Genomic DNA, 72,089 nt, shown 5'->3' on the forward strand with positions numbered 1-72,089 from the left:
CTTTATCCATCCATTCAACAAACCCTTGGCTGCAAAGGGTTGATCTTCTCACAACGTGTTCAAAGGGTTCAGATCAATTTTCAGTCGTGGGTATTGTTTGTCGCGGTAGAAAACCATTTCTTCTTTTTTTCTCTCAAGAAACTCGCATGAGGTTTGCAGATAGGAATCCAGAATATTTATTCCGTTAAGACGGGAGGGTCAAAACCATAACCCAGCCCCGGAAGATCCTCCCTGTCCATAAGGAAAAATATTCTGGAATCATGTCAGGAAAGGGCCACAGTATCACATGATTTTTGACAGCAGTTTTAACTATCATATTAAGCAGTGGATAACCTTGAAAAATCATGTGATGCTGTGTATTATGTGTATATTTTCTTTATTAGTAAAATACAAATATAGACTACAAAATCTGCAATTGACAAATTTAATTTGCATTAATTTATTACTCCCATTTTGGATTTTTTAAAAACATGCTTATCATTAAGTGAAATTAAAAACCATTATTCTAAAATTCACATAATATTGTTTACTATTGTTTTTGTACTTTATAGAAATACACATGTATGTTATAAATGACTGTTACATTAACGAAGGAACAAGTCAGCTATACACAAACTTTGTTGATTTGAAAGGGATTTCAACAGTAAAAATAAATAATAACGATATGGAAGGATCTGCTATTGGAGAACAAAGTATTGTGAGAAAAACATCATCCATCTGGCAGAGAGCACAAAATAAAATCAGAATAACACCAAAAGATACAACACCTGTAAATTGGAAAATCATTGGCCTTGTTTTCATCTCAATGGTAAATTGACAATTTTGTGTCCAAAGAAAATTACCTTATTGTCGTTGGAAAATTCAATCTTACATGGCAGAATTAAATGGAGGCTTTTAGGCTGAATGAACTCGTGACAATGCAGTGAAATATTTGTTAATATTATAAAACATCAATAGATATATGTACATATATTGTATATACAATAATAAGTACCCCTTTTTGGCTTTGTTTTTTCAGTGCACTGGAACACTCAGTCTTACATTTCTGTTTCCTTTCCTGCCAGAAATGATTTTGGTAAGTTACATGCTGTTCTTCAGTGCGATGTTTTACCACTTAATCAAGGTATTTCAACATACTTGAAAATCTTTCTGTAGTTCTTTGGTTACCAAGAGACAGAAAAGGGTTACTACGCAGGAATGGTGGCCTCTATGGTGTTTGCTGGGAGAGCAGTAGGAAGGTATGGACATTCCAATCCACGAGATGGTACTTAATTTTTAGCTTCAAAGAATTAAAGATAAGAAATATTAAGTACATGTTAATTTATAATGTACAGATTTTATATAAATTTCCTTTTTTAAGGACATTGGCAACGTTTCTGGCTTTAGTATAGAATTTTTCGAGAATTTTTGAACATGTTTAATGGTACCAAACATCTTAATTCTGGTTCATTTAACCCACCAAGCCAGCCTTCCTTATTAGATTTTGTCGAATCAATGCTTTCACAATTCTCAATCACAGTCGATGCATTTCCTGTGTTAAATGAAGATAAAAAGGACCTACATAATTTTTAACCATACAATCTCTCCAAAACCCATTTATTTTATAGATGTTTTGAATAAAATACATTGTTGTATCCTTATATCCAATGACATGTATATATTTTGGCTGAAAATGCAAAATATAGAAACAAGACACAAAAATTCCAGCACTGTTCTTCAATTTTGAGTTACTTCCCTTAATATCTAATTATTATTCTAAATGCTCAATAGTTTCATGTAATTTAAGTTATTGGAAACAAATTGTCAAAATTATATTTGCATGGTATATCTTAAATGAAAAAACCCATGTATTAAACCTTTTTTCTCCGGAAACTCTGCCTTGCCAATGACCTTAAACGAAAGTTGGCTTTTAATAATCTAGATTTTGTGCATACGTGCAATAAGTCTATGATGCATTTTCTTGACTTCTTTTGTAAAATTGAACCATTTTTCATTTATTTTCCATTAAGCTTTTTCTGGGGTTGGCTGTCTGATAAAATGGGGCGGAGACCAGTCATGCTAATGACCATATTTGGAAATGGCTTTTTCTGTTTGCTGTTTGGATTTACTTCTAACTTGCACATGGCTCTTATCATAAGGTTTCTAGCTGGTTTAGCTAATGGTAATTTATATTTTTACCAGATTATTGTTTATGAACAATTCGTATAATGTAAAACTAATAAAAAGAAATAGTTTTTTTTTTTTTTTTTTTTTTTTTTTTTTTTTTTTTTTTTTTTTTTTTGCAATATTTTGTTTTTAGAAACAAGCTTTGATATACCTTTAGAGGTTGTTCTCTATTACTGGGAATAAGTTTTCATGAAATCTTTTAATAATATTATCTAATTTTAAGTAGTTATGATATTTTCCCTATGGTAATACTTTGAAGCATGAAACATGAAGTCTTTTAATAATATAATCGTTTTGTAAAACATTCTTTTATTAGGAACCGCAAGCATTTCCAAGGCAGTTCTATACGAGGTTTCAGATGATTCTAATCAAGCTACCGGACTGACCTTTATAGCGATGTCCTGGGGTGCAGGGATCATACTTGGACCAGCTGTTGGGGGTACGAGGCCATAAACATATAAAAATGTACATGATTTTTCATATATTACAGTTTACCCTAAAAAAATCTTGTTAACCTTGTATTTCACAATCTGCTTTCCTGAACATTATTCAGTCTTGATATAATTGTATCTCCCTGTCCTTGATTGCAGGAATTTTATCCAATCCAGCTACTAGATATCCCTCTTTGTTTCAAAAGGACGGTGTGTTTGACCACTTTCCATACCTTCTCCCGAGTCTTATTGTGACATGTGTCTGTCTGGTGGTCATTGTTGTCGATTTCTTGATTTTACCTGAAACTAGGAGCAGAAAGTGAGAAATGTAATGATTTATCAAGAAAGTTGTCAAAGAGCAACAAAAATACAAACAATAAAAATTCTTTTCAGACAACTAGAATTAGACGTAGAGGGACATTCAGAAGAGTTACAGGAGTTGGTGCACAAAATACAACAAAAGCAAACAAAGGAGGCAGAGAGAATGATCTCATCATCAATGGAAGAACTCCACTATTACACGGAAAGAGCAGTATATGACGTCAAACTAAACCAGTCGTGTCAAGATCTGCGCAAGTCACGTGACTTCAATAGGAACAAGGCGTTGAAAACGCCGACAGAAAACACTACTGAGGGGACAGTAAGAGTTGAACAGAAAATATCCAAGTGCATCTTCAATGAAATCAAGGGAACAAGTCTTATTGAAATATTAAGGTTGCAATATTTTCTCATTGTCTCAACAACTGTATTATTATATTATGTAAATTTTCTATGATGAGATTTGACAGATTATATAACTCTTTTTTGTCTCTACGCTTATATTACAAATAATTTACAGTTAAAATTGATAGTTAAAATAAATTCATATGAAATGAAAGTTTATGCAATTATTTTAACATTTTATCCACAGTCTTAATGTTCTTTCATTGCCAAAAGTCTCTGTTAAATGGGAGTCTAACGGATTGACCTCACGTTAGATACCCGGTATATAAAAAAGACTGTATAGTGATTCATCTCCTACAGTCTGAGATTATCTTATACTTATTGAATATGTTACAGTCTATCCATATTTTGTAAGTCAAATGCCACTGTTACATTCACCGTGTTCTATATTGACAGATATTTTTTTCTATTTCATTTATAAATTCATTTGTGTTTCAGTACGCCAGATTGTAGAAAGGCTATTTTTCTGTACACTGTCTTTTCTTTCTCGTCCATTGGTTATGAGGAAATATTTACAATATGGACATCAACCAAAACAATCTATGGTAACAGATATCCTTCATTTATTTCAACATAGGTGGATTTAAGAGTTCTAAAATAGTATATCAAATTGACTTCTTAATTGTTCCATTATCAATAAAACTTTTTTGTTATTATGGCATAATGTATCATATATTTTTTCAGATGGCCTTGGGTTTGAGACAGATGAAATCGGTATGGTTCTTGGTTTATCTTCATTCCCAATGTTGATTCTTAACCTTTTCATTTATCCATTCCTTGATAGGATATTTGGAACGAAAAAGGTAATCTTTGATATCAAAAAAAGCAGGGAAAACTCCTAGTGTAACAAAAGAAACTGATACGATATATGATACTATGAAAGAAAATGGACATGAAACAAAGTCATGATGATCAAAGAAAATAACACTATTTTAAACTCAGCAAATGTTTTGCATTATAAAGCTTTTCAATATAATTGTTTAGGAAAGAGACATCGATCAGAGTATAGATAAATCATTTCCTACTTACAAATTGAATCTTCCTTTTTATCATTTATATTTTCAAATTTTCAATGACGGAAGAATAATTTCAAACCCTATATACTGTGTACACCTTACCAAAATTTACTATAGTTAACTTAAACGAACTATAGTTTACTATATAGATCACTATAGTAAAAACTTTTTTATATGAAACTTTACTCAGGACCTTTTGTTTTTGAGATTTCAAAGCTTAAAATCTCTTAGATTCGATATTAGTGATGAACACTTTTAAACTGATATTGAGTGTTTACATATACAACTAATAGTTCCATTTAATATATAAAAATATCCATGTATGAATTTGAGAACATAAACTACAACAATCTGAAATCCTTAGTTAAAATTATTAAATTTACCACGGTAAAAGCTTTTATACCATGCTCAATGATACCCGTAAGACATTAAGTTTTCAATCGTCAACTTTCCTTACGTATGCGCAATATACATGTACCAGCATCACCTACTTACAGAGTTTATATCTCTCAGATGATTCGATGCGCAGGAACATGCACTACATATGTACAATTTCTAAAACAAGGTAAATTATTGACGAACAAGGTGATGAAACAAGAATATCAAGTTCAAGTACAAGTTCATTTATTCACTCACATCAACATCAGTGGTACATGAAGTACTGTTTATAAATTAGTCGTCATAATTGTGAGAAAAATGATAAATATAACTATGAATCAATAGCAGGCATATACATATGTACAAAGTATAGCAATAAACATACAATGAAAATAAGAAAAGAATAGTATGGTGACATTTTAATTATGGATGACAGGTGGTGTTTATTTTAATTATAAATATACAAAAGTTCCAAAAAGATTTTGAATTTGTGGTTGACATAATTTCAGATTTGGCGATTTACAAAATCTGGCATGTTGAAGATTCTGATTCGATCAGCAGTCTCGTTTAAACTTAAAGTCATCAGTTCGTATGTTCTATGGTCGATACAATGACCTTGTCAGCCAATACAATTCATCATTAAGTCAAATGCTGACTGACATTTGTCATACTAAGGTTCATTATTTTCTTGAATTCACGGTATCTTACAGTGGGCTTTTGAAAAATTCTTTGTTAATTATGCCAAATAACATTTTTAAAATTAAGATTTTTTTTACTGACATGTCAATTAAAATTATTTTTAGTTTCTCTAGCTCTATAATACTCAGTTTTTAAGTGTTTTATTTGTAAAGAATGGAACCCGAAGATTATGTTCAAAATTACTTAATCTTAAAAGAATTTTATACACATTTCATTTATCTTTTTTTTTGCATTACAATTTTAAAAATAGATTGAAATTAGGGTCAATTTTTCTTGAGCAGCATGTTCAATGATGTGTAACACTGATACACTATACGTGTACCTTAATATGTGTGATGCACGATTTATTTTCTGCCCCAAGGCGATTGAAACCGCAGCAGGTGTTGATACCATTTAATTTATACATTTATATATAATATCTGCCAGGGCTGGGTTTCACAAAATAATCGTAAGATTTGTCCTAAAATAGATCTTACGACCATCTTAAGATCTGACTAATATGCCAATCATAAAATCTGTCACTGCTGTTTCACAAAACTATCTTAAGTATAAGAAATCTTAAGATAAATCTTTAGACGAACTTCATTCTTCAATTTCACAGAGATTTTTGTTAAAAATAAGTTTGCACGAAGTTTAGTTGTCTTTCCTTAATTTTGCAGATATACCCTCGGGAAAAAACATTTTATTGCATCAACTTTAATGTAATTATAGTGTGTGTTTCTGTGTGTTGGGGGTTGGGTCATAAATATAAATCTGAATTAATTTCAACACTTAAAAAACAATTGAATAACATTTGTTTAGATCTCTTCTTGCTCAGAAAATAGTAGTTGCTGACGAAATTTATGAGATTTTTTTTTATTAAAGCTACTTGAGTATCTGAACCTTTGCAATTAATGAATGATTATAGCAAATTAGCAATGAATCCTTTTGAATCACCAAATCATGTTCAAAGTTCATAAAATTCGATGAAGGTGTCTTTAGAACGCTTAAGCTACTACAACAAAATAACAATGCTAACGGATGAAGAAAAGAAACGAAAGAACAATTTCCAATCAAAATTTTATAATTTCAGTATTATTAAGAAAGAATGTTGAAAGCATGTACATAGAGCATGAAATGTTACCGCATGATATTCATACAGATTTCGGTAGATTAATGAAGTATACCCAAGAATAATTTTTTTTTATTTTCATCTAATTTTGCACGACTAAATGAAATGTTTACTTTCTAATTTCTAAAAAATAATCACCATAATGTAACAAAATAAAGTAAAACGTCTTAAGGTCAGACGACACATTCCTCAAAAATATATAATTTTTCTTTCATGGAATTTGTATATAATGGTAAAGCATATATAAACATATTTCTGTTTACAAAAAATATAAATGTAACCTATCAATAAATAAACTACATGTACATATTTTTTTTATATAACCCATTATGGGCCATTTTAAAAATTGCTCATAACACAATTTTTGGTCATAGTATATTTTAAAATAAATTGAAAACAAATGGAAATCATTTTGAATAGTTATATGTAAATGATATAAAGTTTTTATATACATGTACAAGAGATACAAAACATATATTTGGGGAAATTTCAGTCTGGGACCTTAAAAATGCAGTGTAGCTAAAAAATAGTTTTATTTTTAATTAATGGAAAAACATAAAGTAGGTACATGCATATATTTTCATATTTTATTTTTTGGCAAATTGATATTTGTAACCTGTCAATAAATAACCTGGGTGTCATCATTCCTTCTGGCCTAATAATGCCATTTTAAAAATTATCTTTGAATATCCATTGATTTTAGTTATTGTATATACTTTCACCGGCTGCACTTTAGAATTCAAATGAAACAATTGTTGAAAAAAGTTATACATAAATGATATATGGATTTTCATAAGATATGACAGTTTTGTAAAACAGCTATGGTGCAATTTAATACATGTATACAAAGAAAAGAAAAAAATAGCATTTGAAATAATTAACTTCGTGGAGAAACATAAAATTGGTCACATGTGTAATTTTTACTGTGCACTTTATTTTTTGGCAAATTATTTTTTGCGCCGGGGGTTAGGTGGCGTTACGTATGGGAAGTGATAAAAGTCAAATACACGTGCATGTTGATGATGACATTTTTGTGATCCCAATTTGTAGTGCCAATCGATGCATTAGAGTTACAAACATCGTTTTCCGATATTTGCAGTTAGTATAAATTTCTTGCAATCATGGTATGGCAGACAGAAGTTACGTAGGGTCTAGTAATTGACTTCCATAAGTGAATAAAAAGGCAACAACATGTTGCTGTGCAGTTTGTTTTTAAATTTTCAACCAAAAAGGTTTTTTCGGTTGTCAGAGAGTAACTTAAAAGGTTTCCAACCAACCATGACGGTGACATTGGCGCGTAACAACGTCACATCAAGATAGGGCTTTTGATCATGCTACCTCGGTTATTGTCAAGTCATTATCACTGACACTGATATTTTTACAACAGACAGTCAGACTCATATTTTCACCCTAATACTGACAGAAACTCTAGATGTCCTAATTTTGTACGCATGCTTGGCAAATTTATGTCAATTTTACTCTCACACGCGCACGTGTGCGCTGTATGCGTACTGTTTTTAGCATGTACACGCTGAGAAAATGTAGCCAGTGTTTGTTGGGACTTCCTTACAAACATTCACGTGTACCAAATCAGCTAGATTCTGTAAATTCTATCCTAAATCGAAAATTCGTGGGATTTATTGGGCGGAGGGATTTGTTGGGATTGATATAACACAGCTACTCTCAACCATTAAGACTATCGTCGGAAGGCTTGAATGATAATTCTATAAGAAAGATAAATGCTAGCTGATGAACTCAATTCACAAGAAAATCAAGGCTGTTACTGATGTGCAAGGGAGATGATGAGAAATTTTATTTTAATTTTGGGGGTATCGACATATCAATTTCAATAACTCAGCAATTATCAATCAAAGTCACCCAAGATTTCGGTTATTTGTTGTTTAAAGTTATATTAAATTGTTTGATAATAATACCGGAAAACATATTGGAAATAAAAGTTTTAATTTTATTCAAAAGTTTATTATGAGTTTCTTTTTCCTTTCAGTATATAATTTTCGGTTTTAAGACAGATTTTAGTCATAAGATAGCTTTGTGAAACTGGCTCCTGGTAAACCCAAGCAAACAAAAAAGAAATAAATCCCAATTCCCGGTATTTTCAACTGTTTATGTATATTTATATATTTTTTAATGTACTCTTTTAATAACTTGTTTCTAAATTAAAAACTAATTCAGTTGTAAATTCCCAATTAGTGTTCACATATATCACGGAAGAATGGTGGCATAATTTTATTTCATGGTCATAAAATAAATTGTTAGGTTTTATTTGACAGGTAGAGGAAACTATTTTATGTGAAGTAGGAATAAATTTACATGTTAAGTGAGGAACCAACTTGACTGACAAATCAACCAATCAGCTCAATGAGCTGAATTTTGGTTAACTACAATAATGCGTACGTGTGTTTCTAAAAGGCCTATTTTTTAAACGCTCTCGGAAAAACGTCATGCACTTTTCCAAGCATTTTACACACTTAATACAATATGAACATCATAATTTACTTATTCTATGCTCAAATTTATATACAAATGATTTACAATGATAAAAATGATGGTTTTCTCCTCTCCATTGTACAAGTCCGTTTGTTGACAGCTTTCTCCGTGCTGTGCTGTCGGTGAATATTCAATTTCAAGTGACTATTCCTTGGTCCAAAAACAATCAACTCTGAGGTGTGCTCACTTGTTAATGTTTCTAACGTATACAACTTCGAAATACAGTGGACCTTCAGATATCCGGACGCCAGATATCCGCTTCGGTATCCGGACGACTTTTCATCTGAACTTTAATTCTTTAAACGTTATTATATCTTGTTTAACTGGTAATTCAGGTATCCGGACGCTTCACATATCCGGACAAATTGACTAGGAACCAAAGCGTCCGGATTAACGAGGCTCCACTGTATATGTTACTCACGTTCTAGATGATCAATGTGCATGAGGGTTTATATAACAGGTAAATAATTAAAAAAAAAGACACCCACGGGCCTTATAGGTCACCTGAGTATCATGCAACAACATTCCAACAATTGCATTTGGTTCGTGTTTTAAATCAAAGGTCATGAAATTCACAATTTTGAAAGAGGCACATTGCTTATCATAAATATACGCTTAGAATGCCTACTATAGTTACTTAATACCCAGAGGTAGATCACAGTAAAAAGAGAAAATGTTTTTCCACTTAATAACCAGTTGTGCACCCCACCCAACAGGAACCACTGACCCTAGGGCCACATATTGTTAGGGCGGGGCCACAATAGGAAAGTTTTACATAGAAATATATAGGAAAAATCTTTAAAAATCATCATCTCAAGAAGCATTGGGCCGTAAAGCTGAAAATAATATGGAAGCATCCTGGGGTAAGGAAAAATTTAAATTGTAAAAATCATAATCCCCGGGGGTAGGGCGGGGCCACAATAGGAAATCAAACAGTGGGCGAGGATAGCTGAAACATATGTGAAATCACCCTGGGCTAATGTAGATTTTAAATTGTTAAAATCATGACACCAGTGGTAGGGCAGGGCCAAAAAAGGGAATCCGATTTTATATAGAAATATATAGGAAAAATCTTCTTTTCAAGAACTAGTAGGCCAGAAAAGCTGAAACTAAGGTGGAAGCATCCTGGGATAGTGTAGTTCTTAATTATTAAAATCAAAACGGGGGGGGGGGGGGGGTTAAGGGGCCAAAATAGATATAATAAGAGGGGAAATCTGGTAAAGAAATGCATCACAAAAGTTACTCAGGTGAGCGATGTGGCCCATGGGCCTCTTGTTATGTGTTTTGATGCGGATTTGTTTTTTTTATTGCCAAAATAATTTTTTTTCAATTTTTGCATTGTAAATTTATAGCCCATTTGGAATATTATATCCCAAACGGATTATTATATCCCATTTGGGCGATTGATCCCAACCTGTTCAAGCTCAAAAGTCCATTAGGCAATACAAATAGGAGCAGAGCAAAAACAGACCTCAAAAACATCAGAGTTGGGATCAGGTGCCACGATTTAGGCTCTGTTCACAGAAATTATTTGCATTCTTTTGATTGTTATTCTTTATATCTCCATTCCAGACATTTCTAATCTGTGGATGTATAAATGGAATTTTAATAACTGTTACACCCATGTTACATCTTATTGAATCAAGGTTTGTAAACATGTATATCGGTACATGTACCAGCATTTATCACTTTGAGACAAATCTGTTTTATATTTGAATATTTCACTAGTAACCTAACAATTAAGCTTTATGATGAAATGGAGGCCTTCAAACTTTTTAACGTCAACTTCACTTACTTACAGTATATAGAAATATACCTTATCACCTGAATAAGGATACACTCCCCTTCCCCCCAGTTGATTCAGTTAGCCCAGTTTATACACAAAAGCATGTTCTTACGTACTTTCGTTTAAATGTTTATTTATTATAACTTTATTTTTTTCACTCATATGTAGACGCCGCTACCTGCTGCAAAATTTTGACACTTCTGCATATGTAAATTTTTGGAGGTCTAGAAAGCAAATTTTTGCAAAAAATTGAAACTTAAGGTTTATGAGAGAGTGGAAACAGAATCAGTAATCCACTACATTAAATTTCTTATGACAGTGTCCACGCAAACTCACAGCGCACAGAAACTATATGTGATTGTGCGCTTTATAAATTAATAAAATAATTATAACAAAAATAATGAAAAGTAAAGTAGTTATGATGATAAACAGAAAGTTAATGTTTTTGACACAACAATATTGGCAAGATATTTCACCCTTTAATTTGTTTCATTTTCTAATCTTGAAAAAAAAACACCTTTCAGAAAGAAGAAATAAGTCAAGGAAATCATAGGATCTGCCATATTCCCATTTACGAAGGGTCATATAATAAAAAAAAATGTTCTAAAAACAATCAGAAATTGAAGAAAAATGTTATGGATATGTGTTTAAATTAAGAAAGAATATTTAAGTGAAATCATCAACTTGAAGGTTAAATCATAGAAAAGCATTTTTTCTTTCTTTCCGATCACCGATAACATTATTCATTTAATAGTCTATATAAAACCACTTTTAATTCGACTACTAGTATTGCAGAGCGTAATTTTATGTTTAAAGTTAATTTAAAATACGAATTGGTCATTTTCATACCTATAAGTTGCTGGTGTGTACCTCTCAAACGAAGAACAATCAAAATAAATATTGGGTAAACTGTTTTTACAAATATAAAGTTGATTTTGTGAATCGTTAAGGACATTACTCTTGTGAAGGTTCTTCATCTCTTTTAATTCAAAACTTAAATTTGTGAAGAGTCTTCATCTCCTTTAATTCAAAACTTAAATTTTGAAGTTTTATAGAAAGTAGCAAAACAGACACAAAAAGACCTTCAGTATCCATAATTGAAATATAAAATAGCAAAAATCGGTTGCAAAAAAAAAAAGTCATTGTGATATACATGTACTAGTGATACATTAAATTGATAATTTACCATAGTTCTTCTGGTTTACCAGTTCCCCTTCCATTCTATGGGCGGTTCTCCTTGTCCTGATTGTTCCACAGAAGATAATGACCAGTTGTTTGTTCACAGCATCGTCTCTCTTCATCAATAACTCATCACCGCCTCGCATGGCGGGCTCCGTCAATGGTATCGCCACCACTTCAACAGCTATTGCGAGGTAAATGTTTGGATTTTTTCTCTAACATAACATTCAGGTGAAAAAATATATATTTAATCCGGGCATCACTGGTTTCGAGGAATTTGGCTGAATCAGATAACATTTCATATAAGTAAATGATTTTTATGTCAACTCAGGTGACCTATTGCTATCTGTTATCGTCTGTCGTCGTACGTCGTTCGTCGGTCGTAAAGTTTTGAACTTTTTTTGTTTCTTCTTTGGATACACTGAGCCAATATCAACCAAATTTGGTAAACAGCATCTACGGGTGACAGGGAACAAAAATTGTGAATTTCATGGTCCATGTCTATCTTGGACCTGGGACCATAATCGCTAAAATTAATGCAATCTTTAAAGATCTTCCGGCGTACTTTTGAACATCAAGCAGTCAAAGTGTTGGCATGATTGTAATCAGCATGGAGTCCTCTAACTAAATTGTAAAGTTCAAGTCCCCTAGGTCAGGAGTTCTGGTGTTAGAGTGGGGCTATATAGATCATATAGTAAAAATGCATTATTTTTTTGAAAATCTTGTCCTCTGCTCCTGGCTATTAAACTATCGAACCAAATACATAGTTATGATGACAAAGAGTGCCTCTTCGAAAGTTGTAAATTTCATGACCCCAGGGTCAGGGGTGCTGGTGTTAGGGTGGGGCTCTATTGACTACCGGTATTCTTCCAGAATTTTGAATTTAATGGCCCTAGGCTCAGGGGTTCTGGTGTTACGGAGGGGGCTCCATTGATTATATAGTGAAAATACCTTGATTCTCTAAAGATCTTCTCTGCTCCTGGGTAACAGACCAATAAAATGTGTGCATTCTTATGATGAGGAAGGATACATCTTCAAAAATTGTAAGATTTTGGTAGAAGGTCAGGGGTTCTGGTGTTATGGTTAAAATGCATGAATTCTTTGAAACAAGAATATCAGCAGTCTCGTTTAAAGTCATCGTTTCGTAAGTTCTATGGTCGATACCAGGACCTTCTCGGCAAATACAATTTATCTTTAAATCAGCTGCTGGCTGACATTTTAATACTAATTGTTGGTCCATTATTTATACATTGAATTGAGACGGATTTTCCCATTATTTCCCGATCATGAGTTCATGATCGGTCGTCAGGGGATGCTCATTTCTCCATGGCACTGATCCCACCTCTGATGTTTCGAAGGCCCGTGTTTGCTCTGCCCCTATTTTGTATTGTTTTATGGACTTTGATATTAAATACTGTTCGTTATCTTCATATCCTTTCTTTGCACCTGTGTATTATGTCGGTGATCTAACTGTATATATTTAAGACAAAGAAAAGTGCATCTAGCAAAATGATTAATTTCATGCCCCCTGGGTCAGGGGTATTGAGGAGGTTACATAGTCTCAAAATAAATCAATGTTCTGAAATCTGCTCTGTTGTATTGATCAACCATTTATAATGAAATAAAATTTATGATAAAATTTCCAAACTTTAAAATATGTGACCCCAGGGTGAGTGGTTCCTGTGGAATGGGGTGCACAACTGGTTATAAAGTTGAAATGCATTTCCTTTTTGTAAATCTCCCCTGTCTCTGGGTAAAAAGTAACTAGAGTAAGCATGTTAATGTATAATTATGATAATCAATGGTGCCTCTATCAAAATTATGAATTTCATGGTCTCTGGTTTAAAACACAAACCAAATTCATTTATTAAGAAGTTGTTACATGATACTTAGATAACCTATAAGGCTCGTTGGCCTCTTGTTTTTGAAATTGGACTTAACATTGCATAATGCAAGATTTCGGGTTACACAAGATCAGGGTTAGACAAGTTTTACTGTATTTTTCATTTTCAAGATTTTATATCTTTTTCAGGACCTTGGCTCCGATAATAGGAGGCAGTATATACGCATGGTCTATAGCGAACAATCTAGAAGCCCCGTTTGATGTAAACCTTTCTTTCTTTAACTTTGGATTCATTTTATGGTTGATCAGTATATATAGTTTATTTATGCCAGAGTCTCTTAGCAGAAAAAAGACATAATCAAGCAAAATACAGACTTTTTTTATGGGAAATGGAATTCCACGAGTTAAACAAGTTTCTGAAAATGATGACTCTTTGTTACTGTGTATATGCAATCTTATGTGTGTTTATTTTTTGTTAACATCTGGTGTTAGATAAAACCTCACGTCTTCTTCTGTTTAAAAAAAAATAAATGTAGATCTGACTCGGAATTCCTCTGGCCTGTGTTTACATTGATCCATGGTAACAATAAAAATGTTAAGGCTCTACAAAGGGAAATACATTTAAAATTTGTTCATTTTATAAGTACATTTTTTTTAAAAAAATCCGATTTTTTAAAGAAAAAAATCTTTGAACTGCAGTTGACGATGTCTAAAACATTCCTTAACGTGAAAACCATGTGTAGTCAAAATACCGGGAAATCTCTCTTAACTTTATTTGTTTATTTCTCATTATGACGTTGCATACGATAAGGTCGATTTCTATCCGACGAGGCTCTGATATAGGGTTAAATGCGGCAGCCGTCACTTCCGATTGTCACAGAAAGTGATCAGAAGAATAAAAAAAATTATTAATTTTTCTGTTTAAAATTAAAACTTGCTTCACATCAGTGATTCTCTTTTGATCTTTTGAAAAATGTTACATTACAACGGAAATAAAAACGTCAACTCCCGGTCTCAAGAGATAAACATCTTTATTTCGATGTTTAACTTTCCCGTAAATAATCACTTATAAATATAGTATTTAAAAAGTTTTAGATATCTTATTGTTAATCAAACTGCACATATCTAGAAGAATGTCACATATCTTTGTAAAATTCACTTCCGGTCGCGTGTTTCATGTCCTCAAAATGAGAAGTTATCTGAGCGAGATCTTGGAAACAACAAGAGACACAAAACGTACCTAAGTGATAGACCTTGAAGAGGTAGCGAAACACACAGGAGTAAGCGCGTCAGCCGTCACTTCCGGTCGTCACAAAAAGTGATCAATGAAATAAGTAACACTAACTTTTCTTTTTAAAATTACATCTGACATTACTTTATTGCATTTCTTTCGTGTTTTGAAATATGCTAGATTCCACTAGAAAAAAGAAAGCGTCGTTCTGCGGTTTAAGAGAAAACTAAGTTTTTTCAATGTTAAATTTTCTCATTACCTATCGCTTTTAGATAAACTTTAAAATAGTTTTATATATGTTGTAGATACTACAAATGTCTAGAGAAATTAATGTTAGAGAATCGTTTTTTTTCCTGTCCTCAAATTTGAATTTGTTCATGCAATGGCTCAGTAACAGTAAATGAATAAAACATAAACCTTTCAGGACAGAAGATAGTAAGTCATCAATTTATTTACATCATGTAAAATTGATGTGGAAAGTGATTTTTAAAAGTATTTTTGCTTCTACGTAAGTTATTAGCTAACACCAAAGTAAGAAAAGACAAACAAGAGGAAGAAGTAAAACGAAAGACTTTCTCATTACTCGTAATGAGTTTCTAGTGTGGTTGTATGGAAGTTAGTATATTCTTTAATGTACTTATAAAGATATTAAAACCAATTTTGAAAAAGTAAATTAGGAAGTTATAAACAAATGTACATTTTATTACAAGTCATTTGTTAAAATGTTTTTTTCTACTTTGTGCAATGATTAAATTTAATGCATCTAGGCGTTAAATATTATTTGCACAAGTATGAAGTTTGTGATTTTTGGTGATGGTAAGGGAGGTTCCAGAAGAAACAATTTATTCTGATGGACACTAATTGTGTCTTTTATTAGTCAACCTGTTTTAAATACACTAGAACTTTGAAACGGACTTTATTCAAATACTTCTACATGAAAAAATCCATTTGGGGACGTAGTATCTAAGATACATTGATGACACTTTGTCAGATAAGAATAAACTATTTCATTCATATATCGATCTTTAAAAATAGTTTTTCTTATAATTATTTAATTTTTTCTTGGTACCATTTTTGACGTTGCAAGTTAATACTTGTGCAATCTCCTGTAATTTCTAAGAATTTTCTTCGAATATCCTTTGGAAAATTTAAGTCTTTTGGATAAAAAAAAATTATGGAGTCAAACCTTTACATTTTGGCAATCAATAAGACATTGGGAAAATTTAAGTCTTTTGGATAAAAAAAAATTATGGAGTCAAACCTTTACATTTTGGCAATCAATAAGACATTGGGCCTGTTTTATGAAAGGACGTACAAAGACCAAAAAGTGTAGTCGATTTAAAAGTTTTGCAACATCAATGATTCTGTTAAAAAGTGATTGAATGAAATATCTTTAATATTCTTTGAAAAGAATATTAAAACTTTTTTGGAAAAAGTAGTTAGCTAAAAAGTCATTTGCAAATTTACATTTTGGTCTTAGTCGTAAGTTTTTTTGTAAAACAGGGTTTCACTATGAGCAATGACGTGCTGTGATAAAACTGTTATCTGTATTTCGGAAATTCAGTGCTAATCGAAACTTATTTTGCACATTTACGTGATTTACTTGACTGAACTAAAAAATTCTTTTATTATATTTTTAATTATTTTTTATTTGAATCGAAAAGAAAGCATGATTTAGATCAATCTGAATTTTTTCCATCTCTTAACATTGAGAATATCTAATTTAAATATGAAGTTACAGATTATTAAAATAATGCACCACTCAAAACATAAAGAAAATATTCATTTAAGTGTAGTCAATCAAATCGTTTTTAAGCAGAACTACGTGTAGCATGGAAACAGATAATTTGTACATAAATCATTGTTACTTTAAATATTTCAAAATATCTTTTATCCTTGCCATTTGATTTTTTTCTCCCATAAAAAGAGAAAAACATATATAGATTACTACATGTTCATAAAATATGTAAAAAAAATCCTTTGGCATTGAAATCACAATGAAATCAACTGAAAAGTGTTTCTTTATAAAAAAAAATCTATAAGCATTTAAATTAAGTAGTATTCTGTGGGGGTTGTCCTTGAATCACGTTTTCAGCGTAAGTTGGTGGTGGCATTGGTTGAGATACAGGAGGTGGTGGCTGGTGGTGTCCAGTGGAGCCACTGAGGTGTACCCCCCATCCTTGTTGATGTGTTCCCCATACGTGTTGCTGTACACCCCAGCCTTGCTGTTGAGGATAGCTTGGATACGAGTTGTATGTTGCTGAAGTATAGAAAATCGAAAAAAAGGTAATATACTAAGTAGATAGTATTGATTTTTTTTTTCTCAAATGATTTGTCGATGAAGTTACAAGTAAATGGTAAATTGCTGGTAGTTTGAATTCATTTAAAGTTTTTTTTTTCTTAATTATCTCGTAATGATTTGTTATTTTTTTATTAACCTGTTGTGGTAATGGCGGATACATTTGAGGGATGGATAACTCTCCCTGTTGTTTTCTTCTTGCAGGCAACAACACAGATGACAGCGACGATGACACAGAGGATAATGAGTCCGATGATTCCTCCGATGACAGCCCCGATGATTGTTCCTACAGGTCTGAAATATTTAATGTTTACAAATGAAATGCTACGTAGATAAGAACATATTTACTTTTATATGTATCATACAGACTTGCCACTCACAATAAGTATGTAGAATATTTAAAAAAATTCTTTCTGATAAACAACCTTTTCCGAAAAAAAAACCGTTAAGTGAGCTCTCATATATAAAGCACTAAAATGCATATGCATCTTATAAAATATCCCTTTTCAAGTATTGTTGCGTTAAAGAATAATAAAAGAGTTTAAACAGATTATTTCATTAATTGACCATTAAAAATTTTCTAGAGATTTTAAAGTAAATACTAGTACAGTAGTTCTGTCGATATCTGCAAATACTTTTATGTCTGTCATCTCTAACACTTTCATTTTGAGAAGCTCAAATTTTCTACAATATTTTTTATCCCAACACTGGTGATAGATATTTTTATCAGTAAAGTGTACATAAAAGAAATAGGTATTTATTAAGCAAAAAGAATGTCCCTTGCCAGCCTTTCTGAAAAACCAAACATTCCCAAAACACTGGAACTTATTTCAACAACCGTAGATTCCTAAGTATACGCGTGGAATTAATTATCGCGTAATTTCGCGAAAAGCACCATTCGCGAAATAGAAAATCTATATAACATCTCTTCATTAACTGTCCATTCGCGAATCATTATTCCCGCGATTGACGTTGAAGAGCCCATTCAAATAAGTACTCGCGAAAAAATAAGGAATATACAATATGTAAGCCTTTATTAGGACAAATTTTATTGGTATATACTGTGGTTTCATCAATTTTCGTTGATATCAATTTTCGTGGATTTTGTAAAACAGCGTTTTATACGTAATTTCGTGGACAAAAGCATCAATACAAATTGGTATATATATGCTGTTTCAACAACGAAATCCACGAAAATTGGTGACGAATATTTAGTATATGCTGTTTATTTATATTCAAATGGAACTTTAACACGTTTACATCATATCTGCTAGGTTTTGCATTTTATAATGTTTAAAAAAAACTTACACTTCATAATAACAGTGGTAGTAGGAGTTGTAGACATAGTTGTAGTAGTCATAGTAAAGGCATTCACTTTTCACCGACGCTGAAAAAATGGATTTACATTAAACAGATATGATAAAAAGGTACAATATTTTCAGATAAAAACCTTATGCTCTTGTAAGATCACATCAGTCACTTAGGGGACCAACATGTGTTGTTTTAAAATCGTTAGTATATTATTTAACATCAAGCACTACTAATTATGCATGATTTCCGGTATAACAAGCAAAGGGACCCTACCATATTGTTTTTCAATTTATGATAACCCTAACAAAAAAATAATATAATTAATTAAAGTTTACCATAGTTAACTATGGTACCAAAGTGAAAACTTTGGAAGTTTGATTTACCATTATAGAGAAAATATTAAAACTTTGATTTACCAACGTAAAAACTTTGGAACTTTGATTTACTGTAATGAAAACTTTGAAACTCTGATTTACTATTTTGAAAATTTTGGTGCTTTGATTTACTATAGTAAAACTTTGGAACTTAAATTCACTATGGTGTAAACTTTGGAACTCTGATTTACTATAATATGAACTTTTGAACTTTGACTCAGTAATATAAAACCATTGACATTACGTTTTTGCTTCCCATGCTTGTCAATGTGTTCTTAGTAAGGATACAATCATTTATTACAAACAGGTAAATACAGAATTTTTCGTTATGCCTGACGTCACAATAGCTTTTTCAGCCCAGGAGGGCTGATATGGATTTTTGGGGCTGATACCGATCAATATTAGAAAAACCTCAGAGAACATTACTTGTGGTAGTACACATATTTTGGGGATACCCATTTTCTTAATTCTAATTTTCTTATTGTAAGGATCATCTAATTGACAAAAAAATGTTTAAAACTACGGATTGGGCACATTTCAAATAGAAGTAGACACGAACACAAACCGTGTGAGACAATAATTTAAGTTATGTACATTTCGGAAGTTCGTGCAGATTTTTTTTCTGAAGTTAATATGTACAGAATTTAATTGCTAAGTATGTGATAAACATAATAAAACATACCCTTTTCCACATCACATCCTGCATCACCCCTCGACCATTATCGAGACCGAAGGCCTACTGGATGATATTGATATCTCTGGCTCATACAGGATGTGATATGGAAAAAAGGTATGTCTTATTCTTTATGTTAGATATATGTAAGTCACGATTTGTGAATCTAGATGTCTTTAAACATTTAACAATATAGTATTCTTTGCAAATACAAAAAATACAACATCTACAATGTAATCAAGCAGTCCTGGTCTTTGTATAGCTTCCATTAACGTACATTTGTCTATAAATTTTATCTATAGAGTTGTAATCTGCAATTCCATTCCTTGAAATGAACAAACGGCATTCAGATTTTCATATGTTTTGATAAGTAGTATTGCGGCGCTTTACTGATTTAATCAATGACTATGTTATTCATTAAATGGACATCTATATAGTGAAACAATTGGTTTTGAATCCGAGGTGCATTATATACTTTATGTAACTACTCCTATTAAGGTATTTTAAAATTGTCGATATCATAAATCCGAAAAGAATCTATAACAGATCAATATACTGTTCTGGCAAATTAAAAATATTGAATGGGGGAAAAAACTCAATACATTATACACCGTTTTGCTTAAAAACTTAAATAACTTTTTCTTACCTATTAAAACGGAAGGTAATAAGAAGCACATGAAAAATATTGAAACCGTCATTTTGTTTCCAAATCAAATCACCCTTTCTGTATCGTTTTCATTGAAAATTCTTATCTGTTTAAACTGTGCTATGAATATTTGTTTGCATGGACTTTTGATAGAATTGAAAACAGTTAATCGATATTTAAAAAAAACTAGGTCTGAATTTCAAGCAGACGGATATTTCCGGAATGATAGAGGAAATAAATTATGTAGAATATGCGATGAAGCAGAAAATATATTGCTGTGTTAAAATAAATAAAAATACATATAAACCAATGTATAATTCGTAACGCGTGAATTCTTATGGACACTAGTATTTGTATATATATTTTGGATTATTTTCTATAAATAAAACGCTTATTCTCTCGAAATAAGGTTTGTTTTTTACAAATGTATATCCCTTTAATTCAATCAAACTTTTATTTATTGTGTTTTACCCTTGTTTATTTGTCCTTTCAGGTCATTGTATATTTGTAATAATAAAATAAAATAAAACCCCTTTAGGAAGCTCTAAACACTGACTGCGCACTAAAGAGCCTTACTTCTCAAATGGTTTTATGCAGTAAGAGTGATCTGCCCTTTGACGTGAGATTAATAAAATTGTTTTTTGCTTTTAAATACACGATAGAATTGAATATTTTTAGCATGAAGACCAAGAATAAGTAATTGAATTCATTAATTTCCTTAATTTTCTAAATGTGAGTAAACAGCAGTGATTTCTGCTCACAAATAGTCCATTGTCTTTGAACATTTTTCGTGCGGAAATAAGAAAGGTACGCCATGTTATAAATGAGTGAAAAAGTGTCACTCTGAATATCTTTATATAATATATTCTTCTAAGAGTAAAAAGAAAGAAAAGTTTTAGTGTTTAGAGCTTGATTATTTATTAATTAACTTAGTGATTTTTTTTCTAATTCGGCATACTGTAGATCACTATATTTTCGCGACTTAGCTATTTGGTATTTATTAACGAGACAAAATTTTTGCGAGTTTTGATTTCTGTTGTATATAAACATTATTAATACATGTACAATTATACGCGGGAATAAAATTTTCGCGAGCGGGCAGACCCGCGTAATTACGCGAAAAATAAAGCTCTCGCAAATAAAAAGTGATTTACAGTAATTGTATATTCTGGGGTGTACTGAAGCAATGTTCAAATTATTCAACAAATTTCAATATGGTTGTCCCTTAAATGGATAAAATGTAGGTTGCAATGTTTCTAAGAAAAATCAGATAATTTATTATACACTGTACAAAGTTTTACATTGATTTCTTATTCAATTTGATGTAAGTATAAATCATAAGGGATACGATTTTATTCAGTTTAGCATGGTTTTAATATTTTTCCTTTCTTATTCACAAAAGGATTAAAGAGTTTTTTATAGCTTTTCCTTGCAATTTATCAATGCAAGAAATGTTAGAATGAAAGGAGGAAATGATTCCCTATACTTTTGGGACATGTGTTGACACATTGTTGCCAAATTAACGACCCAAGTGTTTGATATTTATGGGAATGGACTATGTTCAATCTCCCATAGTCATCACGCATTTAGCATGCGCAGTAATTTGTGTTGATTATATAGAGCCCAAAGCGAGGCTACTGTGTCTACCGATTTACTCCGATGATATTCAACAGAAAACATGCATAAACATCCGCCACAAATAGTTCATGCCATTTTCTCCTGAATTGATCTAATTTTCATAATTTCATATGTAAGTAAATGCAATGATAAAGCAATCTTATTTTGAATATTAGATTTCGTTCAGAGTAAAATCAAATTATAAAGAACCTCAAAAGTTTTTCGTAATGGAACTCATTTTTAGTGTAGCGTCATACACTGAAAGAGATACGAACGACAACTTTACATACTGACGGCAAGCGGTGAATCTAGTCTTCCCGACGCCCGACGGCCCTGAATTTTTAGCAATTTCTTTTTTACCGGTACCGGTGCACAGAATTAATTTAAACTTTTCATGAACATTTTCTTGGTTAAAATGAATGCATTAATGCATAAAAAATTTAGGAAACATTCGTATTTATTAATTACTAAATTAGCAGTATCACCTGCCAAAAGCGGTAAATCTAGAACCCTGTTATAAATGTTAAAACAAAAACGAACACCAATGTTTTCGAAAAATCGCGATTAAAAACAACAAAATGAAGCATTTTTTTTATAAAAGGAAAACCTCATTGACATACCAGATAATATGTACGCACACAAACTCTCAGATATACCACTGTTTTATGTTTGGTCATTACATATTTGTTTTTAACTTGGTATTGCTTTTTTCTTCACAATATTCAAATATATTAAGCTCTGACGTACTCCATGTATAATGTTCGTGTAACTTAAATACATTTATATTCACAAAGAAGTTTTATATAACAAACCTGCTAGCTCTTAAAAGGATGCTGTGTTAAAATCCACATTTTATCAACACTGATATTGTTCCTGCGAAACTGAATTTTTCATAACACATTGGTAAAGGTGCCAAGGAAAAATATATTACAAATTTAAAGACTGAGCAGTGAATTATATAAATGATCAACCGCCTCTAATATGAATATAATGGCAGTGTCCATGTTTTACAATTGGAAACCCAAAATATATGTAGGATGAAAAAGTAATAGAAGAAACGCAACGGCATATGTAATAAAGATTCTATGAAAATTTCGTTCAGTGATGTAAGAGGAGTTGCGGATAAGAGATGGGTATACCTAAAGCGTAAGAAACAAATAGACGGAAATCCCCATTGATAAATACCCTCCCGCTTTTCAAGCAGGGGGTATATAAAAAAAGACTAATGTAGGCAGGCAAGCATTACGGCCCATGCATTTTTTTTTGGCTATTCAATGTCTCTGAATGTCTTTCTCAAGATTGTTGCAACTCAAAAAATCTGAAACAGTTGTCTGTATTTGAAATAATAATATTGTTCATTCACTTAACCTCCCGATTAAAGATTTAATTTTACACTATGTTCAACTCCCATGAGTGATTTCAGTACTTTGATTATATATGCGTACGTATTCATATGCAACTACTGCTAACCATGCTTAGAGATGTTGATATTAAACATTTGACAGCCATACCTTAAAACAAATGAAAGAAAACCAGTATTTTCATAAAAATTCAAATTCATTTTATTAATTACAAAAACCGTTTATAAAGAAATAATAGTAAGATTGAAATATAGAATGTGTTGTCAATTAGATAATACTGTTTTCGTAGATAAAACACATTCAATTTTAGCTTTTATGTGAAATAATTCAGTTTATGTTCTTAATTATGCAAAATTGAACTGAATACGTTCTTAGAATTTTTGATTGCTATAGGAAAACTGATTATTAACAGGTTGTCCGAAACCATTTTGTTGTCCGTACTGCCCAAACTGTGTTGGTTGTCCGTATTGTGTTGGTTGTCCGCACTGTTGTCCGTATTGAGCTGATTGTCCATATTGTTAGGTTGGCCATATATAGATGCTCCCGGTTGTGTATATATCTTTCTAGCTGGGATCCCTGCTATATAAAATTTGTAAATTTCTCTGTAAAATTTCATTTCTATCTGCCTTTTTCATTGTGGTAAATTAGAAATACTGATTTTTTTTGTGGCTCTAAAATTGTTCTAAATTTAAGATGCCATATGAACATGATGATATATTAGATTGATTTTATTTCAAGAAAAGAAATGAAATTGTGAAATCGATGCGAGTACAAATTTTACTGTCTCAGAGGCATGTGATAAAAGTGCAATAAAAATTATTGTTCATGTACATTTACGGTTTTTGAAAGACACTGTCATATATGAATAAAATAAAATAAATTGTTGCAGATTGCAGTGATTTTCTTTGATCTTTCTGTGGTGATATTTCCCATATCACATATACAATAATATTTTCCACGCCCCTTCAAATATCACTGCTGGAGGCAGAAATCAGGTCAACATTTTTTTTTATTGAATTTTGACACTCTCAGTGAAATTTACGTCATCAGACATGCGACAAGTTGCTTACATTATAGATTGCCTCGTACTATTGTTTATATCGTTTTCATTGGGCCTGGAAATCTCTATTTTCACGCCTCATGAAAAAGATATAATCAATACTACTCGGCATCTATGATGTAACCTATACAAAAATTATTAAAAGTCAACATATAATCTTATCATTAAAGAAAACATTACAGGTTCAAATGTTCTTGAAAAAAATTATACGATCGCGAATGCATAGAACTTTGCAAATGTCCTTAAAAAAAAAATAGATGAAGAATTGAAGAAACGGATATAAAAAATAGCATTGTCCTTGTTGGCAAAGATATTTTAAGGAGTAGTTTTAAATATCACTGAAAGTTAAGTAAACAAATATACGTATAAAGTTATTTGATTTTATCTATCCAATTGTTACTTACTTTGAACTGGATATATTCTTGGGTATACTTTACAAACTCCACATTTTATACATATAAGTATTCCCACTGGTACAGCTAACATTGCCAAAGAAGGGACCACAATAATTACAACCGAAGTATCTCTGTAAATGAAGAAAAATTAATCAAATACTAGAAACATCACAATATATCCGCATTCTGTTTAGAGGACACGTTTTCTTTTCTTTTCAATGGATTGAGTTACACAAAACATTATCTCTTTACTATAAATACTAATAATATATGAATTTATAAAGCGCAAAATATGAATAAGTTAACTCTAAAGCGCTGTACAATAAAACGCAAGTAAACATAATTTAAAAGGTATGAAAAAAACTCATATAAAATATTAACCCATACTCATATATGTGTTCGAAATTATAACATTAAAATACTAAAATTACATACAAAATACAATTATGCCATTAATAAAACTCAGTAAAAGAACATCATATATATATATATATATATATATATATATATCCATATATATATATATATATATATATATATATATATATATATATATATATATATATATATATATATATATATATATATATATATATATATATATATATACATATTATATATATAATAAAAAATCACAACACCGAAATAAACTAAAAAAAAAGTTTGACAATACAATGCTTAGTTACACAAAATCATTGATCATTGTATTGTCAAACTCCTGAAGATTGGAAATGAAACCGGTTGAGTTTATTTCGGTGTTGTGATTTTTTATTATAACAATACGTGTGTGGATTTATATTATAAGTTTTTTGGATTATATATAACGGAAATAACATAGATAATTAATCCGTATAATATAAAGAAATCTTAAGTATTCTCTGCTGCTTAAATATGCGCCGTTTGTCGTTTTTTATGCAATTCTATACAAACTTGCACACATTTTCAACATTGAGTCAAAATTCTGCCACTTCGTCTTTGCTAACATTACTTATTGCACCTACCTAAATTATTGGCGATTTTCTATAATAAACCGAGAACGGTCATTCATTTCAAAGCCTTTGTTAACTAAGAGCCTAACGTTGTGCAAACTTGTGCAAGTCATATTACATTTATAGATCTATGACAAATATTGCTGATTTCTAAAGAAAAAAGATTTTTTAAAATGTTATTTATCCAAGTCATCTGTGTTCCTATTTATCAATGTGACTGCTCTGTGTCGCCCAATACTTCGGCTGATCATGTTTTTTTCAGCCGACAAGACCAGAAAAATTAAGTCCCCCCCCCCACCATTGGCTTACATGTGACCTAGGAATAACCTGTCAACTGTTAATGTCATCCCTTTTCGTAAAAGTCCACTATTGCATTATATTTTAATTTACCAAAATACTGCATAAACTGTATGAAAATCATCAAATACACAACCATTAATTCATCAGCGTTACAATGATATTATTTCTTTTCATTGTTGGAAGGACACAAATTAATAGGTACACATTGTTTACTCCTAACTAATTCAATGTCTAAACAAGTATGCACTTATCATTCATTGTATTAATACGGTTCATTTTATCATTAGAAAGTAACTTAACGGCTTAATAATAAGACTATTTAAATTCACTGGTTTAACGGTTATAATAGATTTTTTAAAATCTGATCTAAATTTTTTTTCTTAAATGTTTTATTATAATAAATTTCTTCGTATCAGATAGAATGCACATTCTCGGTAATATAATTATATAAATCTATGATATACATACAAATATAGTATGTAGTGCAATAAAGGGGCTTCACCATAACTTATTAGATTCATGTATGGAAAGCCATCGGAGACCCCATTAAATTGTAATTCAATCCATGTCGGTCAGAATTCCTAAGAAATTAAGAGATTGTTTTCATAAAGATTGAGATTATTAATTGATTGAAAATTTTAAAGGAACATAATCAATTCAAAAATTTTGAAACCTGGATAAGTTAAAACGAATTTTTTTTTTTTTTTTTTTTTTTTTTTGCATATTGGCTGTCCTTACCAAATCTTTTTGATTTGCCTTTGCGTTACACTGATTAAGAGATTAAATCCGTGATTTATAACTCAACTAAATTTTAATTCCTTGCAGTGTATAGTGCAAAAGATTTATAATACACAGGACAAATCCAAACTAAACCAATAAATGTGTTGAAACACAAAAGACAGATCGATATCGTGATACCTGTGGCTTAAAATAGGTTCTGTCTTCTTAAATCAAAGATCAAGGGCCATAATTCTCTTTTCGTATTCCTGCGAAATTTTAAAGATTGGTTTTACTTTTGAATGTAGTAGTAAATGTCTTAAATTTTCAAATATGTATCAAATGGGTCAGATTCTGTGGATCTCTCGTTTCAAGTTCAGTGGGATTAACTCAATAAAGGATTGAATGTATATACAATAGTGTTTATTGAAAACACACAGTAGATATGTCTAAATGTTGAATTGAGGTCACAAGAGTTTTCTTTTATTCGTGTAAATAAATTATTCCTCATAAGAGTCCAAAAATATACAATGAAATATAAGTCTTACAATAAAAAAAAACAACGTTAAGAAACATTGACTTTTAAATTAAGTTTTGATAGCAATAATTTACTCAAATATTAATACTGATAAAAAACAGATGCTATAATATTGATACACATGATTAAACCTAAGAATTCATACTCATTCTCCAGCAGTGGATCTCAATAGATGGGACTTTTTGCACTCATTAAAACCAGTGATTCGACAAATACTAGTAGCATTTTTTGCAGTCATAAAACATAACAGTGTAGAAAAACAGAATAAATTAAACTTCTATAAAATACACATTGATTAATTATCCACATAAAGAAAAAAATATAATAAACAACAACAGAAAATATAACAGTACTATTGTGGAAGATAATGCGTAAAAATATTAACATCAATTTATTCTCAAAATAACATTAACTAACGTGAATATTTGTTTAGTATTTTTGAGAACTGTAGGAAAACTGATTTTCGTCTGGTTGCCCAAAGGCACTCTGCTGTCCAAAACCGTTTGGTTGTCCGTATGAACTTTGCTGTCCGAATGGATTTGTTTGTCCGTACTGAGATGGTTGTCCGTACTGAAGTGGTTGTCCGTACTGTGGAGGCATTCCGCTTTGAGGCTGACCATACATTGTTGTCCCTGGCTGTCCATACTGCTGTCCAAGTGGTACCGCTGCTAAAAGGTAGAGGTTTTTTTTTTCAAAGAAATGCCTTTCAATTTTTTTTTTTATCATTTTTGAAAATACCCACAAATTTGGCTTTCTCATCATTGATACGATTTTGTTAATTTACACTATTTGATAAAATTTATGAATAAATTTACATCTGAAATATTGCAACGCAATCCACAATCATTCTGAAAACATCGAATTGAATATAATTGCAAAATAATATACAATGTTTTAACACTGTAAACAGGGTCCGTTAGGTCCTACTCATAGGTGGGCGAATTTAAAAAAAAAAGCAGCATATTTTCTTAAACAAAATTGTGACTGGGAAATATTAAACAAGGCAAAATTGTTTTAAAGTGTGAAAAGACGGGGCAAAATATCCCTGTACAGAGTACCTTAATAAAATTATCATGAAAAAGGACATTTCTGACAATATTCGCAACTTATATTAAAAATATTTCAATAATGTTTTCTAATATCATAGGTAAACTTAAGGAACATTTTATATGATCACATTGAAACCATGTAAATCAGTTAAGTGAACGGTGAGTGAAGGCTTAATGAAATGTGACTAGTTAGCAGAATTAGCATTATTCACTATCCCAACCCTTACAGTGACCATTCAGTTGACTGAATTTCAGAATTATATCTTGTAAAGACTTTTTTGCGTTGTTGTTTAAAAACAAAAACGTAGGATTATGATACGATATTCGTTTATTTGTTTATAATCGTTCTAAAGAAGCAAATTACTTTTCCGTAGAAGAGATCGTTCTTGTAGCTAACTGAACATTCATATATCTGTTAGATTTGATGTTAAAAATTCAACAATCACATGTCTGCTATTCCTTTGAAATACATTGTATTCTATATATTATAATAATTCAGATGCAGACTGAAGCGAAATTCTAGTATTTACTTTTTGTTTTTTACTTCAAGAGTCTTTTACTTACTTTGACCCGGGAAGGTTCTTTGTTTTACTTTACAGCATCCACATTTTATACATAAAATTATTACAAATGGAACAGCTAGCATTGACAAACAACTGACAACAATCATAACAATCATCCATGTGTCTCTGTAAATAAAGAACAACATTCAATAATTAATCTTGAACCAGCGTATCCAACAATGTTTTGTTCAATAAAATAATTCTGTAGTCAAACTTGAAATTTTGTATATTTTATGATTCTTGAAATTCTAATTTCCTTATTTGATTTATTCTGAAACTTTTTTTGATTGTTGGAAATTAATAGACACTGAATATCTTTCAGCATCATATCAATATTATTTATATAAATTTGAGATATCGTATATATTTCTTCATTTTAAGAAATCGCATTTTGATGATTTGATAATTTGAGGTGATACAGTTCGAAATATTAATGTCGCAATAAGCTGATTTACTACAGATACATCTGGTATATTCTTTCAAGGTTTAGAAAAATCCTATCTTTTATTTACTATAATAGAAGCTTATGGAAATTAATGTAGTCGATAGGTATTTTAAAAGTTGATATTAATATCACTTTGAAAGAGGAGTAAAGACAATTAAAGAATATTTTGCAATAATAAAAAATTAGTTTGTTCCCTTTTCACTAGATTTATCATTTTCAGTATACTTTAAAAATCAAATTTATATATATCCTAGTTAACTTTTTTTTATTTAAAAGGACACCACATAATTTTCGACATTCGTCTCATATTTGGTCACTCTACTAACTACTGAATGGACAACTCTCACCTACCTTGTAAAGGGATGAACTACGCGATGATTTAACTTTTTCTATCGTAAACTTTCTTTCTTTATGTATTTTTATATTCCACTATCACCTACATTTGGTGATACTTTTCCAAAATGATAAATGTTCAAGCCCATGCCCTAAGTCAATAATATTTTATACAGAGGCAGGTCAATGACAAAGAATTGATATTACATGTACGAGGTAATTTTTATCTTTCATAATCATCTTATCTTTAAGAACAACCTATTATTGGACCTTGTTTTAACTGACATTGATCATGTTTATGCCATTTTAAGGTTTTTATTTTATATTAATTTTGACTCAGGATCACTCTTTCTTTTTAATTAAGGAGATCAAAGGTCGACAGTGAATGCTCTTACTTGTATACGTAGATACTTAGAAGTGACATTAAACTTATCTAGCTTTCTTATGCATAATAATAATTATGTTCTTTTGTTCGGATCTTTTTTTCTTCATTTGTTTACACAATCAATAGCAAAGATGATCAGAATGAGTGTTTTATGATACTCAAACATTCATCAGCAAATTGATTTCTGTCCTACTTTAAATAATGTATTAGAATATAGACCTTTCAAATCTAATAGATGAAGTGCCTGTCTTCCTTGGAAGAGAATAAGAAACAGAAAAGAATCCTGGACGCACTTTCTGCTTTTTTCCTTTTGTAAAGTTTTGCTCTTTTACACGTTTTATGAGATGAATCCATTTATAGACAATAATACAATTATACATGTGTGATTGTTATTATAACATATTGAAAGCCGATTGCTGCATTTCAAAGGGCATACAAATTGGACCACATAAATTATATGGTATGAGCACAATCTATAATGATATTAGAGAATGTTTTCTTACAGTCCAGTGGAGACGTAAGTCCTGCGAGATCTGTATGTTGCAGAATCCACTATCCCCTCCACTGTTTATAAATTTAAAAAAAGACATTTTTAAAAGCCTGAAAAAGTGAAAATGTAATACATTATTCCTTTATTCAATTGCTTTAGGAATTTAAAACTACTCCTGTTATCCTGCTACTGCATGGTCGCGTCTACCTGAAATAACCTCGTTATCAATAGAGCAAAAAACTGTTAGCTTGATACAAAATTGACGATATGTGAACTTGTTTTTCTCTTAAACTCGTTAAAGCAAATAGTAAAGTAAGAATAGTATACTTACAAATTATTATCATCAGAATAAAAGTCCATAACACATGTATCGTCTGTCCACCTGTCATCTTTATCCCTTTATAGAATTTTCTGATCAGAATTCGGGAATTTCGAAATGCTTATGACCTAAAAAAAACATTCTTATGGCAATATCAAGTTCCCATTGTATTCTAAGGTTTCATACTACAGGTATTAAACACATTAATGCAGGACCGTCGTTACACTAATACTGATATCGAATCTTTCTATTGTTGGTAAGTTATAAATCAATAGGTGCATATTGTTTACATCGCCACCTGGTAATCTGATTCTGTGTTCTTTCCTTTTATGTCCCCCGGATGCTTTATTAATAAAATTTTAATGTTTTAGAGTGACAACATTGATTTATGGTTAGCTTTGCTGTTTAAATTTCTTTTTCCGAAATATCTAATACGATTTGAATCTGTGAAGAATTTTCTATCATATAATAACCAAAATATATATGACTTTTTAGTACACAATTTTCTCGATCGATTTACATTTTCCTGGTGTATCTCCCACACACCACTTAACATTAATTTTAACTAAATATCTGTAACTATATCTGTAAGAGTTTATAACATATGTACTAACTTTTTATTGCATGATTATTGATTGATGTATTGTATGCCCTTTTCTTTTAATTTTCAAAAATAAATTATAATACTGTAACAATTATATCCTTTTTAATCATTCGATGCACATTTTAACATGGTTACTGCATTCAATGCATAGAGTATCTTAGATTGATTCATTTTTCAAAGAATCATTGCAAAATTACCTATATTGTTGTGGAATAAAGATTTGTTGCAACGTGTTACAAAATTTAATATGTTTTCCTTACGTTTCATAGATTAATGATTTTCTACGTACATTGATAAAAACAAAACAAAACCAGATACGACAATGTTATGCTTTTAAGGTACCCGACCCATATTTGCCTCGGATTCAATGGAACTGAATCAATAATAAAGACATGTATATCTGCTAAAATTTGTACTCTAAAATGCTTTAAAATAATATCTAGTATTTTTATACACATGTACAATTGATATTTAAGGTTAGAAATTTAGGTTTTATGAGTCGGATACCTTAATGTAGTTTCAATCGATCACAAAAGTGCGTATTTACTAGTTTTACCCTATCATATAAAAATAATGTGTGTCATTGATCTAGAAGTTCAATCCATGATTTAAACCTCAATTAAATTCCTTCCTATGTGTAGAGTTCACATTTAGGTCATTCCGAACACATTTCCAAAGTCAATAGCATGACGTCTAACAGTAAGAATAGCTATTTATTTGGTATTCTTTTTAAGATAGAACTAGGTATATACGTCCTACTGAACATAGCAAGTTACCTCTTGAAATCGAGAATATATCACTCTTTGTCTTTTGAACGACATCAAGTAAAATCTCTTCAACATTGTCACACACGTTCAAGTATTCATATCTTTTATACTTTTTAAAAAGGATTTGTCTGTTCGAGAGAAAGAGAGAGAGAAAGAGCATAGAACTTTTGCGAGAGGCGCTCACTTTTACATCTTCATTAGGGGAATATACGGAAGTTCTTTTGTAATATTAATATCCGTATGACTACAGGTAGTTAATTTTAAAAAGATGATATATGTAATTAGTAAATTTCAAAACACATATAACTTTGTCTTGGGAGGGAACGACAACCTCTCAACCAAGTGGGCACTGATGAACAGATAAATGATAACTTAGCTCTTTATCCACCTGGAACATCTCTTGCATGCTAAGTTTTTGTTCCGGAATGTTTCTTCGTCTTCTTCTTCTTCTTCAATATTAATATGACTCTGTGTCTTATGTATTCTACCATCTTTTAGTAAACAGGGATCCGTGTGCTTAATTTACACATCACTGATGTAGGCTATTTTCTACTTATAATCATAAAAAAGTATTCTCACGTTCACGCACACTCCTGTTTTTTTCTAATGCTCGAATTCTAATACACTACAGACTAAGAATTCCTGTTCATTCAAATGTATTCTTTTTGACAGGGAAGATCAAAATATCAACTGGGAAAAAACAAGATATTAAGTTTGTTTACATTTCAAAATAAATTTTATGCATCATTTACAAAAAATAAACACTTTAAAATAACAGTAAGAAATATAATACTGAATTGATCAAAGAAATGATTCGCATTTGATAATTCATGTTCTATATGCACATACTCAAAAGGCAAATTGAGCACATGCTCAGTATTTTCCACCACTATAAGAAAACTGATTTTCAACTGGTTGCCCAAAGGCATTTTGTTGTGCAAAACCGTTCGGTTGTCCGTATGGAATGGTTGTCCGTATTGAGTTGGTTGTCCGTACTGTGGAGGCATTCCGCTCTGAGGCTGACCATACATAGCTCCTGGTTGTCCATATTGTTATCCAGGCGGAACCACTGCAAGGAAGAGGTTTTTCTTGTTATATGAAGTGTTCATATTAAAAAAAAAACATCTATAGCTGTAAATCTAAATGATACTGGTAAGTTCTGTAAGGTCAAGTCATTTTAAGTTAAGGAGTCCATATTGATAGAGAGAAATATCATTTTGTCTTAATTCATATTTTGAGATATTTTCCACTGGACTGTATCAAGAATATTTGAACTTTTCAGAGCCAGAACGACCATCACTGTTAATGTCCAAGGACTATTTATGTGTTTGTGACATATCTGTAGATCTTTATCATTCCGTTTTACGTATATTTTACATCAGTATAAATAGAAAAAATTAAACAACAACAGATATAGATTTATTATAGGGTAGAGAAAATCTTATTGATTCATATTCTTTCACATTATTCCAATAGATTTTGTCCTTTATAATCAATTAAAATACATTTATTTTTAAATAAACGAAATTTGTTTTTAATAAATCGTGAAATTCAAAAAAAAATTATACAAATCATTCGAATTTACTGTTAAAATATCAATCTATATAACAAAATAAATCTATAAATATAAAATATTAATTTTGTTTAGGCTCATTTATTAAGATAACCGGAAAGCATACAAAGGAGGAATCTTAAATCTGACCAAAAAATTGCAAGACAGTAAATAATCAAATGCGTCTTAAAATATGGTATATTATTTTAAAATGAGAAAATCTTGGATATATTTAAGATTTTTAAGGGTGTGAATTAGGAGAAATTTAGGAAAAAAGAGCTCTTTTGATATAACGGTAAAAATAAAAAAAAAAGTTATTTCTGTAATAAAATTTGTTATAAACCTTCTACAATTGATGCATGCAGTTAAACTGAATTTTATCTTTTGAGTCCATATTGATCTGTCATTTACTTACTTTCATGTTGACCTGGGGAGGTTTTTCGAACAACCTTACAACATCCACATTTTACACAAAGAAGTAAAACCAGTGGAACAGCTAACATTGCTAAACAACAGACAACAATCACAACAATCATCCATGTGTCTCTGTAAAAAAAAATAATGACAAGAGTTTTTTTTTCTGATAATGTGAATCTGATATTCTTTTTAAATCTTCATTTATCAAAAAGTCAAGATAAAATCATGAAAAAAGGTTAAAAATCCTGAATTTGATGCATCAGTTTTTCTTATACAGGTATTCCCATTATAGAGGGCCAAGGCTGTACAACTAACAGTAAAACCTATCAAGAATGTACACCATGCATACACCGGAAATTGGCTTCAAATTTAAACCTGTACTGAAGGGGCATTTGCTGCCTATCTTAAGCAAATTCGGTAACTTTCGACCGGAGATCGCTTCCACGGCCTTCTTTTAACAGTGCAAGCATTGTAAAAAAAAAATTACCATCTTTACATCCTGGTTCTGAATAAAAGACGATATTCCATATACAGTGTAAGACAACGAATTAAACATTTGAATTTATTTTCAGGGACTAAAATATAACACAATATTTGACAATTTTTTTTTCATGACGTATAAACTACAAACTACATGTATACGACGTGAAACTGCTTTTAGGGACATTAGAATGGTCTAAGGTTAATTCCAACATTAAGTGAATATAGAGGTTGATTTTAAATGTCAGTGAAAGATGTAGTTGAGGAAAAAATATATTACAATATGCACAATGTAAAGATTGTACTTTACGTGGTTCAGTGGTAATTATAGCTTTTGCTCTAGAGTTTTGGGATATTTTTAAAAGTTGATAAGTAAGGGCGTTTGAATACAACTGCGGGACTTAAACCCGTTCCTTTGGATGAGACCGTACATACAGAAGCCCCTATCACAGTAGGTGCTGACAAGAAAAAAGGACCCCTCACTGCGTAAAAGGCCCTGAGTTTCTATAGGTCTACATTTGCAGTCCGGCTCCACAGGCAAATGGTGAAGTCTGTATTAGATTTAATTATAAATATTCTCGAGAAAACCGTTAAACAACAAACAAAAGGTAAACAAAAATGCAAAGATCAAAGACTTCATACTAATTTCTGAATGTTAACTGATTTAATTAGTGCACAAATAGACTATGAAATCATACACGCCCCAGTAAAGAAGACAAAGTTACTCGACATTTAAAATACAAAAATGGTTTGTCTACATCGCACATTCATAATATATCTGGAATAAAAGGAGCAATTTACAGCGTTTTGCAATACCACATAGAACATAATCTCTTAAATGCTGATAGGCCATCATTGCAGATTTTTTTTAAATTTCATATAAAATCATTGACTATGAGTATTTATGAAAATGTTTTCAATAAACCTTTTCAGGCAATAAAGTAAGTTATTAATAGATATTTCATTTGATAATACACTTGAATATAATCTACATGTACTCGTAACACTGTATTTATGTCATTTATTTAGCATTTGTACTTTGAAAACAGCTTGAAATTTTTAATTCCTGTCATGTTTTCTGCTTTCTAAATTATTTTTTTATAAAGAAGAAATTGTGAATATTTTAGTAAGGTGAAAGGAGCATAGAGTAATCGATCTCCAAATTCTTCATACAATAGAATAGATAAGTCAGTGAAATTAAGAAATAAAGTTACCTTTAGTTTTATCATACAGAAATATATATATTTATATAAAGGCACTGCCTATAAGCTACCATTTTGCATTTTAAATAAATATTTGAAACAAAATCTTATCCAGGGCTTTGTAGAAAAATATAAAAGCATATATATGAAAGCAAACAAAAACCAAATTAAAAAACAATCAATAGTGACAACTCAATAGTATGTAACGTAGCTTACACTCAATGAAATAGAAATAATTCTAATAAAAGGCATACTTTGACTAACTACAAAAACATTGGATAGTACATTTTTTTCTTACAGTCATGCGGAAGAACTTGTTCTGCGAGATCTGTAGCTTCTTGCAGATTCGACAATCCCAGAAACTGTAAAAAAAAAATTACGACATTCGGGTCAAAGAGGTAAGGAAAATACAATATCTTTATAGTTTATCAGTTCTATTTTAAACTTCGAAGTACAGCCCTCGCCGTCTACCTGCTATATTGATAGAGTGGAATCCTGTCATATTACCACAAACCGACACGTCGTGCTGTCAAATTCGTATGAGTAAATTACAATGTAAAATATATACTTACAAATTATAATTACTAGAATAAAGGTCCGTAAAAGCACATCTTTGTTTGCCATTTTTATACCTATGTAAAATCTCAAGTACAAGTAAGATCACAAGTACAATTTCACAAAATATTCCCTTCGAAATAGATTCCTTAGACTAATGCATCATGATGCACTAATGAATTCGAAGCGTAACCGCCATGCAAGCCGATTTACACCTTGAGTCATTTTTTTTAAAATCTACGACGGACGGTTAGTGCAATAATTTGAAATCGAAAATATTCAATTGTCTGTCTCAAATGTATATATAAGTAATAAAACTCAAGTTTATAAACTTCAATTGGAATTGAAGTGGGTCGGTACGTGATCAAATCTTCTGAGAAGGCCTTCGGCCTTCACAGGATTTGATCACGTGACCGACCCACTTCAATTCCAATTGAAGTTAATAAACTTGTTTTTTATTTATTTATATATATATATATATATATATATATATATATATATATATATATATATATATATATATATATATATATATATATATATATATATATATATATATATATATATATATATATATATATATATATATATATATATATATATATATATATATATATATATATATATATATATATATATATATATATATAATATTGATTTTCAGACATCGATCGTTACAAAGGATTTAATCATAATTATCATTTTAATATTGTCGATATGAAAAAGTAAATATATCATAATATAAAAAACATCGAGAAAGAAGTAAGAAAATAGTGTTTTTGAGTTAGCTTCGTAAGGGCGGGAATTCTAATTAATCTTAACTCCACTCAGGATTCAGTTAAATTTGACATACACTATCAATGTATTTGCTATCGAAAAAGACTGAAACAGATTCAAAAATATATTAAACAGGGAGATGGAGAGACATCAAAATTTAGATTCATGGGGAGATTTTTTTCTACCGATCACCACTTTTAATTAAAAGGAGGCGAGAGTATCTTTGTGCCCCTCGTTCAGCTTTAAAAAACACAAACACACACAATTACAGTAGAGATCCTCTCATATATCCCCAAAATATTGAAAAATACGGCAGTTTGATTTTTAACTCTCTGTTACCTAAATAACATAAGCTAATTTGTGATTTCAGCAAATCTGTGTAAGCTAAGTCACAAAGCTAAAAGGGGGAAAGTGTGATGCCATCCAATTGAAATATATGGCAAAAATAGAGTTGCAATCGATACATGTATCCGAAATTCAATTATATGATTAATCGATTAGACATAAAGCAATAAAATTTATTGAACAAAAGAAGTTGAATTTAATTCTGGCACTTAATCCAACTTCTGATGTACTGAAAATGCGTGTTAGCTTCTTCGGATGAGACATTATAAACCGAGGTCCCGTTTCTCAGTAGATGCAGGTAAGAAAAATCTCCCTCCCTGCTCAATGACCCTGAGTGCCGAGTATAAGACAAACATTGCAGCTCTCCAACGGCAAGTTATGGCGTCTCCATATGAGTGAAACACTTTTGAAAGGGACGTTAAACAACATACAATAAATCAGCAAGCGGAGAACACTTTAGGCTTTTGTGTCCGCATAAGTATAAGGTGTGAGAATTACTACTATTTACATTCGCTGTTTTTCTAGTAAGCCAATGGTGAAATTGATTTGATTAACTACCAAATATAATCAAAATCAGAAAATCTCGAACGTAAATGAGGAGAACTTTCAGACATAACATCATATAGTTTACTCGAGGATGAACCGCATCTACATGAGCATGTAAGAGGTGGTTCTCTAGTGTGGGTCTGCAAACTTTTAAGGTCAAGCTTGCAAATTTGAAGAGTTTAATTTGACTCTTAAATGTACTTATTCTTTTTCAGAGACATTATTTTAAAAATTACAGTGAGGATTGGGTCACGGGAAAACTCAAGCAGCTCTTAACTTTAGAACATTTTGTCAATTATCGTCTAACAGGAAGTTGAATGACTGAAAGCGAAACGTCTTAATTTAAAACAGCAACTAGAATACAACACAGCTTTATCGGTGTTTGTATTGTGTGCTAAAGATATTGGGAAAGTCTTCTGCTTTATGCAAACAAAAATAAATCTTCTCCTGAAATGAAAGTGATAAAATTAACTAGTATGCACGAATATTCTATACAGGATTTTGAATATGCACTGAACAAACAGTTGTATATTCACTTGATCCAGACATACGTTTATGAGATTTGAACTTTGAAGAAGAAAGTCCAAAAACTTATTGAGAATATTTTTAGATGACATTAAATTTTCCTTCTTTTGTGGGTGTCGATTTCAACACATTTGAATTTGCAAAAAAAAATGAAGTTTGATCTTTCCTGGCTTCTTTCAATCGAAGTTAAGCCACCAAATTATTACACATGAATACTTCAGGAATGAATCTTAGGGATTCGAATTCATTCCCTATTTTTATGATAGAGAATTATATTTTCTTTTAGAAATAACGTTTGAGAAATAGTACATTGTGGCGATAAGTGCTTACGATACATAACTCATACAATATTGAGACATCTTTCGCAGAAGAGTTGCCTCTCTTTACTGGACTAGGTCAACATGAATCATGCATATCATTTAAGGAATCACTGTCTAGTTTGAATAGCGTGCCAGGGCATCAACGATAATGAAAAACCATGGATAATTTATGCATAACGGGCGAATATTGTGAAATAAAATTGTAGATTTAGATTCTTAAAATGTAGACATATATTTAAATTAATCGAAGATATATCAAAAGTCCTTGCTCACAGACGTCAAACACAAAGACAGCCATTATAGATTTATCTGCATATTTGGCCTGCAAAGCGTCAGACACAGACAGATGTGCATGAGGTTCGCCTGCATATTATGCCTCTTTAGCTTCTTACCTACTAACCTGCCTAATTTTCATTCTGGTAGAATTATCAAGAAATCAACTCCGCTAACTTTCCATGAGTTTTTGCAAAGAAAAAAAAGTTAGAAATGGAAATATTTCAAGATCAAATTTAGTTTATTCTGCTTTTATAAAGGTAAATCATGGGTTTTTTAAATATAAATATTCATGTAAATTTAAAAGGAACATGTATTGTAAATATTTTGTAGATCACATGCAACTCTTGCATATTTTTGATTTTCGATTGGATTTTAAAATCTTATTAAACTGCGGGATTTTTATGAAGGGAAAATTTGCTATCAAACTTAGACCTTTGATGATATTAAAACAAAGGTTTTATTTGCATTTTTTCTCCTTTTCAATTCCAATTTTTTGTAATGCATTCCAGGAAACGATACACGATACCCCTGTACAGCATGGCGCACATCATGTCACTCAAGCCCAAAAGATACTACTCTGTGACAATTGCTTGGATCCAGTGTACAATTTTTGTCGAAAATGTCAAACTGGACTTTGTAAAACATGCACAGCAAATCATTTCCTTCTACGACCATCAGAAGTGCAAAATATTGTTCCTTACAAATACAGAAACGGATACCAACATTTTCCCCCAATGTCCATGCAGGTCCTTCGAACAACCGACGTTTTACTGCTATAATTGTTACACTCCTTTCTGTATTCTCTATGAGGAAAAGCATCGTGTGCATACTTCAGGGTATATTTTAGAAAATATTCACGTTCTTGTTGAAATGATCCAAGAGCAGAATTATCGAAACTTTTCCTAAATCAGTAGACTTTAGCATCCCTTCATATTCTGCAAAATTAGCAGATTTAAACATCTCCAAAGTTGTTGGTTCTTTACACAAGGGGGTCATTTTTTCTCAGAAATTGATATATCAAAAACATTTGAATTAAAACGAATGAAAACCCCCGAACAGATTTAACAGATGTCCTTAGAATTCTATGCTGGAGAAATGGTCTTTTCATAAAAAAATTAATAAAAAGAAAGATCGTTGTTTCCGTTCGTTGTTACAATCAGATTGATCTCATTATCTGGAACTCGTGTGAGAAGTACCGGGATGAGTCAATTTCGCTATTTGTTATAATATAGTTTCTTGGCTCTTCATTTCCAGTTTCTTGTAAATCTGATGGACATGTGCGGCTGGCATGTGTTGGGGAGTGGAGATGTTACCCAACCAATGCAACCAGAAAGAGACAAAATCCAGCTTTCCACTCTTTATTAAATTAAATAATCTATTTGTAATTAATCTTTATGATTACAGTAAATGATCTTTTACAATATACTATAAACTATACTAAACATTACTAGTTATGATATATAAGATTGTAACCTGTAACTAATTAAGCCATGTGAAAATTTTAATAATTTGACAAAAACCGCGCGTCTAGAAAATTATCTCACCTGTATGAAATGCAACCAAGACAGTCAAGGTTCAGCTTTCAAGTAAAATCCTGTCAATCCCAGCCGCTCATTTTATACTAGGTTTACCTTTGTATATTTACATCTCCATACTTGTAACTCCTTCGAAATTTGCAATAATTACTTTAAATTTTAATTTGAATTTAATAACTATTACTTCTGACCTTGAGTACCTTTTAAATTTTTAATGCACTTTTAAAATAATATCCAATCTTTTGCATAATCTTTAAATATTATTTGTTGTAGCTAATTTATCCAAATATCTGACCTCTGGTCACTTTCATAAGCAAGTAAGTAACAGCTGCATTCCAATGATTTATTTCGTGGGACCGTCCGGGTTAAAATTTTAATTCCTATTGGTCAGCATCTTTAATTACTTCTACCTAAATGTATCTGTTCATACACATGTAGATACAGTGGCGTGCCAAAGTGAAGATAATTTTATTTTTTCTCTATATATTTCATTGAAAACAACATTTTGTAAAATCATAGGTAAATGGTCAATTTTTGTCCAATTTAATTATTTATTTCAGTACTTAAACCAGAAAATGTGCAGTTGTCTTTCTTTAAAAGATCATTACACGTTTAATATGTAGTAAAATATAGTTCATCACTAAACATCAGTTCTAAAATTCAAGATCAATGTTGACTATATAATTCATTGCGAGTATATGACTAAAAAAATCATTTCACACTTAAATTACAATATTTTTAAATTATCAATGCTTATCAGATAAAAACTATTGTTTTTTAAACTACAACAAATTCATTCTTGGAATATCAAGAAATTTTTGATAAAATCTGTTGTCATACCAGCGATTTTACAAAATATTGTTTTCAATGAAATATATAAAGAAAAAATAAAATTATCTTCACTTTTTGCACACAACTGTATAATTGAATCCATTCCAATGATTTATTCTTATTGATGTCTGTATCAGATGATGAAGTGCAAATCGATCTACGTGCATGTGGCGATGTCGATTTCTCCACGTGGTTCGGATGGGCTATTTACCATGTTTACGGAAGTGAAGTTCTCGGTCTTGCGAGTCCTCGGTGGTAGTGGAGTTGGTGACTTGCTTTTGATCCGACGATAATTCATTATTTATTTTGTTTGTAAAAATATGTATCATATATAAATACAAAGTAAACAATTAAACAAAACATCTATTTTTTCTTCATGCAGTGTATTTATACGCCAGTTTTGTTATTTCATTAGAGAAATTTACATGCCACGGGACAGGAATTAATCACGGAGAATAAACAAGATTTACTTTTGTAATGTTTATCATAGGTAAAACAATTGGAAATCGAAATATATAGTAATTAGTGACCAATTACCTGTTTCACAGCTTTTCTCATGTATTGTGATCCGATTTATTTTGTGCTGTTATCTTTAAATCATTTTTAGCCCAGCTTATTGCTCAAAGAGCAATTGTCGGCTTATGTGATCCTGTTCAAGGCAGGATGTTAACCCAATAGTCGCCATTTTAAAGTTACGTGCAAAATTATAGTTCTTACTCTCAACCGCTTTTGAGATAATACAAACGCTAAATAAAGCAACAAAAATAAAACGTAGTTTATCTATATAAAATAAACATTAGTTTCGAAAGCCCAATGAGCTCATTTTCGTAGGTAAGAAAAATAAATATTTCGCGTTATAACGCGAAACTTTCGCGAATAAACGCGTTACTTTCGCGCTATAACGCGAAACTTTCGGAAATAAACGCGTAACTTTCGCGTTATAACTCGAAACTTTCGCGAATAGACGCGTAACTTTCGCGTTATAATGCGAAACTTTCGCGATATAACGCAAAACTTTTGCTGTTTAACCAGACATTTGTTTTTGTTTCAATGTTCTTCTGATTTTGTCATCAATTTTATTCATTACAATGATAATCAAAAGACTATTTTGATCTTGGACTAAATTTTAAGCTTTCTTGCTATTTTAAGCGTGACGCTTAAAATAGCAAGAAAGCTTAATTTGTGTTTGTCAACGCTGCTCAACCAATTAAAAGTTTATGCGAGCTTTCCAAAAGTTAAACTTCAACTTGAGATTATTAATTTCGGGGAAAATCACCCCTTTCCGGTTTTTTATGCACTCTCTAGAGAATTTGAAATAATTTTATTCTATAGAGATCAAGATCTCAGAAAAATGACAAAATGAGGTAAATTTGTCAATTGTGTCCCACTGCATTTGTGAAAATTGAATAGCAGATTTTCATTTGTCTCCGTTGAATTCACTGTGGAAATTAGATATTCTATTTTGAGGTTGCACTACGTTGCCATTCCATTGATTACGAAAACATTGACAATATTCAAAGTGTACAAACCCTGCTGTATACCTTCATATTTTTTATTTATAGCAAGTCCACGAACTTCTCTAGAACCCAATATAAAAAGATTGGAGACAATGAAAATATGCATTGTTCATTCACTTTTAAGTTATGTTTCTACAGTGTATAATTTTTTGCCCAAAATGATTGATTGCTTAATTTACTAGTGGTACACTTGTAGTAAATGTTACTGATAAAAAACAGCTAGAAAAAATGTCAAGTGGAGATTTTCCTTAAGAAATATCAGTCTAAAGAATTCAACAATTGAAAAACATGTACAAAAAAGTAAAATCCATTTTATTAATTCAATAGTAAGGTTTTGAAATAAAATAAAATATTCTGATGACTAATCTATCCTATTCTCGCATCATATTTTTTTTTCGCGAAATAACGCAAAAGTTACGCGTTTATTCGCGAAAGTTTCGCGTTATAACGCGAAAGTTACGCGTTTATTCGCGAAAGTTACGCGTTATAACGCGAAAGTTACGCGTAATAACTCAAAGTTACGCGGTATAACGCGAAAATTACGCGTTATAACGCGAAAGTTACGCGTTTATACGCTCATACTCTGTAAATGAGCCCGGTGTAAAGAAGAATAATGACCCCCATCGAATAATGACCGGGGGTCATTTTTCTCTGTCGAAAAATGACCCCTTTGCCCGTAGAAAAAGTGCCACTTCCCTAAAAATTTGTAGAACCCACGTGAAGAAAAATGACCCCCGTAGAAAAATGACTCCCTGTGGATTAAAGCTGAACTTTTTAGAGGGCAAAAAAAAAGATAAAAAAAGCATATTGGCCAAAATGCTCACCTGAGCTATAGCTAATTCGGAATAAATTCATGATATGTTATATTTTAAGGTCAATATGATGATTCAGAATCTAAATGAGTAAAAAATTTATCGTGCCTAAAGGGTTAGGCGTATCTTTCGCGATATAACGCAAAACTTTTGCTGTTTAACCAGACATTTGTTTTTGTTTCAATGTTCTTCTGATTTTGTCATCAATTTTATTCATTACAATGATAATCAAAAGACTATTTTGATCTTGGACTATCACAAGTTAAATTTTAAGCTTTCTTGCTATTTTAAGCGTGACGCTTAAAATAGCAAGAAAGCTTAATTTGTGTTTGTCAACGCTGCTCAACCAATTAAAAGTTTATGCGAGCTTTCCAAAAGTTAAACTTCAACTTGAGATTATTAATTTCGGGGAAAATCACCCCTTTCCGGTTTTTTATGCACTCTCTAGAGAATTTGAAATAATTTTATTCTATAGAGATCAAGATCTCAGAAAATTGACAAAATGAGGTAAATTCGTCAATTGTGTCCCACTGCATTTGTGAAAATTGAATAGCAGATTTTCATTTGTCTCCGTTGAATTCACTGTGGAAATTAGATATTCTATTCTGAGGTTGCACTATGTTGTCATTCCATTGATTACGAAAACATTGACAATATTCAAGGTGTACAAACCCTGCTGTATATACCTTCATATTTTTTATTTATAGCAAGTCCACGAACTTCTCTAGAACCCAATATAAAAAGATTGGAGACAATGAAAATATGCATTGTTCATTCACTTTTAAGTTATGTTTCTACAGTGTATAATTTTTTGCCCAAAATGATTGATTGCTTAATTTACTAGTGGTACACTTGTAGTAAATGTTACTGATAAAAAACAGCTAGAAAAAATGTCAAGTGGAGATTTTCCTTAAGAAATATCAGTCTAAAGAATTCAACAATTGAAAAACATGTACAAAAAAGTAAAATCCATTTTATTAATTCAATAGTAAGGTTTTGAAATAAAATAAAATATTCTGATGACTAATCTATCCTATTCTCGTATCATATTTTTTTTCGCGAAATAGCGGAAAAGTTACGCGTTTATTCTCGAAAGTTTCGCGTTACAACGCGAAAGTTACGCGTTATAACGCGAAAGTTACGCGGTATAACGCGAAAATTGCGCGTTATAACGCGAAAGTTACGCGTTTATTCGCAAAATCTTCGCGTTATAACGCGAAAGTTTCGCATTTATTTCGAACGTTACGCGTAATTCGCGAAAGTTACCCGTTTATTTGCGAAAGTTACCCGTTTATTTGCGAAAGTTACGCGTTTATTCGCGAAAGTTACGCTTTATAACGCGAAAGTTACGCGTTTATTCGCGAAAATTTCGCGTTATAACGCGAAAAGAAAAGTTTTTTCTTACCTACGAAAATGCGCTCATTGGTCTTTCGTAATTAATAGTAATGACTTTGAAAACTTCAAGTCAAATAACCAAGTTCATTAGCGTAAGTATTTTTGACAATCAGTATTACCGTAGTTCTCTACACATACGAGGTAAAGCAGGAGAGGGAACCAGACTGGTCTGTTAGTTTACATTCAGCTGCGGTACCAGATTAATTCTGATTCTGACAAAATCGGACCGTGGTATTAGGATTGAAAAACTCACTGTCAGTGCCTTATCATTTATATTGATAGTTTTAAAATAATTTTTTCATCAGAACATAAACGTGATTTATGTAAGAAATCCATTCTACTCTGTAAATGAGCCCGGTGTAAAGAAGAATAATGACCCCCATCGAATAATGACCGGGGGTCATTTTTCTCTGTCGAAAAATGACCCCTTTTGCCCGTAGAAAAAGTGCCACTTCCCTAAAAATTTGCAGAACCCACGTGAAGAAAAATGACCTCCGTAGAAAAATGACTCCCTGTGGATTAAAGCTGAACTTTTTAGAGGGCAAAAAAAAGAAAGATAAAAAAAAGCATATTGGCCAAAATGCTCACCTGAGCTATAGCTAATTCGGAATAAATTGATGATATGTTATATTTTAAGGTCAATATGATGATTCAGAATCTAAAGGAGTAAAAAATTTATCAAGCCTGAAGGGTTAGGTAAACGTTGTTTTTCGATGGTGTAAATCATCGTACTGACAGAAAAAAATCAGCAGTATTATATATTATCATATCCTCCGCTTGAAAAGCGGGGGGAGGGGGTTATATAGTGATCGGGATATCCGTTCGTCCGTCTGTTACGCTTTGGGGTATCCATCTCTTATCCGCAACTCATCTTATATATAAGAAAGATGTGTTTGTGAAACAGCTATGCCCCTGTATGGCAACATAGCGAAGATTAAACTTTTCTTAAATGCAATTTAAATATATTGGTACCCAAAGTAGGAACTTCTCACAAGAAAATCAATTATAAAATAGGAAAACCCTAGCACCACTTGTTCAAAAGTAATGGCTAAGGATAAGTTTTTGATAAGTTTTTGAAAGGTAGGTCAAACTCAAAGGTCAGTTTCTTAGTATTGAGAAATGTGAAACTTTATTGAAAAGATTAATTTTCAAAACAAATAAAATACTGTAAAATGCAAGAAAAAATCTTTTTGTTCATGTATGACTATTTATTATTTCAAGATCTCCAAAATATACATGTTAATCTTTTGGTACTTACGTGTTGCTTTTTTATACAGAGTTCAAATGTTTTAAGTCTCTAAAGCCATGAAGAACTTCGTCTTTCACCAAAGCTCTATCAGCGTTGAATGTCTCTTAACAGATCAATTATCATGCCAAAAACTCAGTTCATCACTGAACTTATGATATAATTGTTTAACCTGCCATCAAATTATGCATGAATATTATTATATATGCACATGATACATGTATGATTTTATTTGTTTTGATTGATTAAAAAAATCCTGATAAGTTCAGGGTCGGGTTTTATTTCTACATGTAAATGCAGGCAGAAAATAAAATTCAATGCTGAAAACATCGTCTCAAGCCACGGTCCGGAGTCCGCATATATTCCTACAGAATGGGAGAGGATCGTACATTTTGGACGTGGTTTGCGACGATGTGCTGAAAATACACGCCATGAAACGTAACAATATGCTTGCATTTTGTTTTATTTTGGCGGCAGTACAGGGGGTGGGGTGGGGATGTCCTTTTATATTTTCGTAACATGTAAGGCTTTATAAGGCTTAGCACATCCAAGCTTCTGGCACGGGACCAGAATGGATTTCACACTCTGTAAAACACACTTCATAAAATAAAATTAGAAAACGAATCATTAGAAAGAAGGGATTTTTTTATCAAGTCGTAAAATAATTAAATGAATTTTCTAAGATGTTCACAAAAATCTGATATTTCAAAACTCAGCCAATTCATAAACAATTGTCAGGAAATAAATTATTTAAAATAGTCGTTTTTAACTGACTGTATATTTAGGCATGCAAGAACAATTACATGCTATTAATTTTTAACCCACCTAACCACAACAAAATCTATACGTTAAACTGCATGATTTTATAAGAATTACATGATATAGTTATTATGGATCTGTCTACTGGTCAGGATATTTTTTATACTCTGTTGTTTATTATTATTATGTCGCCCCGAACGAAGTCGAGGGCAACATATTACGATTGTACTCTTTTTTTTTAATTAATGAGGGGGGAAAAAAGACGGACCAATTTTGTTCGAAATTCTTATTCAAGTTTTGTAAATGGCATCTTTAATTTATTTAAATTCTATGAGTATGCTTCTAAAACCAGTTATTTCATAAAATAAAATCAGATTTTGTTATTCTAGAGTGTCATTTATTCATGATTAATAAGACTGCATTCACATCAATTCAGTTCCAGGCTCAGAGTGCTCATGATCGCTGTGAGATTTTGAAAATAACAGTGCTCGGAATTAAAGGTACAAATATAAAATGAGGAATAATGTACAGTATATATTTAAAACCTGAATAAAAAAGTGAATTTACAAGTTGTAGGATAAATGGTACTGGGTGTAGGAGAGAATCCCAGCCTTTGCATCTAGAACTTGGGAATTAAAAAAAATATATTTATTTATATTAACTCGTGTTTGCAAGAATTGTAAGTTTCTGCCATTTAGATTTTTATCTCCCCCCCCTCCACAAAACACACATGATCCTACCAATGTTAATCCTGGTTTTATCTATTGTGTAAATGTGTGCGGCTAATAACTCATTCGTTTGTTTATAAATTTTTCATCGTTTTAATTAGTAAATATTAAAATATTTTTACTGCTATAATGAAAAATATTTAATGTATCGTTTATATTTTTTTTGACCCCATGCAGACAGACAACCTAAAAGATGCAGTGAATCAACCGAATTTCCTTATTATTTACTGTCTTTTGTAATGACATGATACCACACTTCACAAATTTTCTGTCATTATATAAAATTCAGAAAAAAAGAACAATCAAGTAAATTTTCACTTTGCAATAGCATTTAAGTAGTTTATCGTTGTTCCAGATATATTTTTTTAAAATTATTTTTCACATATATGGTAACTTAAGATATATCGTTTTATGGTGAATTCAGGCAAGAAAAATTACATATTGACCTATAAAGAGCAATGTTTAAATTACAATCATTTTCTAATCAATTCACGGGCTTCTCAAATGACTCTTGCTTGGATTACTAATAAAAATTTGGTTTGAAAAAATAATAGTTTCTGAAAAACTGAATAAATGTCGCTCGCTGTTCAGGTCTCCTCTTGGTGTCAAAGTGAAATGTAAAACAAGCAAATACTCTTAATACTATACACCACTGCTAAATCTATAATATATATAATTATTAAATAACTAGTAATTATCAAATGAGACAATGAGATAAAAATAATATGTACTGGTAAATATTTAATACATTATACAACTATTTACTACCGTAGTAAAATTACAGAACAAAATTCTTTTATGTTCACTCCAAAAACGTTTGACGTTGTTGAAAAACATGACGTCGTTATGAACCTGTTAAAGTATCTTAGATAAAAATGAAGAAAAAACCTACTAAGAGTAGACGTAGGACGATAAAAATTCATATTTGACAACTTCTAACCTTACTCTATCAAAATTCACGAAGAACTCAAATGTGTAAAAATTTTCGTAAGGACCCTTTTCTCATGGGCACAATCATATTATGTATAATAAGCCTTGGATTACCTTCAAAGTTTAAGGTAGAGATCCACGTGTTTATGATAAAATATATACATTTGTGGTATATTTTCAATATATAAACATACAGAGAGAAAATATCTTCAATTCTGTATGAAGTTTGTCGGAGATCAAAGGTCAATACATGACCGAATCACACGGCGTAATAATATCTACCGTTACTTATAAATAAAAGGACTTGCTTTTCGTGTATAAAGATGAACAAAATAAACAAGATGAGTGAAATGATTGTTTTATTCACAACGTGAACAAATACTTCGTGATTTTTTGGCGATCAATTTAACCTGTGTACATAAAGAATATACCGATAGAATTGTTTACACGTTGTATGTCACTTTTGTCAACTGCACAGTCACTAACTTTTAGTTTATCCTTATTTTTGTAAGACCTTAAGTTAAATCTTCATGATTTAGGCTAAAACTATATTTTTTTCATTAAATTCTACTCACCATAAATGTGTAAATCTATTGAAAAATATCAAAGCATTGAAATTACGCCACGAACAGCTCTGAGAAACACCTCGATCGGCGCTGTCGTACTAATGTCTCCGTGTTAACATCATAAATATACCTTTAGTTACTGAAATCGTAGATTAAACGGTTTTGATCAAAATTTATACTTGATTGCTAATTAACTGGCTCGGACAAGTGTCTCAATCCATCAGATCCATCCATCCCTTTCAGGCAGCCGAAATTCCTCTAACTTTTTTTCATGAATTCTCGGACGTGTTTCGTGTGTCTTTTCAGCATTAATGATCAATTTTAACAAATGAAAATACTCCCAGACAAAAATCTATTCACTATTACTGATCACAAGTAGCCTTTAACATGTTTAACAAAATATTCCCTTGAAAATAGAATTCTTGGCCGACGAATTCGAAACGTAACCGCCTTTCAAGCCGATTTACACCTTGCGTACTTTTGACGGAAATCTACGGCGACCGGTTAGTGCAATATTTATATCCAAAAACATTAAATATATTTAATTACCCATCTCAAATGTATATATAGGTAATAAATAACAAGTTTATAAACTTTAATGGGAATTGAAGTTGAGGGTCTGTACATGATCAAATCTTCTGAGAAGGCCTTGATCACAATTCCCATTGAAGTTTATAAAATTATTTATTTCTTAATTATTATGCTTCCTGTCAGTTTGTCTCTATATAACCCATATCCTACTATTCTCGCATAGTGTTTTAAGGAGTTATATATCCTAATCATACTATGCCGAAATAGTGCACGTCTTCCATTTGTGAAGAAAATCCGACAACGCCCATACCGGGGAGCGAACTCGCTACCCCGAGATTATCAGTCCGACTCTCTACCGACTACGCCACCGACGCCGTTATCTAAAGTTATGTATTATAATAATTAAAAACTTAGTTTCAAATAATTCACACTAAAGATTAAAAATACACAAAAAAATTCTTCTAAAATAGTTTCTTGCAACCCCCCTTCCTTCACTCAAACACTATTCTCTTAAACTGTAGATTATACCTAAAGCACTGAACTTTTAAAATTAAAAAAAAAAAATTATGACGTACATGTTGGACAAGGTGACGTCATAATAGAGTAGTCGAATGTAACAGGTGATTAAACATTGGGAATGGAAAAATATTGCCGTTTTCATACAGTAACAACAGTCAGCATAATAATAACAATAGTGTTGTGTTTTGCGTGCACTATGTCTAAATTGTAGTCAGGGTTTGACACATAGTGCACTCTCCTCCGGCTCGTGCACCATGTGTCAAACCTTGAATACTATTTAGGCATTGTGCACGCAAAACACAACACTGTTATATAAATGCAAACATGTAGTAAACCAGCGTTGGACAACTGTTCTCTATAAGCGAAATAATAAAATTAGCTATATTTAAAGCAATATGAGCTGCATTTTTGAGAATTTTATTTTGCTGGTAAAATGTGTTAATATGATTAATCTGTATGTAATCTACACCCCTATGATCAATAAAACCAAAAAAAAGTTTAAAATGTTTCAGAAGAATATATTTTTGAACAACTGAATATAGAGTATTATATAAGAAAACATTATTGTACAGGACGACAATAATTCAATTTTGCTTCAATCTAAGCGTATAAAAAGTTCTTTCATAGCAAATATGAACAATAGAAGTTTATAAATGTTCTATTTTACTGTCATTGGAATAGTTAATTACAAATTTGCAACATTTTTTTCCGATGTCAAACATGCAGCTCATATTGCTTTAAGGAAGAATCCTCGGACATGCATTATATACCACTCTATTGTACTAAGACCTGTCTGTTCTCTTTTCACGAAAAAAAACTGACACAAACCAGGCTGAATTTTGCTGCCAAAGGGTTTTAAAATTCATAGGTACATGTAATGCAGAAGTCCTTTTAAATAAAATGTGTCGGAACTACTGAAACTAATCAAAAGGCGTCGTATTTATTCACTCATGTTTGAAAACTATCAAAATCGTTGTATATATAATTGAGAAGGGGTCCAATATAGCAGTTATGTCACATCATCTTTTTTTTCCCCTCTGAAGTATTTTGTATTGTTAAGTTTGGATTACTATTTTTACATTCAGCCTGCACACATAGTAAATTTGTGCACTGAAATGTTCTATGCTAGTCCTAATCTATATATTAGATAAACTTTCATAAATTCAATCATTATATTTTGCAAAAGTCCCTGAAAAAAGTAACTAAATTTATGCTTAAAATAAGTCCTATAGCTTTAGTATTTTTTTTTAAGTTAACATCACAGAACCCACCTTTTTATCTCATTTCCTGAGTTTCCTGAATATATAAGATAATTTTCACCATTCCGCTTCATTCCGAAAAATGGCATATCTTTCAAATGATCTCATGGCTACTTAAATTTTTAACTCCAGAAAAAAAATATCTTTTGAGTGCAGAAATTGAAAACTATTTAAATTGTTGTCTGAATTTTTAATGTGAATATATTTGATGAAAAAAGACTAAGAATATTAAAGAGAAAAGTGAAAAAAAATGATGTAAATGCTAGACGTAAATATAGTGTTAAAAGGTCATATCAAAGCAATATGAGCTGCATTTTTGAAAATTTTACTTTGGTTTTAAAATGTGTTATAATGATAAATTTGTACATAACTTAAACCTTTATGATCAATTAGACTAAAATAAAACAGGATAAAGACTTCTATATACAATCCAATATACAGTTTTAGTTAATAAATGATTTCTATACAAGACGACAATAATGTAATTTTGATTCACCCGAAGCTTATGAAAAGTTCTTCCATTGCAAATATGAATATTAGAAGTTTACGAATGTCATTTTTTCTGTCATTCTAATTTTTATTTACAAATTTGCAACAAAACATTCTGACATCAAAGTTGCAGTTTATATTGCTTTATTGCTCCGTAGTAGAAGAAGAAGAAGTTAACTGACACTAATTTTTGGCTTCGAATTTTTATCAAGCTATGTGTGTAGATTTTAAAAATATACTTGACGAAAATTTCTCTATACTTTTATGCACAGGAACCAACCTCCGTAATTAAACACTCCTTGAATATTGAGGCTTTGAACATTTTATGTTTCTGTTTACTGAGCGTTTCGAATTTGTACGATTGGTTGGCGTCTTTTTGTCGTTGTATTACATCTTTTCCGTGCATCAATTTAATATCATTTTTTTATTTATTCTGAAACATATGCATCTTTGAATTACGTGTTCAACGGAATTTGTATTTACAGATCGTTAAATGACATATGCTTTGGACATTCAATTAACTTATTTTTTTTGCTATTTGTTAGTTTGATAGTTTCAATTACTATTTGAGTTTTATGTTTGACAGGTGTTTTCGATCGCATTGAAATGCATATCTATATAAGTAAAAACAAAAAGATTTGCTCTGGACGGTGGATCCTGGCTATCAAAGGGTAATATTTCTACTTTATCATCATAATTATTTTATTATTTAAAAACTACATTCTTACAAAATCATTTCTGAATAGTTATGCATCATTCAAAAATATTGGAAAAAATTAGCTTACAGGAAAACTGTATTCTCTCTCTCCATGTAAAAAATGATACTGCATTTCAAGTCATATTTTTCATTTCACTTGAATTAAGCTAGTTGTGTTTACAAAATACTTTGAGGAGTTGGTCTTTTTAAGAAAACAGAAACAAAATAAAAATACTCTGTATGTTCTCGTTTGAAATATTGTAGGTATATATATTTTACCTAAGAAAACTCGGATTTTTTTTCACCATTCTGTAATTCTTATTCATGAATTTAACCTTAAACTGACAGTTTACTGTCAAATGATGACATTTTTCTGAATCCCCTTTAAGTATTGAAATCTTGTACCATCCCGGTCAACCAGGACCTAAATCACCTATTTAGGATTCCCAAACTTCATATTAAAACCCTTACAAACTTAGAAACATTGAAGGGTCAAACGAATTTTGTTTCTCTTAATTCTCAGTACATTTCCTTAAATTATTTCTTACAAGAATATTGACTTCTATTAAAGAGAAACTTAAAATGTATTTATTTTCTAAATTGATATTAATCAGAAATGTACATATATTCAAATTAAAACATCAAAGATTTTTTTTTTATAAATACCAGTATTTTACGTTGCCTTTTTTTGTTTAAGTAATAACATCAGAAAGTACGATTTTTTGAAAACACTTTATATAACTATTCCTCGTGATAAATTGAAAATTATAAACTTTTGATTCAATCAGATTGATATTTATATGAAAGAGAATTAATCCAAAGGCTTTCTACATGAGAAAAGAAAACATTTGATGTGGCCTTCAAATTGAAATTAATTTAAATTGTCATAGTATTTTCAATTAACGATATCGCTACGTCTACTTTTATAAATATAGCAATTTTATATATATCCCAGTGAACTTGAAATTAAAGTCACCATAGATTCTGACACATATATTTCATTTTTGGATATTTTAATAGAAAAAAAAATTGTAACAAAATTCTATATTACGGAATGTTTTTATCGTCAACTTTCCTTACTTATGAAGTAATATTTCCTTTTCATTTGCATATTCGTTTATGTATCCAAGTTGCTTTGAAAGAGATGAGTATATATTTATAAGTTCAATTTCTGAAATGTGAAGAACTATAGACAAACAAGTTGATGAAATGATAATACCAACAGTCTCGTAAAAAGGTCATCATTTAACAAATGGAGTTCTATATTTTGACATTAATTCGAATATCGACGGACAATTGTCATACTAATCGTTTAGCTATCTTTTTCACTCTGAATTGTCCGCGACCTTTTCCCATTTTTCTTATCATAACGTAGAGCACACAAGATGTGGGACCGGTAAAGAGAGCGGGATACTTACACTTCCATAGCATCTGACCCCATATCCTATGTTATGATCTACTTCTTTGCCCTAGATCTCCTCCTTACTTTTTTTTTTTAGCTTTAATGGACTTTTGGCATGATGAGTTATCACTATCTTTAAAATTTTCCGTTAGAACTAACAAATGAAAAGATTTTTGTCAAATTTGATCAAGACATGAAATAAATAAATAACCTTTTTTCAATTTGTATCAATAATTTTTTTTTTTAATTTTTTGAAAATGAACTTATGCATTAAATAAATGCGCGTCTATCAAACTTGAATTCCATAAAAATACATGATTTGTAAAACATGGTGGCATATAAGTGATATGGTATATATTTGAATGATAAATTATTTATATACCTGTGTATCAAACGGTCAATCAAAATTGAATGTCACCTGATCATCAGAAAAACCTTTACCTTTGTATAAGAAAATGCTAAATGATCTACATTAGTTTGAAAGTATTTTCAAATGATAAAATATATAGCAAATAAATATTTTCTATTTCTATGAAATATTTCAATTTATGCATAGAAACAGGTGGAATTGAAAAATATTTTTCTTTTCTTTCGTGCTATATATTGAATGTGTATTTCTTTTTATTATAGAGCCCCCTCTACTATTTGTCGCAATCATGCAGATCTTTCGCCTACTGCTGTTTGTGTTGCTGCTGGTCTTAATCAATGACCTTCATGCTGACGCAGGTGATGATGCAGCAAAGGCAACAAAGATTGTGAGAGCTGGCATAGAAGCAACCAATGCTATAACTAAAATAGTGTCTGGGGTCAAGGTCCTAGCTAAATTCACTAAAGTCATGGGTAAAATTGCTCCATTTTTGGCTGCTATTGGACCACTTATGGATATCATAACCATATTTCTTCCGAAACAAGAGGATCCAGTCTTGTCCTATCTAAAAGAACAGTTTTCGAAAGTAGATTCAAATTTCAGAAATATGGAAAGGCATTTTACCGAAGTAAAAAACCACATTATATCAAAGGGTCTCAAGTCGCAGTTTTCTGCAGTTGAACAAAATATTCACGGTTTGTCAGATCGTCTACATATGTTAATAACAGCACCTAAAGATGCTGTCAATGGACAAAAGTCGCGCTTTATTAAGGCATTCGAAGTCAGTTATCAAGGTGCAGCTCTAAAAATATATAATGGTATTATGACAAAAGGAGCTGTAACAGACAACATTCCAGAAGAAGTAATGACCTATACAAATTACGATCGTAAAAAGTTGCAGTCGGTAATGGCTGGATATGTGGGGCTTCTCCTGACAGCTGTAAAGATTAATCTAGCCTATTTGGAGCTCACAAATAGAAAAGCCTCCTATAGAATGGAAAAAAACGTATGGGAGGAGAGGATCAAGAAAGCTCTACAGAAAACAAAAGATGTGGATCAGAAAGTCACTGATGCGTGGGTAACTCAAAGGACGAAGGATTTAATAATGCTTTCTGCCCAGCACAAAGATGATAATCACGGCCAGTTTGCAAAGCGATTGTACGACTTTTACTCAAGCAAATATTACTGGAGGGATTGGGTCGTCATCGTATACAATAAAATGGCTGAATCTTGGAAAGGAAATAATGGTCATGGTTTTACCCTCTGTGGAGGGGACAAATACCTAGAAAAAGACGGAAGAAATGTTTTAACATCAAGCGTACCAAAAGAAAAACACAAGATAAACATATGGCATTACAAAAATCAAATGAGCCATGTTACAACCGAGACCGTAACTTGGGGGGTTCATTATGCTTGGCAAGCACAATCTGTTATTGATAGTCTAAACAGGATTAAAGGGTCTGATGTATGCCTGACAGCCGCCATTTCTGACAGAGAGGCCTCTCATGCCCAAAGTGCCCCTGGCCGTTTAGCCTCCAAGTGGAAATACTTTTATAACATGTACATCTTTGGCTAACATGTTTAAGGCATGTCTTCTCAAATAAAATAATGATGCACTTGAATTTTTATTGATACTTTAATAGAAATAAATCCTCTAATATATATATGCTTAACTTTGATCTAAAATTGCAGTCATTCGCTGATATCTGGTGGTGTCTCAATGAAAAGAAAGAAATATTTTTTTTAAAAAAATCAAGTTCCATTTTCAATGTTTATTTTTAAATATCCTCCTTCAAATAAAAAAAAGACAAGAAAAACGCAAACCCTTTTTCTAACAAACAAACACACTACAAATACGAGTACACCATCAAACCTTTTTCTTTCATGCATTAAACGTAAATAGTGTAAAGAAAGGACTGAGGAAGCTATCAAAACATTGCCCGCTGATTTAGAGCATCAGTAACTCTATATGATTATTTTATTCATATCTGATTGATGATGAATTTGATATGAAACCTGCAATTTAAATAGAATTTAGAAATGCCATTGTGTGCATCATGCGAACATCTTAGTACATCCTTCACATTAATTATTCATACATCAAAGAAATTCGAAAGAAGTGTTAAGTAAGATTGCAACTTCGGACTATTTTTTTTTTAATTATGTGCGTAAAATAATAAAAAAGATAAGGCTATTTACAGGAGTTAATAAATTAATTATTCATCATGCATGTAATCTTTTGATGCATGTTTAATAAACCATGGCAAACTGACGTACTAATAACGGACCGATTCAAAACTAATGACCTGCAGAAAGCATGTTTTGTTTTGTTTTGTTTTTTTAAATACATTCCTAAAATTTCTCTACCTTATAATAAATATTTCTTCTTTTAAAAAACACCAGCTTATAACCTTTTCAAACTTCTTTTAGTGGTGTAACCGGTTCTTGTAGAAATGAAGATTAACAAGTCGGTACGGGGTTGGATTCGTTTATTCCATGGAGATAATGTTGTTGAATTATAAATGAAAATCAATGGAAATAAGTGGAAATCAACGGAAATCAACCCTGAAATAACAATACCAACATATAAACACATAGACAACATAAAGACACGCACATTCACTTTACAACACAATACGATTTCAATTTAAACACATAAAACATTCATTTAGGCCTTTACTTTACATTTGTACCAAACGCATTCAAAGGGCAATAACTCTTTGAAACTTAATTTGACTAAAGATTATATTTCTTTTACATTTATCAATTATCTATTTACAATACTTAGAAAATATGAATTTAAACATACCAGTGTATGGAACTGAGTGATCACTTGATGAGGATTTAGTGTAAATAAATTACATGATGACAGACCTAATGAATCAACAAATAATAAAATCCTAATAATTCAAACTCAGATCTCAATTCTAAAGATCTACATGAATTAGATTAAAATATAACTTGCTCATATAACTTTCAATATATCAGTCTTTACTTTAATGACTTCAAAACTTTCACTCTATTGCATTCATACTCGTTTAGCAAGTTTAAGTTTAAAACTACTCCGGACTTCTGTCCATTCCGTCCGTAAATTTTAGTCCCATGCACTTTCACTCTATTGCATTATTAAACACAAAATTATATATTATGTATGCGATTTACAAATCAAAATATAAATTTCTCTAATAATTGTCGTAAATAAGAAAATGTTTACTTACAGTTAATGGGTTTAAAATACTTTATTCATTCATTATCTTTTAATTTCAGTTTATGATTATTTATTCTGTTTAAGAAAATGTTTACTTACAGTTAATGGGTGTTTAATTTACTCCAAAATTATCAGGTTTTAAAATAGACACAAAACAGATCTCTGACAACACCCTGCTTAGAAAGTAGCTATGAATACGAGGGTTGTCCCGAAAAATTGTGGACAAATTGTCTAGTTTGAAAAATAATCATCACTACGTTCTGAAATTTTCACCACTTTTTAGTAGATAGATTATGAATATACATAGCAAATTTCAAATAGATATATGCATAGGTAAACAAATTGTGATATTTTATGTTATATACTGTATCGCCCTACGGCGCACGGATGATAACGTCAAAGTGTCTAAAACAGCGTTGTTTCACCTTTGCTAAACTTAATGTTGGATACGACCCACTTAAATTTAGAAATTTTATTGATTTACATATGTGAGTATCTATAACCAGTTAAGAAACCTATATGGCACACTCATGCGATCTTCTGAATATTTATTAGCAAGTTACAGACAGTATTCTCACCATCATTCAACTAAAAGAGAATCTCACATCAACGGTCGAGAGTGACAGCGTCCTTTGCTATTACAAATGGCAGTCTGTCCATATGTTTTGTACTATCTGGGGACTCAACCACGTAGACTTCACTAAGAAAACTTTCATTTCATTTATATACTAAAGATCTGGTGATATTTTTCATATTTTCTTTATTCTGTATTCATTTAAAGTCTCTTAAGGCGTCATTACAACATCCTAATCTATCTGAACTGCTCTCCGGTGCGCCGTAACGTCATAAAAAGTCGCCATTTTTTCGTGTATTGTGTTTATTACTTTCCCATTTCAAATGCTCGAGAAACTGCCAAAGATTAACCAAATGCCTTGAAATTTTTAAAAAGACGACAGAATTTATTAAGGATTAGAATTAGGATAATTTTCATCCTAATCTTATGTATTGAAAACTTTTATTATGAATTAATTCTTACGTCTTCTCTAATATAACCTTGCTATTTTTACCGTGCGCCATAAGACCGTACCTTGTGCACATTCAAGCAGAATAAATTCTTTATTTTTGAATATATATTATCAAAAACATTATGATTCACTTGAATATGATAAAAAAAACATTTACTGAAAATTTCAGCTTAGTGCGCCCATTACTTTTCGAGAAAAACGCTTTGTCCACGATTTTATGGGACAACCCTCGTAGATTGAAACAAAGGTTTTCCCGCCTGAATGGACAACTCAGACCATACAATAAAAACTGACCAATAGAAAGGATGAATATAGACTACACCCTTATTTATAAATAGACTCTACCATAAAACTTACCTTAACCCATAGTCTTTAGGTTAAACCATTATTTAAATAGGGATGTTTATGATTTTAAACAAAATGTTAGTAATGCGCAGCGCTATGTAAATGCATGAATGAATAAATGAATGAATTAATGAAAGTCCTGAAATAAAATAAATATAGCATTAATTAAAATAAAATAAAACTAAGTACAACTACCACAGTGATACAAAAGAGGTCAAGCTGCCTTTTTCAAAAGATGGCCTAAATGTGAAAATTGTACTAGGGCCCATTATAGATCTTACAAACTGAGACCAAAACCCTATAAACTTATTACCTTCTAAGAAACATTTGACTAAAAATGAGTCTTATCTCTATAAAAAGATATGTGGAAAGCCAGTTTTACGCTTGTTAATTTGAACAGAATGATTAAGGATAACTCAACTTAAGACTGCGAAATTTGCGTGAAAATAGACTTTCAAAGAAAGACAGTAAGGGAAGTTGGGTATAGAAAAGTAAAAATTACATGTATCACGTTTATCATAGTGCTTGGTTGTTAGATTACCTATAGTATAAACATAAAACTGGAAATTATGGAAATAACTATACATGTAAGTCATAAGTTTAATTATTTATTTTTTGTGCTATCCACTGAAATGCCTCTATAAATGTTTCAAAGATACGACATAAAGAACTGCAACCCATCTGAACAAGTGAAACCCAAATTATTTTGCACTGAAATTAATGGTAACTGATAATTCGAAACGCATTGGAAATATTTGCAGTAATTATCCCCTCCAATGCTGCATATGTTTTGTATAGTATTGTCGACGGAAGAGTATTGGAAAATTGACTGCTCCTCCGTATCATTGCCGGATTGGTTATCAATAAGGTCTTTGGCTGATGCGAAAAATCACTACTGTGTTGTTTGTGGTTGAAGAATTTTTTTTTATAAAATATCTTTTGTTTGTAAGGATAATTGTTATGAATTTTGGGATCACCGTATAACAGGCATTTTCTGAGGTTGGAAATTTGTGCGATTTAACCTCTGTATATATGTACAATTGTAGTAGTGTGTTAGTGGATTTATTTTAAACACATTATAAAATAAATTCAAAATTAGTTTAAAACATTAATCAAAATTTAAATTAGAGTTGTCCATAAAATTTATTCTTCTATTTTGATATCATATCAGAAAGGGGTTTCCATATTATTTCTGGTCAGTTTTTCATGGATCAGTGAATTCTTCTTTTGTTTTGTTAAAAGTATAAGTCATGTGATTTCTATTGATATGAGTATTTTTTCAAATAGAGTCTAGTGTGTTCATTTTGATCTAGACACAGAATTTTGTGATTTGTTAACCTTGGACTTTATTTATCCAAGTAAGGTCAGTGTATTTTAATATAACATGGTTATTTATTTGATGAATAGTAAAAGCTTATGTGTGAAATATTTTAGATGACTTTATTAGCAAACAGTATATGAAATGTTTATTATTGTTTAGATCCACTTGATAGATGTAGGTAGCTGTAACCTGATTGGTGTAGCTGTAAGTTACTAGTGTTCGATACCATATATTGGATAAGATACGTGATGTATATATTTTTGTATCATAAAATGCGTGTCTGTATATTTTGTGTTTACATGAACAAACCATTGTTATGTAAATCGTAACGTGAAGCATTTCTATTTCATAAATAGTAGTGCTTTATAATTCAATTACTCCTGTATTATTTTATTCACTAAAGTTTATAATAATTATGATATACAAAGAAAATAAATCATATATAGATTATTATTGTTTTATCCTAATAATATTAATTTCATGGTAAAGCGAGAAATAATATTTATAGAAGAAATAATTATAGAGTAGGTTATATTATGAAGCAGGAAGAGTTATCTCTCTTTGTGTATTTTATTGCATGTGTTATATTGTGTGTTGTATTTATTTCAGACATTTGTTATTGCTACATAAAAGATCGAAACATCAAAGAATCTTCTTGTTACTTTGTGAACCCGGTAACAAATGGCGCCCAACGTTTTTCTTCACTGCACTTTAATGCAACTTCGACTATGACTAACTCGCTATTTTGCTATTCAACCGCCAGGATTTTCCCCGCAAAGTGACGTCATAGTCCACAAGCGGAAGTGATCTTCCGCTTCGATTTTCCGGAAGTCCCGCATGTAAACAGTGAATTGTGAACCAAGTGAATTTGAGGTACTGTTTTGTTAACTTACGGCTGCGAATTACAACGTAGGTGAACTAGTGGACGACAAGATCGAATGATTAAACGTACTGATCAAGTTCAAGACTTTAATATTATTTTTGGTCCGTATTTGCAGAAAAGATTTTTGATAATTGATTTTTGACATTTTTATGATTTTGTAATTGCTTATATTGATGATTTGCTAGCATTTACTTTGACTGTGTCACTGTGTGAATATATTGTTCTACGCTATTAATTTTCAGTATACAGATTGATGAACTGATATTTTTTTATCTGTATGTAGATTAGAAGGTAGATCATATAGCATCTGTTCATATTATTTTTGGTGCAATTGGAGCATGTATTCTGAAATTATTTCTGTGTGTCCTTGACCGGAAGTGACCTGAATTTACATTGTTGACAAAAGGGTCTGGTATTTTTGATTGCGAACCAACTCGTACATATTTATAGAGAATATTCATAATAATTTATTTTTACACAGGTAGAATATTTCATACTTAGTCTGTTGGGTGTAATATTCAGAGAAATTAATTAGTACTAATTTAGTTCAGTTGGTGTATATTATTTTTTTAAGGATTTTGCCAACTGAGGTGTGACGTTTACATTGAGTTTACATTTTTTTTAAGTAGGTGTCAATTTAATGATTTAAAACTTAGTAATATTTAAGTGAAGTTGGAATAATTTCAAAGTAAAGCAACTTTACTTAATTTTTTTTTAATCAGACTTAAGGATGGATTCTTCTCATATTTCTTATAATTGGAGAATCTTGATTTTCTGAACGCTCAATATTCAGACTGTGTAGACTTATTTAACATCCAAACAAACTTGTGTAATCAGCCTTGATTTTCAGTCTAGGTCATTTGAAAGTCAGTCCTAAAAATAGTACTTTTACACAGAAAAATTTTGAAATTAACGCATAGGAATAAATTTTGCTGACAGAAAAAATATCTTAGTCAATAAAATTAAAGTTGTAACTGATTTTTGATCACTAACGAATTGAGATGGTGGGAAAAAAACATGAAATCCTTAATATTCAATAAAAACATTTAATCCGAATTTCCTCGATAATTTCTTTCAAATTTCTCAGTTTTCATAAATTTACATGAAATTTCATCTCAAATTTTACAATTGATCATGTATTGTCAAATATTTAGAATTTTGTCGGATAAATATTTAAATGTTGAAGATTAATTTACAAGGTAGAAAAGATATGGTATTCATGCTAATTAAAGAACAAATTTGGCCCGAATTTACTCTACAGTTTCTGAAATCTTCCATTTTTCAGAGTGGTGTTTAAATCCATAAGAAAGATTCTTAACCCCCCAAAATAGGCAATTTGGTGTAATTGTGACACATATATACATTCAATTCTTCCAGTTATACATTTTATTTAATGATAATTTGTACTTATAATATTTGAAATATTCATTTCGAATTTCCTCTGTCATTTTATTCTTAGGAATAAGTTAGGTTTGACAATTTTATAAAATACATTCTGGGTTCTTTTCCTATTTTATATATTCAGAAAATAATGAAATTATGCATGGAAACATTTCAAAATGTGCACAATTAAATGACAAGAAAAAGGTGTGGGGTCATCATCTTTAATTTTGCTTGAATGTCATTTGAAAAGTTGATGCTAAAAATAGGATTTTTTTTTTCGTAAGAAAATCCGACATGGTACATGTAATTTAAAATTGATGTTTTGGAAAAATGGAGATGATTAGATATGACAAAACAATTTAAGTTTCAAGTTTTATTTTAAAGCAATGTGCAAAAGTAGAAAAAAAAATAACAAACTCACACAAAATATTTACAGCAGAAAAATGAAGTGGTATTCATATTTATTAAATTGCCAGATTAGCTCGAATTTCCTCATTTTAAAAATTATCATTGAACAAAGAAATTAATGTCACTATATCATATACAGTAGGCTAATAATTCAAGAGACAGGACAGGCGGTTAGATAATACATTTCCTCTGAAATTTGATATGATGTATTATTGTGGAAATTATAGTTGAAATTATTGTCTTGTTTCCAAAAACCAATCTCTCACCAGAGGGCGCGCTCCGCCTACACCTCTGTTATCGTCTAATAGTAGTACATCGGTCAAAATGGCGGACTCGACGCCAACAAAAAATCTAACCATTGACTGTTTTATATGTTTTGCAAAAGATGTGACATGTTTTAAGCTCTCTGGTTGGAAATGTATGAATGAAAAGTTTATTGACAATTTAAATCGCATTATTGGTGATCATTTGTGCCAAGAATTGTTGAAAAGAGACGCCATGGTGTGCAGGAATTGCCATTCACGTGTGATTAATGTATGCAACTTCATACAAAAATTTGAACATTCTACTCAATCATATTTGAACACTACTATATGCAAACGAGGTGCAATTTCACCATTGACATCTCGTTCGTCTTCAAGAGTTCAGCTCCCTGTACTCCCGGTTTGTAAATCCAGAAAAATGTTGAAACTTGAAAACAATGCAACCATTTCTGAGAAAAAGTCAACTATTGACGAACATGATTATGTTTCTAAGTGCATATCTTCCCAGACGAACACAAAAAAACAATGAAGTTCTTGAGGTCCTCTGTGATGTTTACAGCGAATTGAAACAGAAAGGTAGAGAGGCAATGTGTTATTTGAGAAGTCAGTGCCAGAGTTTGACCTCCAGAGCTGCAATGTTTTCTTCTGTTTTATTCAAATATAGAGGATTGTCGGATTTGATTGAAAACACTGAAAATTTGCTACAAGACATCATTTTAGAAATGAGAAAAAGGTATGGAAGTCAATGTTAATATGAATAATTAATAAATTAAAATGGTTAGTAATTCAGTACTTCATGAACTTTGCATGGTCATCGCAACCATGAATCTTCAAAGCTGCATATCTGTAGCTTGCTGGTCTGGAAAAATGTTTGGATGAACAACCAGAGAGCTACAGTGCCACCCAGAGAAAAATCTGTATATTTATCGAGCACAAGAAGTTGCACTCGGTTCTGAATTAATTTTTTTATTTCGTGCTCTACTGATCGAGTACAGTTTCCTTTCATATTTTTTTTTATTAAATGTTTCATTAGTTGTAAATCTATTAAAGTGACTCCCACGCAACGTAATATTTTATAGTCTTTTAGTACACATGGAGTCTTTTAGATATATATCCTATTTTTATGCACAAATATGTATTATGTATTTTTTAAAGTAATTTGTTCGCCATTTTGTAAGCTTATATCTATTTTAATGTGAAGCGCACTAGAGTGTCATTATTATAATGCGCTATAGAAATAATTGTATTGTATTGTATTGTATTGTATTGTAAGATAATGCGTAAATATATTAACATCAATTTATTCTCAAAATAACATTAACTAACGTGAACATTTGTTTAGTATTTTTGAGTTCTGTAGGAAAACTGATTTTCGTCTGGTTGCCCAAAGGCACTCTGCTGTCCAAAACCGGTTGGTTGTCCGTATGAACTTTGTTGTCCGAATGGATTTGTTTGTCCGTACTGAGATGGTTGTCCGTACTGAAGTGGTTGCCCGTACTGTGGAGGCATTCCGCTTTGAGGCTGACCATACATTGTTGCCCCTGGCTGTCCATACTGCTGTCCAGTTGGTACAGCTACTAAAAGGTAGAGTTTTTTTTATTCATATAAATGCCTTTCATTTTTTTCATTTTTGATCAGTTTTTTTATCTTGTGAAAACGAGATATTATCTTGTGAAAACGAGATATCATCTTGTGAAAACGAGATATTATCTTTTGAAAACGACTTATTATATTATGTCGTTTTCACAAGATAATTTCTCGTTTTTACAAGATAATTTCTCGTTTTCACAAGATAATAACTCGTTTTTACAAGATTATAAGTCGTTTTCACAAGATTATAAGTCGTTTTCACAAAGTAATATCTCGTTTTCACAAGATAATTATGTCGTTTTCACAAGATAATTTTTTTCTGGTATTTAAAAAGAAAATAATTGCGTTTCCTAAATATACCACCGTAAGATACAAACCGAAGAAAGGAAAAAAAATATAGATTACTTTATATATAGTATATATATATATATATATATATATATATATATATATATATATATATATATATATATATATATATATATATATATATTTTACTAAAAAAAATCATTTTACTTACTTTGAACCGGGAAGGTTCTTTGTTTTACTTTACAGCATCCACATTTTATACATAAGATTATTACAAATGGAACAGCTAGCATTGACAAACAACTGACAACAATCATAACAATCATCCATGTATCTCTGTAAATTAAGAACATTTTTGGATAATTAATAATTTTATCTTCACCCGGCGTGTCAAACAATGAATCTTTTACTCTTTAGGAAGACTATATTTCTCAATACGTGGAATAATACATATTTTATGATTCTTTTAAAATCTAATTTGATAACTTCATTTATTTTGAAACTTTTCTAATTTTTTGGGTGTTGGAAATTGAATGAAATTAAATCTGTTTCAGATTCCATATCGATATTATTCATGTGAAGTTGAGATATTCGACAAATTTACATTATTATATAAATTTCCACATTTAAAGAACTCGCATTTTGATAATGTGAGCTCAGACAGTTTGAAATTTTAGTGTCGTAATAATTTGATCTTTTATTTACTATAGTAGAAGCTCGAGCTTAAGGAAATTAATGTAGTTGATATTGTCTTTTAAAACTTGGGTTGATATTAGTATCACTTTGAAAGAGGAGTAAGGAATTGGTTTGTTCCCTCTTCACTAGATTTATCATTTTCAAGATACTTTAAGTCAAATTTATAAATCCTAGTTAACTTTTTTTTTACTTTGAAGGACACCACATAATATTTTCGACATTCGTCTCGTATTTGGTCACTCTACTAACTATTGAATGGACAACTCACACCTATCCTGTAAAAGGATGAGCTAGGAAATTGTAGCTACAGATCTGCAGCTAACGAGATTATTGAACTTTTTCTTATGTCAACTTTCTTTCTTTATGCATTTTAATATTCCACTATCACCTGCATTTGGTGATACGTTTCCAAACTTAAAAACGTTCAGGCGCATGTCTGATGTTTATACAGAGGCAAGTCAATGTCAAAGAATTGATGTTACGAGGATTTTAATAACTTCGTTTCATGTCAATTCACGAGTATATTTTTTTTATCTTTCATAATCATCTTATCTTTAAGAAAAACCTATTATTGGACTTTGTTTTAACTGACATTGATCATGTTTATGCCATTGTAAGGTTTTTATTTTATATCAATTTTGACTCCGGATCACTCCTTCTTCTTTACCAAGGAGATCAAAGGTCGACAGTGAATGCTCTTACTTGTATACGTAGATACTTAGAAGTGACATTAAACTTATCTAGCTTTCTTATGCATAATAATAATTATGTTCTTTTGTTCGGGTCTTTTTTTTCTTCATTTGTTTACACAATCAATAACAAAGATGATCACAATGAGTGTTTTATGATACTCAAACATTCATCAGCAAATTGATTTTGTCCTACTTTAAATAATGTATTAGAATAAAGACCTTTCAAATCTAATAGATGAAGTGCCTGTCTTCCTTGGAAGAGAATAAGAAACTAAAAAGTACCGTGGACGAACTTTCTGCTTTTTTCCTTTTGAAAAGTTTTGCTCTTTTACACGTTTTATGTGATGAATCCATTTATAGACAATAATACAATTATACATGTGTGATTGTTATTATAACATATTGAAAGCCTATTGCTGCATTTCAAAGGTTATACAAATAGGACCACATAAATTATATGGTATAAGAACAATCTATAACGATAATAGAGAATGTTTTCTTACAGTCCAGTGGAGACGTAAGTCCTGCGAGATCTGTAAGTTGCAGAATTCACTATTCCCGCCACTGATTAGAAATTGAAAAAAAAGACATTTTTAAAAGCCTGAAAAAGTGAATATGTAATATATTATTCCTTTATTCAACTGCTTTAGGAATTTAAACTACTCCTGTTATCCTGCTACTGCATGGTCGCGTCTACCTGAAATAACCTCGTTATCAATAGAGCAAAAAACTGTTAGCTTGATACAAAATTGACGATATGTGAACTTGTTATTCTCTTAAACTCGTTAAAGCAAATAGGAATGTAAGAATAGTATACTTACAAATTATCATCATCAGAATAAAGGTCCATAACACATGTATCGTCTGTCCACCTGCCATCTTTATCCCTTTATAGAATTTTCTGATCAGAATTCGGGAATTTCGAAATGCTTATGACCTAAAAAAAACATTCTTATGGCAATATCAAGTGCCCATTGTATTCTAAGGTTTCATACTACAGGTATTAAAACATTAATGCAGGACCGTCGTTACACTAATACTGATATTGAATCTTTCTATTGTTAGTAAGTTATAAATCAATAGGTGCATATTGTTTACTGTAAACCAAGTATTATACGCGTGCGATAAATATACGCGAGTTCCGCGAGTATTCTCTGCTCGCGGATATTTATTGTCACGAACCAGTTGTTCATTATACAGTGGACCCTCATTTATCCGGACGCTTTGGTTCCCAGTCAATTTGTCCGGATATGTGAAGCATCCGGATATCTGAATCACCATTTAAACATGAGAGAATAACATTTTAAAATTTCGTTCCGATGAAAAATCGTCCGGATACTGAAGCATCCGGATATCTGGCGTCCGGATATCTGAAGGTCCACTGAATTCCTTTATTATGGGCGAATTTGTTGCACATAAACTGGTTTGGGTTTTGGTTTAAGGTTTGAAACTAGTTTTTCAAACTGGTTTCAATTTCAATCCGGTTAACCTCGGTAAAGCATACAAGATGGCGTCAAAAAGATGCAGAACAACATAATACATGTACAATGTTAACCAAATTAACGTTACACATGTAAATTTTGTTAAAATCTTTTTCTTAATAAAATAATCCAAGAAATTATAACGTATTTATGTTCTTTGATTTTCTTACTTATAGTAAAACTGCAGTACATGTATTTATGTTTTAAATGCTTCAAGGATAAATTAAATGGACAATTTCAACATTTTTGAAAATGGAAATATAAACACTCGAGTATTTATAAATACTCTTTAGATTTCCAATATTTAAGCTGTCTTTACACTTTGTTATACATTTTACCATGAATGTTGAAGTTTGTCCAAATGATTCAGAACTTATTTTTGAAAAGTAAAATTTAACATTTTGTGTTCATTATTATATAACAAACACCGTTATTTTCATATATGCATAATGCTGCATTTATCTATTCTCTGAAGCCTTATATGTAAAACATCAAATATCAGAATGTGGCATTTAAGTCAAAAGAGTTGTTTGTCCCCGAAAAACAATTATTTATAACTTTTTTTCTTTATTAGAATAGTCACCATCTTTCATCACCGCCATATTGGAATACTCCCCGCTCTTTCGTAAACCAAATAAACCATCATCGGGGGTGGTTTGGTTGGTTTAACGAACTGGTTTCAGTTGCAGTCAAACAAATGGAAAACCGGTTCTGGGTTTAAACTAGTTTAAAACCAGTTTGTGAAACAAATGAACAGTTTACAAAACTGGTTCAAAACTAAACCCAGTTTTGGGGAAACAAATACGCCCTATGTTTTATTTAGAGTTATTTGCCCTTTTTTCAATACCGATCCCGACGGTTCAATAATTAATCACGGAAGAACTCTTCTGTTATTGTACAAGAAGCAGTTGAAATTTAATTTCAATTATTCAGAAAAAATAAAAACGAATGGCAAATCTAAAAATGATTAAAATGTCAATAATCATTTCAGCTTGTGTTATTTTTGGTCATTTATTGTTACAGACGAGCCGAGATCCGAGGTAGCCTGGTTAATTATTGCTAATTATGGCCCAGTCCTGCTCTGTCCCAACCATTTATAATAATTGCCCCTGGGCTATGTAGATCTTGGAAAGCGTCGATTACCCAATTAGTATGAGGCACTTTAACAATTGAGAGTTTTAAATCAATTTTAATCTCCTAGATTTTTTCCTGATTTTCGTCTGAGCGTTGTGAAAATGTGTATATGGAGTATACTCATGGTAAACATTTTACCCACTTTAGGGGCGGATATAAGATTTTAAATGGACGCAATGCACAGAATGTCTTGAAAAATGCGTAAGCAGACCTCACACCACCATTTTACCTAGTTTATGGGCGGATAAAAAATTTTAATTTGATTCAAAAATACTCGTGGAAATAAAAAAAAAATGTGACCACTCGTTCGCGGATATTAATCGTCGCGGATTAGTTCTCTGGCGGTCAGTCGCGAATAAAAAATGACGCGTATAATAATTGGTTTACAGCACTTCACCACCTGGTAATGTGCATCTTCGCAAGCCAAGGGTTTTCGGTTCGTAACACTCCCCACAGTGTTAATTATGGACCGAAAACCCTTGGCTTGCGAAGAAGGGTAATCTGATTCTGTGTTCTTTCCTTTTATGTCCACTGGATGCTTGATTAATAAAATTTTAATGTTTTAGAGTGACAATATTGATTTATGGTTAGCTTTGCTGTTTAGATTTCCTTTTCCAAAATATCTATTTATAAGATTTGAATCTGTGAAGAATTCTCTATAATAATAAAAGCCAAAAATATATGACGTACTAAATTTTCTCGATCGATTTAGATTTTCGTGGTGTATATCCTACACACCACTTAAAATTAATTTTAAATAAATATCTGTAACTGTGTCTGTAAGAGTTTATTACATAAGTACTAACTTTTAATTGCATGATTATTGATTGATGTATTGTACGCCCTTTTCTTTTAATTTTCAAAACTAAATTATAATACTGTAACAATTATTTCCTTTTTTTAATCATTAGATGCACATTTTAACATGGTTACTGCATTCAATGCACATAGTATTTTAAAATTGATTCATTTTTCAAAGAATCATTGCAAAATTACCTATATTGTTGTGGAATAAAGATTTGTTGCAACGTGTTACAAGATTAAAGATGTTTTCTTTACGTTTTATAGATTATTGATTTTCTACGTACATTGTCATTGATAAAAACAAAACAAAACTAGATACCACAATGTTATGCTTTTAAGGTATCCGACCCATATATGCCTCGGATTCAATGGAACTGAATCAATAATAATGTGTGTCATTGATCTAGAAGTTCGACCCATGATTTAAACCTATGTGTAGTGCAGAAAGTTCACATTTAGTTCATATCCGAACACTAAATTTCAAAAGTCAATAGCATGACGTCTAACAGTAAGAATTCATAGCTATTTATTTGGTATTCTTTTTAAAGTAGAACTAGGTATATACGTCCTAAGAAACATAGCAAGTTTACCTCTAGAAATCGAGAACATATTACCTTTTGTCTTTTGAACGACATCAAGTAAAATCTCTTCAACATTGTCACACACGTTCGAATATTTCTATCTTTTATTCTTTTTAAAAAGGATTTGGTACTTTCAAAGGTCGCGTTTGTCTGTTCGATCGAGAAAGAGAGAGAAAGAGGATAGGACTTTTGCGAGAGGCTCTGACTTTTACATCTACATTAGGGGAATATACGGAAGTTCTTTTGTAATATTAATATTCGTATGACTACAGGTAGTTAATTTTAAAAAGATGATAATAGTAAATTTCAAAACACATATAACATTGTCTTGAGAGAACGACAACCTCTCAACAAAGTGGGCACTGATGAACAGATAAATGATGACTTAGCTTTTTATCTACCCGGAACAGCTGTCTTATACATTCTATCATCTTTTAGTAAACAGGGATCCATGTGCTTAAATTACACATCATTGATGTAGGCTTTTTTCTACTTATAATCGTCAAGAAATATTCTCACATTCATGCACACTCCTGATTTTTTTTTCTAATGTTCGAATTCTAGTACATTAAAGATTAAGATTTGGTGTTCATTCAAATGTATTCTTTTTGACAGGAAAGATTAAAATATCAACTGGGGAAAAAGAAGACATTAATTTTTTTTGCATTTCCACACATATAAATTATCATATACAAACAATAAACACCTTAATTATAAAATAACAGTAAGAAATATAATTATACTGATTTATATTTTGATATTTCATGTTCCACATGCACATACTCAAATATCAAATTGTCACATGCTCAGTATTTTGCACCACCATTAGAAAACTGATTTTCAACTGGTTGCCCAAAGGCATTTTGTTGTGCAAAAGCGTTCGGTTGTCCGTATTGAGGTGGTTGTCCGTATTGCATTGGTTGTCCGTATGGAGGTGGTTGTCCGTACTGAGGAGGCATTCCGCTCTGAGGCTGACCATACATAGCTCCTGGTTGTCCATATTGTTGCCCTTGCGGAACCACTGCAAGAACGTGTTTTTCTAAATGCATGAATTAAGTGGTGATATTCAAAGAAAACATGTA

General features: G+C 31.0%; 5 protein-coding genes, 1 long non-coding RNA gene and 1 pseudogene across 7 annotated transcripts in view; 2 read left to right on the forward strand and 5 right to left on the reverse strand.

Annotated features, from left to right (window-relative positions):
* Positions 1-630: 630 nt before the first annotated feature.
* Positions 631-14,381, forward strand: LOC134272049 (uncharacterized). The gene is made up of 13 exons (XM_062754284.1): positions 631-808; positions 1,019-1,075; positions 1,156-1,238; positions 2,010-2,161; positions 2,483-2,605; positions 2,757-2,916; positions 2,991-3,237; positions 3,657-3,670; positions 3,759-3,865; positions 4,005-4,123; positions 10,605-10,678; positions 12,027-12,191; positions 14,030-14,381. The coding sequence occupies exons 1-13, from the start codon at positions 665-667 to the stop codon at positions 14,196-14,198; spliced, it is 1,614 nt and encodes a 537-aa protein (XP_062610268.1). The 5' UTR covers positions 631-664; the 3' UTR covers positions 14,199-14,381.
* Positions 14,382-17,100: 2,719 nt separating this feature from the next.
* LOC134272040 (uncharacterized) lies at positions 17,101-20,505 on the reverse strand. Its single transcript, XM_062754275.1, has 4 exons — positions 20,375-20,505; positions 18,679-18,757; positions 17,510-17,664; positions 17,101-17,331 (listed from the first exon to the last, which is right to left on the reverse strand). Exons 1-4 carry the CDS (start codon positions 20,424-20,426, stop codon positions 17,123-17,125), a joined length of 495 nt encoding a protein of 164 aa, XP_062610259.1. The 5' UTR covers positions 20,427-20,505; the 3' UTR covers positions 17,101-17,122.
* Positions 20,506-26,895: 6,390 nt separating this feature from the next.
* On the reverse strand, positions 26,896-31,271 carry LOC134272042 (RNA-binding protein EWS-like). Of its 2 annotated transcripts, none has more exons than XM_062754278.1 (4): positions 30,948-31,271; positions 30,630-30,690; positions 28,965-29,089; positions 26,896-28,016 (listed from the first exon to the last, which is right to left on the reverse strand). In XM_062754278.1, exons 1-4 carry the CDS (start codon positions 31,003-31,005, stop codon positions 27,781-27,783), a joined length of 480 nt encoding a protein of 159 aa, XP_062610262.1. In that variant the 5' UTR covers positions 31,006-31,271; the 3' UTR covers positions 26,896-27,780. The 2 variants fall into 2 exon arrangements, with proteins under 2 accessions (XP_062610262.1, XP_062610261.1); XM_062754277.1 differs by having other exon boundaries at positions 26,896-28,019.
* A 1,857-nt stretch (positions 31,272-33,128) lies between these two features.
* Positions 33,129-36,296, reverse strand: LOC134272041 (uncharacterized). The gene is made up of 3 exons (XR_009993126.1): positions 36,256-36,296; positions 34,274-34,404; positions 33,129-33,375 (listed from the first exon to the last, which is right to left on the reverse strand). It is a non-coding gene; the product is annotated as an uncharacterized LOC134272041 (long non-coding RNA).
* Positions 36,297-63,781: 27,485 nt separating this feature from the next.
* LOC134272050 (uncharacterized) lies at positions 63,782-64,472 on the forward strand (annotated as a pseudogene).
* A 534-nt stretch (positions 64,473-65,006) lies between these two features.
* Positions 65,007-67,935, reverse strand: LOC134272043 (uncharacterized). The gene is made up of 4 exons (XM_062754279.1): positions 67,829-67,935; positions 67,511-67,571; positions 65,831-65,955; positions 65,007-65,297 (listed from the first exon to the last, which is right to left on the reverse strand). Exons 1-4 carry the CDS (start codon positions 67,884-67,886, stop codon positions 65,059-65,061), a joined length of 483 nt encoding a protein of 160 aa, XP_062610263.1. The 5' UTR covers positions 67,887-67,935; the 3' UTR covers positions 65,007-65,058.
* Positions 67,936-71,739: 3,804 nt separating this feature from the next.
* The window catches only part of LOC134272044 (uncharacterized), a 9,590-nt gene continuing 9,240 nt past the window's right edge, over positions 71,740-72,089 (reverse strand). The window contains exon 4 of the mRNA XM_062754280.1: positions 71,740-72,028. Coding sequence (XP_062610264.1) covers positions 71,814-72,028 — 215 coding nt within the window. The 3' untranslated portion in view covers positions 71,740-71,813. The remainder of the gene's footprint in view (positions 72,029-72,089) is intronic.

This window comes from Saccostrea cucullata, unplaced genomic scaffold (assembly GCF_032062105.1).
Source record: "Saccostrea cucullata isolate Sc308-1 unplaced genomic scaffold, CSIRO_AGI_Scuc_v1 ctg1314, whole genome shotgun sequence".
NCBI classification, from domain to species: Eukaryota; Metazoa; Mollusca; class Bivalvia; order Ostreida; family Ostreidae; genus Saccostrea; species Saccostrea cuccullata.

Excerpts from the sequence above, each read along its gene's own strand:
- LOC134272049 (XM_062754284.1), top strand. The coding sequence starts at position 665 with ATGGAAGGATCTGCTATTGGAGAACAAAGTATTGTGAGAAAAACATCA. Across the intron at positions 2,162-2,482 it reads TCTAGCTGGTTTAGCTAATG|GAACCGCAAGCATTTCCAAG; the intron begins GTAATTTATATT and ends TTCTTTTATTAG. Across the intron at positions 3,866-4,004 it reads ATCAACCAAAACAATCTATG|ATGGCCTTGGGTTTGAGACA; the intron begins GTAACAGATATC and ends ATATTTTTTCAG.
- LOC134272040 (XM_062754275.1), bottom strand. The coding sequence starts at position 20,426 with ATGACGGTTTCAATATTTTTCATGTGCTTCTTATTACCTTCCGTTTTA. Across the intron at positions 18,758-20,374 it reads ATTACCTTCCGTTTTAATAG|CGTCGGTGAAAAGTGAATGC; the intron begins GTAAGAAAAAGT and ends CCATTTTTTCAG. Across the intron at positions 17,332-17,509 it reads ATCCGCCATTACCACAACAG|CAACATACAACTCGTATCCA; the intron begins GTTAATAAAAAA and ends TCTATACTTCAG.
- LOC134272042 (XM_062754277.1), bottom strand. The coding sequence starts at position 31,005 with ATGACAGGTGGACAGACGATACATGTGTTATGGACTTTTATTCTGATG. Across the intron at positions 29,090-30,629 it reads ACTTACGTCTCCACTGGACT|AGACACATGGATGATTGTTA; the intron begins GTAAGAAAACAT and ends CTTTATTTACAG. Across the intron at positions 28,020-28,964 it reads AAGAACCTTCCCGGGTCAAA|CAGCGGTACCACTTGGACAG; the intron begins GTAAGTAAAAGA and ends TCTACCTTTTAG.
- LOC134272043 (XM_062754279.1), bottom strand. The coding sequence starts at position 67,886 with ATGGCAGGTGGACAGACGATACATGTGTTATGGACCTTTATTCTGATG. Across the intron at positions 67,572-67,828 it reads TATTCTGATGATGATAATTT|TGGCGGGAATAGTGAATTCT; the intron begins GTAAGTATACTA and ends ATTTCTAATCAG. Across the intron at positions 65,956-67,510 it reads ACTTACGTCTCCACTGGACT|AGATACATGGATGATTGTTA; the intron begins GTAAGAAAACAT and ends CTTAATTTACAG.